The sequence below is a fragment of the Nelumbo nucifera genome, chromosome 6, assembly GCF_055504915.1.
Source record: "Nelumbo nucifera cultivar China Antique chromosome 6, China Antique-T2T, whole genome shotgun sequence".
NCBI lineage: Eukaryota > Viridiplantae > Streptophyta > Magnoliopsida > Proteales > Nelumbonaceae > Nelumbo > Nelumbo nucifera.
Genome location: NC_142654.1, coordinates 21,830,804 through 21,902,669, shown reverse-complemented (window position 1 = coordinate 21,902,669; position 71,866 = coordinate 21,830,804). Strand labels below are relative to the sequence as shown.

The 71,866-nt window shown below is 40.1% G+C and overlaps 3 protein-coding genes across 5 annotated transcripts; 1 reads left to right on the top strand and 2 right to left on the bottom strand.

Annotated features, from left to right (window-relative positions):
• Positions 1–20,487: 20,487 nt before the first annotated feature.
• Positions 20,488–28,443, bottom strand: LOC104608365 (glycosylinositol phosphorylceramide mannosyl transferase 1-like). Of its 2 annotated transcripts, none has more exons than XM_019199617.2 (5): positions 27,903–28,443; positions 22,123–22,519; positions 21,781–21,944; positions 21,585–21,655; positions 20,488–20,823 (listed from the first exon to the last, which is right to left on the bottom strand). In XM_019199617.2, the coding sequence occupies exons 1-5, from the start codon at positions 28,169–28,171 to the stop codon at positions 20,804–20,806; spliced, it is 921 nt and encodes a 306-aa protein (XP_019055162.1). In that variant the 5' UTR covers positions 28,172–28,443; the 3' UTR covers positions 20,488–20,803. The 2 variants fall into 2 exon arrangements, with proteins under 2 accessions (XP_019055162.1, XP_088746872.1); XM_088890746.1 differs by having other exon boundaries at positions 22,123–22,516; positions 27,903–28,440.
• A 6,835-nt stretch (positions 28,444–35,278) lies between these two features.
• LOC104608364 (uncharacterized) lies at positions 35,279–39,320 on the top strand. Its single transcript, XM_010274326.3, has 3 exons — positions 35,279–35,437; positions 38,010–38,125; positions 38,350–39,320. The coding sequence occupies exons 1-3, from the start codon at positions 35,318–35,320 to the stop codon at positions 38,786–38,788; spliced, it is 675 nt and encodes a 224-aa protein (XP_010272628.2). The 5' UTR covers positions 35,279–35,317; the 3' UTR covers positions 38,789–39,320.
• A 1,572-nt stretch (positions 39,321–40,892) lies between these two features.
• Positions 40,893–69,606, bottom strand: NTMC2T4 (Calcium-dependent lipid-binding (CaLB domain) family protein). Of its 2 annotated transcripts, none has more exons than XM_010274327.3 (11): positions 69,123–69,606; positions 66,521–66,622; positions 64,843–64,893; positions 63,195–63,315; positions 62,748–62,869; positions 61,707–61,805; positions 60,908–60,988; positions 60,701–60,786; positions 57,166–57,391; positions 54,428–54,592; positions 40,893–41,498 (listed from the first exon to the last, which is right to left on the bottom strand). In XM_010274327.3, the coding sequence occupies exons 1-11, from the start codon at positions 69,225–69,227 to the stop codon at positions 41,082–41,084; spliced, it is 1,575 nt and encodes a 524-aa protein (XP_010272629.1). In that variant the 5' UTR covers positions 69,228–69,606; the 3' UTR covers positions 40,893–41,081. The 2 variants fall into 2 exon arrangements, with proteins under 2 accessions (XP_010272629.1, XP_088746871.1); XM_088890745.1 differs by having other exon boundaries at positions 40,893–41,538; positions 69,123–69,542.
• Positions 69,607–71,866: the final 2,260 nt, after the last annotated feature.

Genomic DNA, 71,866 nt, shown 5'->3' with positions numbered 1-71,866 from the left:
TTGTTCTTGGGGGTAGGGAGCCTTTTATAGCCACCTCGTGCACTCACTCCTAAGCTTCTGTTAGGTCGGGTACGATTACCTCTGGTCTCCTACCAGTTCGGGTGTCATCCCCTCTGCTGGGCAGAACCACCACTGCTCCCTTTTGTCAGAGTCGTCTCTGTGACTGTCGATGACGGTGGCAGGTGGCGGTGGTAGGTGACCGTTGAAGTGCAGCTGTCAAGCGTCAGATCCCAAGTCAGTCAGGTGCGACACCCTTGGGTACGGACCTCCTCGGTGTCAGGTATGGTACGTTTGTTCAGTTCGACGTCTCGGAAGCGAAGTGCTGGAGTGGCGAATAAGGTGGTATTGAGTTCAGATAGGGGAGTGTCCCGAACTTCCATGAGGCGGGCCAATTCGGGTTATTGCCTTGTGTGGCTCGGGGCCTAAGGGAGAGTTCGGGCTCCTCGTAGGGAGGTCGAGCTCCTCGTAGGGAGTTTAGGCTCCTAGAAGGGAGTTCGGACTGCTGGTTTCTTCCCTTTGGTGCTTGCGCCCTAGGTGCGCTGTTATGCCAAGTTGTTTGCCTTTGCCACGTGTTGAGTGATTACGAGGTCGAGCCAAATCTTCCTTCATCAATTGCCCCCCACTCCTCGTGCTAAGGGTCTTGCCTTGGCGCGAGGAGTTCGCAAGGTTGCAGGTGGATTTGTCCCGTACTTTGAATCTCGGTTGACTGATAGCGCGAGGTGTGTTGTCAGGGTTAGTTTCTTCGAGCGCCCAGAAGACGGAAGACGTGCCGACCTGCCTATAAATGCTGCCAGACGTGACAGCGCGCCCTTTATTTTAAAATCAAAAAGGGCGCGCCGCTGGGAGACGTGACAGCAGGCGTTCTTTCAAATTTTGAAAACGTGTCGCTGCCGCTTTTAATGTGAGGAGACGTGCGCTGTCGTTCTGTCAGTTTCAGAAAGAAGTGCGCCAATCACGTCTCGGTCCCAGGGGACGTGCAGTCAGCGCGACTGCAGGCCATTGGATTGGCTTCTAGCTTTTCTATCTGCGGGTACCTTGTCTCTGCTCCCTGCAAAATTTTACTAACATAATAGATGGGTCGTTGGACCTGGTTTTCTTTTATTAGTACCGAACTGACCACCTCGTCGCTTGCCGAGAGGTACAGTTCTAAGACTTCGCCCTCCTCGGGCCGGGCTAAGGTTGGCACACTAGCGAGATAGCTTTTTAGCTCGTCGAACGTGAGTTGGCAGTCCTGGGTCCACTCGAACCCTTTGCCCTTGACTGCTTTGAAGAAGGGTAGGCATCGGTCTGCTGATTTGGACATGAAGCGGCTTAGAGCGGCTATGCGGCCGTTTAGCCTCTGAACTTCCTTTACTTTCCGGGGTGGTCTCATATCTAGGATGGCTTTTATCTTGTCCGGGTTGGCCTCAATACCACGCCAGTTGACAATGTACCCTAGGAACTTGCCCGAGGTGACACCGAAGACACATTTGTTAGGGTTCAGTTTCATGCTAAATTGACGCAGGATTTGGAAGACAGAATCTAAGTCTTGTATTAATTCCTGTGAAAACTGCGTCTTGACGACCATGTCGTCTACATAACATTCTATCTTCGTGCCAATCAAGGGCCAAAACAGCCTATTTACAAGTCTTTGGAAGGTTGCTCCGGCATTTTTTAATCCGAAGGGCATGACCTTGTAGCAGTATAGGTCAAACTCGATTATGAAGTTGGTTTTTTCCTCATCGGACTAGTCCATCCTGATTTGGTTGTAGCCCGAGTAGGCATCCAGGAAGCTTAGCAACTCATGTCCCGAGGTCGCGTCCACTAGGCGGTCAATTCTGGGGAGGGGGAAGCAATCTTTTGGGCAAGCTTGGTTAAGGTCAGTGTAGTCGACGCACATGCGCCACTTGCCGTTTGCCTTTTTCACCAGCACTGGGTTGGCTACCCAGCTCGGGTAAAGGACTTCCCTTATGAAATCTGCTGCGAGGAGCTCGTCGACCGCCCTCCAGCGCTCTGGGGCTAAGTTGTGTTTCTTCTGTCTAACGGGTCTGACTACAGGGTCAGTATTAAGTTTGTGAGTTATCAGGCTGGGATTAATACCGGGCATGTCTGCCGCAGACCAAGCAAAAATATCTAAATTTTGAAGTAAAAAACTCACCAGTTCGGTTCATAGTGGTTCCTCGACGGAAGCACCGATCTGTAGTGTGCGAGCTGGGTCTGCAGCCGAAGTCGGGACTGCGGCTGTTTCCTCTATGGGCGAAGCTCATCCCTCGTCTTGCTCCGTAGGCCGTTCTAGTTCAAGGTCGTCGGCCACCTTGGTTTTTCCCTTCAGGGCGGCAACATAACACTTGCTAGACTCGAGCTGGTCGCCCCGCGCTACCCCCACACCGAAGTCTGTAGGGAACTTCATTGCCAAATAGTATGTGGAGACCACTGCCCGCAGGATATGCGTAATTGGCCGCCCTATTATGGCATTATATGGGGAGAGGGTCGCGACCACCAGGAAATCATGGTTGAGTCTGACTGCACAAGGCCATGTGCCGACTTCCACAGGTACTGTTATTTTTCCGAGGGGCCTGACTTCCTCTCCGCTGAAGCCCACCAGAGGAGTGTTCGCGGGCCTCAGCTCGCTCCTCTGTAACTGTAGCTGGTCAAATGCTGACTTGAAGAGGATGTCCGCCGAGCTGCCTGAATCTACGAGTACGCGCCTGACCTTGAAGTCGCTGATCCTTAGTTTAATGACAAGCGCATCATCGTGGGGGTAGTGGACCCTCGCGCATCGTCTTCCGTAAAGAAGATCGGCTCTTCAGTCTTTGGTCTTTTTAGGGGGTTCTGTTCCTCTTGGGCTGCTTCGCGAACTGACGTCCGGGCCGCTGACGAAGTACACCCTGCTACCACCGAACCTCCCACAATTACATAGATGGTTCCCCAAACTGGCCTCTCTTCCGGAGGTTGTCACTGCAACGGTTCGGCTGGTCTACTGCTAGATTCGGGGGCATCCTTTCCGTCCTCCCCTTGCCGACCTGCCTTATTGTTATTATTATCATGCTGTACAAAATTCCTTAAGTATCCGCAACGGATGAGTCCCTCTATCTCGTCCCAGAGATTATTACACTGTTTGGTACTATGACCGTGGTCTCTATGGAAACTACAGTACAAATTTTTATTTCTCTCGTTCGGATTTCCCTTTAGGCGAGGTGGCCACTTTACGTATGGGGCGTCCTTGATCGTCATTAAGATCTCGGTCTGCCTCGTGTTTAACGGCGTGTAATCCGTCCAAACTGCTAAGGGAGCTCGGGACGACTGGTTCGGCTTCGGCTCCTGGGCCGGGTTTTTTTTGTCGACTGGGTTAGAGGGCTCGCCTTCCCTCTTTCTTTTCTCGTTCCCGCTTTCGGTTTGTTGGTTGATTTCTTCCTCTGTTCTCATGAACTTGTCCACGAGCTTGAGGAATTCGGCCACGGTTGCGGGCTGGTTAGCTACCATGTGCCATTTGAACTCTTTGTGCGTTACTCCTCTTTTGGCCACCGTGAGCTGCACCACGGGGTCTAACCGCGGTATTTGTAAGCATGCTTCATTGAACCACTTGATGTAGCCCCGGATGGATTCTCCTTCTCTCTGGACTACTCCGAAGATGCTTTCCTCTGTTCTGGGGCACCGCTTTCTGGTGACAAAGTGTGCGGTGAAGACCTGCACGAACTGGGCCCAGCATCTTATCGACCCGGGGGCCAGGTTCCTGTACCAAGTGCGGGCTACCCCTCTGAAGGTGGTCGTGAAGGCCACGCACATGCATGATTCACTGGCCCTAGCGAGGTGCATTTGGGACTGGAAAGCATCAACGTGGTCGTTGGGGTCGAAGGACCCATCATACTTGTCCAAAGGTGGGAGCTTGAAATCTCTGAGCAAGGGGACCGCCAGGAGTTCTGATGCGAGGGGGGAAGGAACTGAGAGAATCGGAGCAGCTCTTACCTCGTCCGAGCTCGTCTCTTCCTTGCCTCTAAGCTCTGGCAGGACACGGGTGGCAGTTCGGCGACTTCGCCGGCGCCTTCGTTGTTGAGTGGGCCTGGTACTGGCACTGCTAGCCTCTGTGTTGCCGAGCTCGATGGGCCCGGAATGCTGGTAGTCTGCTGCCAGGGCGCCGAATCGGTTTTCTGTGAGCGGGAAATCGGGCCTGGAGCGCCAAGGTGTCGACCTTGCAGGCGAGGTTCCTGACCCGCCTGCGAGCTACGAGGCAGGGGTGATTTTTCTCTCTCTTCGGCCTAGGGACGAGGCCTGGCTGTTAGGGGGGTTCTAGGGCCGGGAGGCTTTTCCCTGGTGGGGGCGTCCATCCTATGGGGAGGCCTTAACTGGCCTCGGAGCAAGGTGCCGAGGTGGAAGTAGTGGTTGGTTCAGCGGCAGTTGGGGGAACTGCTGTTGATAGTGATACTGGAGATGTTGTGTAGTACTTGGTGCTGCTGGAGCCGGTGTTGCTGGAACTGTTGCATTTGGGCTTGCATTGCCCGCATGCATTGCATCAGGTCGTCCAACCGGTTTTGGCTGGTTGCCAGGGGGACGGCAGTTGGTTCAGTAAAGGTTGTCTTGATAGGGGGAGGAAAGGGGATGCTCATGGCAGGAAGGTTTACGGGCGCCACTGCTTGTGGCGCATTCAAGCTGGGGATCCCATCCACCGAAAGGGGGATGGTGAACTGTCCGACGCACACCACGGGGACTTGAAGTTGTTCCCCGGTGGTGTTTGTCTCCGTGCCACGTCCGGCATTGCTGGAAGAAGCCATGAGTGTTGGGTTTTTTGAAGAAAAGACGTTATGAGAGTTTAGAGGGAGGCTTTTTGAAGTGTTCCCACAGATGGCGCCAATTGATGGTGCGCAATCCGGCTGGTCCTAGCTGTCAACGACCTTGCCTCTGAATGGAGCTGCTGGGAGCCTGAAACAGAGAAGATGGGGAAGCTCCGAGGGGAACCCGGTATGAATGCTCCGACGCTCAAGTTAGAATTCTTAGGCAAGATAAAACCAGATGGCGCAAAGTTCACGTACCTTGTTCTTGGGGGTAGGGAGCCTTTTATAGCCACCTCGTGCACTCACTCCTAAGCTTCTGTTAGGTCGGGTACGATTACCTCTGGTCTCCTACCAGTTCGGGTGTCATCCCCTCTGCTGGGCAGAACCGCCACTGCTCCCTTTTGTTGGAGTCGTCTTTGCGACTGTCGATGACGGTGGCGGGTGGCGGTGGTAGGTGACCGTTGAAGTGCGGCTGTCAAGCGTCAGATCCCAAGTCAGTCAGGTGCGCCGCCCTTGGGTACGGACCTCCTCGGTGTTAGGTATGGTACGTTTGTTCAGTTCAACGTCTCGGAGGCGAAGTGCTGGAGTGGCGAACAAGGTGGTCTTGAGTTCAGATAGGGGAGTGTCCCGAACTGCCATGAGGCGGGCCAGTTCGGGTTACTGCATTGCGTGGCTCGGGGCCTAAGGGAGAGTTCGGGCTCCTCGTAGGGAGGTCAAGCTCCTCGTAGGGAGGTCGGGCTCCTAGAAGGGAGTTCGAACTGCTGGTTTCTTCCCTTTGGTGCTTGCGCCCTAGGTGTACTGTTGTGCCGAACTGTTTGCCTTTACCACGTGTTGAATGATTATGAGATCGGGCCAAATCTTCCTTCATCAAATAACAATGCAATTAAATGGCCCTAAATATAGCTCACAACCTCCTTAAAAAACTTATTCTCTAAAAGACAAATCAATAAGCCTAGTTGAATCAAATAATTAAGGAGCTTCTTTCTTATCAAAATAAATAAACAATAAGAAATTTCTTATACTTATCCACCCACTTCTGCCACATGGAGGGATCTAGTTGCCAGTCCAAACATGCTTTAATTGGAGATCCATCGGGGAGTCAGCAAAAATCGTGCAAATACCTTCGCAAAATTCGTGCAAATGCCTTCTTTAAGTTGGTCACAAGGTTTCCCTTACAATTCTCCTAATGAAACTCAAACACGCAGACAAGTAAAATAAATTCCATGGTTTTTAAAAATGAATCAGTCAGGGGTCCGGTTATTGGTTTGAATGGCCTGACCGTTCGACCCAAATGGCCAGCCCGTTCTGACATAAAAAATAAAAAATAAAATAAAAATTGGAAAAGTCAAAACCGTTTGAATGGTTTGAATGGTTCGAATGATTAATCGGCCGATTCAGCGGTTTACTGACCAAAATCAACAGTTTTGGGGGAAAAAGTTGGTTTGGGGGAAAAGGGAACCGATCAGATGACCGGTCCTGGTTTTTTCGGTCTGACCGTCCAGTCCGGTCCGGTTTTGAAAACCATGATAAATTCGAAACATCACATAAATCACTTTTTAATTTCAATCACTGGTGAAGCAGAGGGGAGGGGGGGTTCACAACTCACAACGAGTGCTCTTCACCCAAGGTTCAAAATATAGATACAAGCCGATACACCTATCAAGGCTCGCTTCTCCATTTTTTTTTAATTTTTTTTTCAATTTGGATCAAAGGGGTCGGTTCAATGTTAAAGGCCCGTCTATTTTCTGAACCATGATCTGACCCGAAACACCTACTGTAGGGGCGTTCAAAGTTTAAACCTTATGTTCACCTTTAATTGGCTGGATACGTATCAAAACTTTAAACCTTATGTTCACCTTTAATTGGTAGATTTTACAGGTACCATTGGCGTTCAAAGTTACATTTCTTTTGTAAATTTGGAAAAGTATAAATATTTTGGACTAGACTGGAACGTTTTGATGGATCTAACAAACAGTGTAACAATAAAATTGGGGATTCTTTTTTGGGCTCTAAACTGATTTCACATAGTGGCATAAATAGTATAACTCAATAAACGACCTTACTAGAAAGCAAATTAACCAACTCCAGGCCTAGCTGTATGTAAATACTAGTCACTACTAATGTTGTCAGATTTGGACCGGACAGAAATGAAATTAAAGCTGTGTGTTGGTTGCAGTGTAGTTTTATTTGCACTAGTATAAATGCTTGGGAGTGCAAATGAAAAAATATAAATTCTTCTTTAATTTTGTTTTGGGTTTTATTTTATTCTGCTTCATATCTTAATTTATTTCATTCCTATTAAAGTGAAATAAAATAAGCAAAAATTAGAAATAAAAATAAATCAGAATTTACATTTAAAGCTTCGTTCGAATCTAGTGTAAAACATCATCAATGTAAAAGTACATTGATGACGTTTTACACTGAACTGTATAATAGATGACCGTTATATTTTGAAAATCGTGATTAAAAAAGTGTAAAGTTTTACATCGATAAAATCAATGTAGTATCTACACCGTTTATCGATGTAAAAATTTATGCTTGATGAGATTTTACATCGATTCACGATGTAAAACTCCACTCCATCCAAACGCACATAAAACTGAACCGAAGTGGAGTTTTACATCGATTATAATTACACACTCTTTCCAAAACGCCTAAAAAACCAAACCAATATAAATTTTACATCGGTTCTTGATCTATATCCCTTCCAAATGCAGCCTAAATTATTTGCATTGCCATGATTTTGCATTAGCACAAATTTATTTGCATTGCAACCAAACACAGGCTAATGTTCACTTTGCCTTGGCCATGGTTTCATACTTTCATTCACAGATGGGTCATTCTGATGACCGTGGAAACGGCCGGTCAATTAACCAGGACCCAGATGGGCCACTGAGTCATTATATCATATTACCAATTCAACCATCCGGTCCGGTTCTAGTCAGACAATACTGGTTCTGGTTAGTAGTAGTAAGTAATTAAAGTTGGATCAGGTAACGCTGTGAGCATGGAAATAGTAAATGTAGGGCATTCAATGACAACCAACCTCCTCCTACCGGTTGGGCCACCAACTTTTGGTAGTTACCCAATTAATTTCGAGTCACAAGGTGCCTTGAACTACCATAACCATAAGATGAACATGAAGTACTCAACCAGCAGGCTTAAAATTAGGTTAGGCTTGGTGGGAGTGGGACAAGAGTAGTGGGCTGTAGATTTGGTGGTCCAATCAGCTGGAAGTCCATCCATCAGATATCAAAGGTAAAGGTGGGAGTAAATCGTGAGAAATTAATACTGTGTTTGGTTTGAAGGTAAAAGTAGGGAAAGGAAGAAAAATGTAGAGAAATCTTTATGAAAGTTGTACAGGTTTTCTTACATTTTCCTTCATTTCCTTACATTTTTCCTTCAAATCAAACATAAAATGGGGACAATGTGCTCGGGTTTCTCTGTTCATTTGCAACAAAGACCAAAAACCCCTTGAGCATATAATTTCTTTGAGTCTTGGGTTCAAAACAACAAGAATTGGTCCCTAAGGCTGTGTTTGGAAACGATGCAAATGAGTGCGAATGAAAATATGTAGTGTAAAACTGTTCATATAAATTGTAAACATAAATTCTAATAAAGCATATGCTTTTTTTTTTTTATCAAAAACCCACTTGAATGCAAATTTACTTCTTTTTTATTGATGTACTTTTACATCTTATTATCAATATAAATATGCACTGTTCTGTTATTTGTTAATGCATAAATGTAATATTGCCAAATACAAACAAAAGTAAACCAAAATACAAATTTACCCTGAACCGGGGTTTACATTCCATTTGCATAGTTTCCAAACGCAGCCTAAGAAATTATGAATTGGGACATAAATCACAAACCCATCAGGTAGACCCGACACACTGAATACATCGTAGATCCATCTAGCATATCAAGACTCCACTCCAAATGGAATCCAAATCTGGTGTAAACACTAGTGTGCGAACATGGATGGAACCCATTTTTTTTTTCTGAGCCGTGTTATGTTTGTTGTGAAAATTTACTTTAGTGCCCTCACTTTCATGTGTGGCTTGACCGCATGTGTTTATTATTTTAACAAGAATTGAAGCATCACTCTTGTAACTTGTAAATGATTTTTTTTTTTTTTTAATTTAGAATAGAATCCTGATTTTGAAAAAGGCTGTTACAAAATGGCACTCTTATTTGAAGAATGGCAAGAATCACCAGAAATAATTCTTTGGAGTGATACCAAATAGAGAGTTCATATCAGCATACAAGGCTCAACAGGGCTATCAATGGGCTAGGTCTACTTAATACAACTGAAGCAATTGAACCGATTATGTCAGTTCTAGTTCTGAGATTTTATCCCGATTAATAATTGGATTAGACTAGTTCTTGTTTTTCCAAACCAATTATATAGTTGATAATATGGAAATTTCTTTTTTTTCGTAATTTTGTTATATTTATATCTAAAAGAGTAAATCTCATAAAACATACACAATTATATTATCAAAACAAAGTTCTAAATTGTTATTATTATTAATAATTATAAGTGTCCAAGTATAATCGGGTAATTGTCTCTGGTTACTAATTTGTTCGATTCTGGGTCCCTCGAATGTTGTCCGAATCAGTAATTGGAACGGGACTGGGACACTCTGTACCGACCCATTGACAGCCATCTCAACATCTTAATTGAACTCAACACTCGAAAAGTCAAAACAGTGTAATTTGGAATTTGCCTGGACCACACTATGATAGAGGCTCTCTGAATTCTGAAATCCTACGCTTGTTCACGAGTCAATAGAAACCAAATACTACACATTTTTTTGGTCATCGGTCGTGGACCCGGCCGTAAATCGTAAGCCTGTGAACGCCAGCTTGCATCAAAAGAGTTGAACAATCTTATTCTGCTAATTTTGGAATCAGGGTAGAAACAAAATCTGAAAACGGAAACACCTTCTATATGATCTTTTATCTAACTAGCTGGAGCTTTTAGCTATGGTTATCTCACTCTCTATTAATTGTGTCTGTAAGAAAGAGAGAGTCGAGGGAATAGTAATTGGTGGAAAAACCTAGACTGTCGAGAATGAAGAATCAACATCAAATAAAAAGCCGAAGAACACCAAATTTGAAGTTGTGACTTGTGAAACGGTGAGGGGTGGAGTCAAATTTTCTGATCCAAAACTCTGAGCCTTTGACCTATTCTAGGACAGACATGAGACATGCACCCACTCATGACTCAGCGTTGAAAACAGTGTTACTACTTGCATTTTGGTCCTTCTTGGGTTCGGTCCGGTTGGATTGCCGACGGATTTGTCTCTTCTCTTGTCCATTCTAGTGACAACCTTGAACCATGCGGCAATTCCGTTCTAAAATGCTGGAGAGCCGGAGTCCGGAGAGGCCATTGTTAGTAAAGTAAACATTTGTTGTTTGTTCCAAAATTTTTTTCTTGTAAAGTAAAACTACATTTTCGATTATCTGAGATGCGTTTAATGTGATTCTGCTAGCAGAGACCAGCCTTGAACCATGCGGCAATTCCGAGCTTTACGCCTGTTGAATCCCTTCATGGATATCCACGAATCTCACCTGGTTTACTTCAAACGGAACAACACCACCAAATACAAGCCTCCCTAGAAACCAACAATCCCAAAACTTCCCTCCAAGACCCTGAAACCCAAATATTGGAAAGATCTAACAACTCTTAATGAGGGATAAGTAGCAAAGGAAAAGTTGCTATCTTTTCTTCTTTTAAACGGTCGAAGAATGTGTTGCATGGAAGTTCCCTCCTGTCAATTAGAAAGTGGAGATTTTGAAAGAGAAAACAAGGATTTTGAGGGAGGAAACATGAAAGATAGAAAATTGACGAGTCTCATTTCATTTCATTTGGATATAAGAAGAAAGGAAGCATTTGAGGCAAAAGGAAAGGGAAGTGTCATCAAGTATTTTATTGGGTCTCGGTTTCTAATTATTTTGTCATCAGAGACTGTTTGTGTTTGCCTTTTGCGCTTGTTTGTTTAGGTCCTTTGAACGCCTCATTCATTTTTTGGTAGACGGGGTGGATGAGTTGATCAGTGCAAGGAATGGTCAATTCACCCATGTTCGTGTTACGGTCGGTATTAGTGAGTCCCAAAAAAAGAACTATTGTAGAGCGGTTTAGTTACTGGGGAAGTATTACCCTCCGCCCACTTGGGTAATAACTTCTCGTCCACGGGGAAAATTGCACATGATGAGACAATAATGAAACTTTTGTGAATAGAACAATCAATGTTTAACTTTACCTGGGAAACAAAATAACACTATTAAGTGCATTTACCTGGGCATGTGTTCCCAAGAAACATTTGCCTAGTAAGTGCATTTACTCAAGTAAATGACTTCCCAAAATATGAATTAGGCCAAAATAAAAGAAAAGGAAATTGATGGAGAGTTCTTAAGGCTCAATGTATTTGTAGTCTTAATTTCATTTATAGTAGTGTAAATATATAAAGGGCAGCCCATTGCAAGAGGCTCCCACCAATTTGGGATCTAGGAAGGTATAGATGTACCTAGCCTTATCCCTGCACATATAGGAGTGAAAATGGATTGGATCAATTTGAATTCGATCCTAATTTGCCAGATTCAAATACCCCCTTTTGGATTTTTGGATTGGATAAGATCAAATTGGGATGACCCCCATCAAATTCGATACATATATATAGACTATTATTGTTGTGTGTGTAACCTAGTGGTTTGAGAGGCATTCTTGTAATGTGTCTTTAGTTATCAAGGGGCTTGAATGTAATTTTTGGTAGTCCAATATAAATACTAATGAAAGGGGGATATACCACAATTTTTCTTGGCTCAAAAACCTTTCTCTTTGAACCTTCTTCTCTTCTCTCTTCTTCTCCTCTCTCATTCCTCCTTATGAAGGTAAGAAGGAGCCCTGGTGCTGTTAAGATTTTTTGAGCTGGTGACTCCTGTGTTAGTTGATCCGTATGATATTTTTGAACATACCAAAGGTGGTCTCACTTGATTTGGTGATGTTTTGAACTTCCCGTAACTTATTTTCTTCCACATCTGTTGTCTAAACCTCTATTTGTGTTTTATCTGCTACTACAGATTGGTGGTGGTTGTTGGAAGCCACAGTTGGTGTTTGTGTGGCGCGTATGTTGTTGGGAAGACTCAATGGTAAATACAGAAGAGCACAAAAGTAGTGACAGTTCTAAAGAAATGCCCAGAAACTTGTTCAAACTCAGTGACAACCCTAATCTTCAACTTACCTCAGTGAAACTTGATGGAAGCAATTTTTTAGAATGGTCTCAATTCACAAAAAACATATATTGGTATTCGTGGGAAGATGGGTCACGGGTAATCTAACTGGAGATGAGAAGAAGCCTTCTCCCAAAGATTCCAAGTTCCATAGATGGAAGCAAGAGTAGGGGTGCAAGTCGAGCGGGTTGGTCAACCCAGGCCCGGCCATAAAATTTGGGCTTAAGGTCAAGCCCGATTTTCCCAACCCGAGCCCAGCCCGCCCTGTAATTTGATGCATTCAGGTTGGGCTCGGGTTGGTCAATGAACCCACTCTAAAATTATACATATATAAATGTATTTACGCATATATATACATATTTATGTATGTATGTAAATATGTATGCAGAATATTTATACAAATGTTATATATACAAATATATACGTATATATATATATATATATATGTAAATATGTATGCAACATTTACATATATACACATATGTATAAATGTATATAATTGGGTCGGGCTTGAGTCGGGTTCGGACTACCCAAGGGGAGCCCGGCCCAAAAAATAGAAAAGTCTGACTTCTTGGGCTAGAGCCCAGTCTGAGGACCGAAAATCCAAGCCCAGCCCGTGTAAAATTCCGGGTTGGGCCGGTTTGGGCTTGGGCTGGGCCAGCCCAAGTTGCACCCCTAAGTAAGAGGACCTTGCCATCATGACTTGGTTGGTTGGATCTATGCAGCCTCACATTGCTAGGAACTACATGTTCCTTTAAACATCAAATGAATATGGGATAGAGTGTCTACTACTTACTCCCAAGTTCACAATTCTGCTAGAGTATATCAACTTTGTCGAGAGGGGGAGAAATCAATGGCATTATATTCTCCACTCTCTAGTCACTATGGGAGGAAATCGATCATCTTGAGGAACTTGAGTGGAGAGATTCCTTTCGTGGAGAACAGTACATGAAACACAATGAGAAGCTCAGAGTCTTTGAATTTTTTACTAGGTTGAATCCTGAATATGATTTTACACAACATATTCTTAGTAACAATGTTGTCACACTTTTTAACTGCTTCCTCTTCAGTTCAAGATGAAGAGTAAGTCCAAGTTTAGTAGTAGTTCCAAGGGGGCTCAGATAACTGAAGGTGATGAAGTTGTGTGTGATTATTGCAAGAGACCTTAACATACAAAGGATAGGTGTTGGAAATTATACCCAGAATTGAAACCAAAAAAATTGAAGGCAAGAAAGGCAGTGCTCATGTTGCTACTAGCTTAGACAGTTCCACTACAACTCCACCAGTGGGTCCTAGCCATGGGGAATCCTTAACTGCTATCAGGGCTGAAATAGATAAGCTCAGTTGTCTTCTTACTAGGTTGGAAAGCAACAATAAAACCAGTACCTCTGATCCCATTAGTCCTTCCAAAGCTTTTGCCAAGTTAGGTAATTCCTCCTTTGCCTCAGCCATTGCACCCACTTCTTGGCTTATTGATCATGGTACCTCTAACCTTATGACATGTATATCTACTTGTTTTCATTCTTATCATTTGTCCTCTAGAAGGGAGAAAATCACTCTAGCAGATGGGTCCCATACCCCTAACTGTGGTGTAAAGGATGTTAAGCTGAGTGATGATCTCTCATTTAGTTTTGTTCTTCATGTTCCTCAACTTTCTACGAATTTTTTATCCGTTATCTCTCTTATAAAGTCCTTAAATTGTTGTCTAACTTTTTTCTCTGATTGTTGTGCCTTCTAGGACCTAAAAGCTAGGAAGAAGATTGGAGATGGGAGTGAAGCAAATGGAGTCTACCTTCTAGATCCTACTATAACTCAATTTTTTGCCTGTTCTACTCAGCAAAATAGTTGTAATGAGTGTAAGAGTCAAATCTTTTTGTGACATTGTCATTGGGTCACATGTCTTTTAATTCTTTAAAATTGCTATTTCCAAGTTGTTCCAGTCAGTGTCTGTCTGATCTCCAATGTGAAATATGTCAACTTTTAATGCATTGTAGAACAACTTATTACCCAAGCAATACGAGTTTTTTGTCATTCCATATTGTGCATATTGATGTGTGGGGTCCATATTCTCTTGCGAGTATGGGAGACTACAGATATGTTAATTGTTATGGGTTGTGTCTTCTCAAGAGTAGAGATGAAGTGCCACAAGTTATTAAAAATTTTTATAGCACGATGGAAACTCAGTTTGAAAGACAAATTCAAAACAATACAACTACAACAGACACAACAACCATAAAACACAAAAAAAAAACTACCACTACCAAATAGACAAACATAGAAACTCTTGACAGTAAATCTGATTGAAGATTACAGCAAAAGAGAAGAGGAGAGAAGAGAAGAGAAGGAAGAAAGAAGAAGGATTGAGGCAATGGAACAGTGCTGGCGGCACCAGCTTCATTATAATATATAGGGCAAAAAAATAAGAAGGGAAATGACCCTTGTGCCCCTACTAAGTGATGGTACAATAATAGATTAAAATAAAAAAAGCTTTAATCAGCCAAACAGACCCTAACAAACATAAAATCAATTATTTCAACACTCCCCCTCAAGTTGGAGCATAGATGTCAATCATGCCCAACTTGTCACACAAATCATTATGCCGCACATGATGAAGACCTTTGGTGAATATGTCTGCAAGTTGTTCTTCTGAACTGACATATGGGGTGCACACTTCTCCATCTACAAGTTTCTCTCTAATAAAATGCTTGTCCACTTCAATGCGTTTCGTCCTATCACGGAGGACTGGATTAGCTGCAATGTTGATAGTAGCCTTATTGTCGTAATAGAGTGACATAGGGTTGCTAACTGTAAAACCCAGTTCTCCTAACAGATTTCTTATCCACATGATTTCAACAACTCCATGAGACATAGCTCTATATTCTACTTCAACACTAGACCTAGCCACCACACTTTGCTTCTTACTTCTCCACGTGACTAGGTTTCCCCCTACAAAGGAACAATATCCACTAGTAGACTTTCGGTCATCAACTGCCCTTGCCCAATCAACATCAGTATATACCTCCACCTTTAAATGTCCATGTTTTTGGAACAACAAATCAGCTCCAAAATACTTCTTGAGGTATTTGAGGATCCTTTCTGCAACTTCAAGGTGAGTTGTCCTAGGATTGTGCATGAACTGACTAAGGACACCCACTGCATAAGCAATATCAGGCCTAGTCATAGACAAATACAAGAGTCTCCCTACAAGTCTCTGAAATTTCTTCACATCTTTCAAGAACTCTCCCTGACTGTCTCCCAAATGATGGTTAGGTTCGATTGGTGAGTCAATTGGTCTCACCCCTAGTTTGCCTGTATCTTCTAGTAAATCTAGTACATATTTCCGTTGGAAAATAAAGATGCCCTTGTGAGAGTGGGAAACTTCAATTCCAAGGAAATAACGTAAGGGGCCTAGATCTTTCACCTCAAATTTAGTGGCTAAGAACTTTTTTAGTCTCTGTATTTCAGCCTCCCAATCTCCTGTGATCACTATGTCATCCACATACACAATTAAAGCTGCAATTTTCCCTTCACCCTTCTTCACAAATAGTGTGTGATTTGACTGGCATTATTTGAACCCCATCTGTTGAACTGCTAAGTGGAACTTACTAAACCAGGCCCGAGGAGATTGTTTTAGCCCATATAAAGATTTTTTTAACTTGCACACTTTCTGTTCACTGTTTTTAGCACAAAAACCTAGAGGTTGGGTCATGTACACTTTCTCTTCTAAGTCACCATTCAATAAAGCATTTTTTATGTCCAATTGGTGAAGTTCTCAGTCAAGATTTGCCGCCAGTGAAAGGAGAATTCTGATAGAGTTCATCTTAGCTACTGGGGGCAAAAGTCTCTGCATAGTCCACTCCATATACTTGTGTAAAACCTTTTGCCACCAGTCTGGCCTTGTACCTTTCAACAGTTCCATCAGCCTTGTGTTTCACTATGAACACCCACTTGCACCCCATTGGTTCCTTCCCTTCAGGAAGATCCACCAACTCCCAAGTGTCATTTTTGTGTAATGCATCAATATCTTCCTTCATTGCATTTGTCCATTCAGGTTTGGATAAAGCTTCTGTCACATTCTTATGAACAGGGATACTGTCAACAGAAGAGATGAATGCACGATATGAAGATGAAATATGATCATAGGACACAAAGTGAGAGATAGAATGGTTAGTAGTACAAGATCTAACACCCTTTCTTTGAGCAATAGGAACATCAAGATCATTAATGACAGGGGAATCAACATTAAGAGGAGAAGGCATATCAATAGAAGCAAGTGTACCTGACTGATGGGAAGGATCAACCTCTGGTGAAGCCGATGATGTTGGTTGCATAGTGTCAGGTTCCACGGCTCTTGAACTCTACTGGCTTTTGTGGCAGTGAAGAAAGACACGGAATGGAGGAGGGTCAGGTAGAGGAGGTAGTTGAGTCTGAGTCTGTTTCTCCTCAACCTTACTCTCCCCCTAAGGAGAAACCGAGAAGAAAAGTTTATTCTCAAAGAAGGACACGTCTATTGAGACATAGTACTTACGAAAGACGGGATCATAGCAACAATACCCCTTTTGAGATAGAGGGTAACCAAGGAAGACACAAGGAATAACATGAGGATCAAGTCTACCCCGAGTAGGTGACAAGTTATGAACAAAGAAACAACACCAAAAAACACACATTGGAATGGGGAACAACGGAGCTGTAGGAAACAAAAGCTGATGCGAGCCTTATACTCTAGTAACCGAGAAGGCATACGGTTGATGATGTACGTAGCACACAGAACAACATCCATCCAAAAACATTTTGGGACATTCATATGGATTAACAAGCCACGAGCTACTTCAAGAAGATGACGGTTTTTTCTTTCAACAACACCGTTTTGTTGAGGTGTCCTAGCACAAGAGCTTCGTTGAAGTGATCCACTCGAAGCAAAGAATTCCATGAGATCACTATGGAAAGTATGGATTTCAGTTTGGAACTGAGTGAACACCATGCGTTGAAAGTCTTTCACAATTTTAGGCACTTCCTCTCTAGATCGCATAGGGTAAACCCAAGTGTATCTAGAGTAATCATCGATCAAGGTAATGAAGTACTTATATCCAGTCTCAGTAGATAGAGTAACAGGGCCCTAAACATCAGAATAAACAATATGAAATGGAAATTCAGATATTTTATTTCTCAAAGGAAAAATGCTTCTACAATGTTTACTCAATTGACATATCTGACACTGCAACTGACTCACTGACAAAGACGCAAACAACTTTGGAAACATAACTTTTAACAACTCAAAAGAAAGATGACCAAGATGACTGTGCCATAAATAGGCTTGACTCTCATTGGACGAACTCAAGGACTTTGTAGCCACAAGACCAGCTTCATTCTCCAACACGTAGAGGCCATCCACCATGCTTCCTATACCAATTGTCTTCCCCGAGGCCAAATCCTAAAACACACATGAAGACAAATAGTAAGTAACTGAATAGTTCAAGGAGTGAGTAATACTACTAATGGAAAGCAGATTTATAGGTAATTTAGGAACATGTAGTACATTAGAAAGGGTAAGGCTGAGTGGGAGAGATATGGTTCCTTGGCCGGCTATGGTGGAGAAAGAACCATCAGCTAGTCTCACCTTATCTCTCCCAGAGAGAAGATTGTATGCCTGCAATAAATTTGACTCACCGGTCATGTGGTTTGAGGCTCCAGAGTCAATTACCCAAGGGGAATCAGAGGTATGAGATGACACATGGAAGGCAGTGGCAGTGTTACCTGAAGCAAATGCAAAAGAGGTAGGAGTAGGACCAGTATCCATCTGGCAAAGAGTCCTACCATATAACTCCAAATGGTCACGGAAGGAGTTGATGATCTCTTCCTTAGGGTCAGAACTGGGATGCCTTTCCTGAGTTACCATGGGACCATTCTCTTGAGATGCCATATTAGCTGAGTTATACCTTTTCTGATTCTGCTGACTTGGTTTCTTGCCCTAATCAGTTGTTGACTTCTTACCCAAATCCTATGCCCATTTAGGTTTTCCATGGTGATCCCAGCAGGTATCTCTGGTGTGTCTTGCCTTCTGGAAAAGAGTGCACCAAAGCTTACTCTTATCATCTGTTCTTTTCTGAGAGTCACCCTTCTTAGAACCACCTCCGACATTAGTATCTGAACTTCCCCAAACAGCTAGAGCAACTAGCTCCCCCTTTGTAGAATTCATTACATTTCTTCTACTTTCTTCTGATTGAACCAAGGCATAAACCTCCTGAACTTATGGCAAGTCTTTACTTCACAAGATCTGCACCTTAATGGACTCATATGAAGGATTCAGCCCCAAGAGGAAGGAAAATACCCATTGTTGGGATACAAGTGATTTGTATGCCTTTGCATCCTCATCACGCTTCCAGTTAACATTCTGATAGTGATCAAGTTCTTTCCATATTGATGTCAGATCTGAATAGTACACCGAGAGACTCCTTTCCCCCTGCTTGCAAGTGGACGATTCAGCTTGCAATTGGTATATCTTAGCATAGTGTCTCTGCTCTGAATAGGTGGACTTTGCTTGTTCCCATATTTCACAAGCAGTTTCAGCCCACATAAAAGTTTTTCTCACCTGTGGCAGCATGGAAACCAAGAGCCATGGCATCACCATACTATTTTCTTGGTTCCATCTATCATATTCAGCACTTCCGCTCTTCGGTTCCTTCATTTTCCCATTGATGTATCATATTTTTCCCCTAGCAGTAATGTAGAGTTTTATTCCCCTAGACCATTCAAGGTAATTCAGACCATCAAAGGGAATAACAGCCATGGGGAAACTCATATCCATTCCCCCACTTACCCCATTTTGATTTCCATAAATCCCTGAAATAGCAGAATTCTCAGAAGACATGGTCAACACAGAATTTTTTTATCAAAAGACTTCAACTTAGGATCCCTCCTTATATCAGAACAAAAAGCTCCACACACAACAAGTGATTAGTCCACCCACACTGCAGTTTTTGGACTTAATCTGAGTACAAGACCAGCACCAATTTCCAGAAAAAACAAGATGACAGATCTGATTTTCAGACCTGTACGGAGTAGCCGTCCCGGCCTACAAGTTTTCTCAGAAGGTCTACAAGCAATAATCACAAGGGGAGATCCTTACACACAAGGCATCAAGCCAACAAGTAGAGAAAACAGGTCATACGTGACCTACAGCAACGTTTCACAGGTACAAGATCACACAACCCAAAACAGAGGAAAAACCTCACAAGGGTGTGCCGACCATTCAGTGGTTCAGGTCCATTCATTTTCCTCTTGGTACACGACCAAGGGTAGATAAGAAAAGAAAAAAAAATGGGGCAGTACCAGTTGCAGGTCTGATTTGATCAACCCAGATGTATTCCTCTGTTCTGCCCAGATTCAGCAGCTTGGAGAAGACATTTGATCGCCCAAATTCAATGGCCACACTCTGATACCATCTTGACAGTAAATCTGACTGAAAATTACAGCAAAAGAGAAGAGAAGAGAAGAGGAGAGAAGAGAAGAGAAGGAAGAAAGAAGAAGAAGGATTGAGGCAATGGAACAGTGCTGGTGGCGCCAGCTTCATTATAATATATAGGGCGAAAAAATAAGAAGGGAAATGACCCTTGTGCCCCTACTAAGTGATGGTACAATAATAGATTAAAATAAAAAAGGCTTTAATCAGCCAAACAGACCCTAGAAAACATAAAATCAATTATTTCAACAGAAACAACCTAAATAAAACCTAAGAAGACCAGAGACTCGATCTTTCTAGGGAGGGTGCAGACATCTACCATCCAGTGCCTTTACTTGATCCATCTACAGTAAGCCTAGCAACCACCCAGAAGGTGCAGCCAAATCAGAATAAAACTATTAACACCTCTTTTGGCTAACTCATGAACTACCCAGGGTTCTGCCCCATCCAAATACCCCTCCTTCCCCCTTTCTTTCGCTTACGTCTACAGTCTACCAGCAAAAGATACCACAGAGGCACAGACCTAACAGCAGCCACCAGATGGTCTTAGAATGGATCTTGTACCGCAATGATCAGGATCATGAATGATAACATGAAAGGGAAAAAACATCTACATTGAACCTTTCTTTCTTAGTCGTGATGGCATGAATAGCTTGTGTTTAGATTAGATTAGTTGGATTTTGACTTGGTGACATACCTCAGAATTGGAATTGTCAATCATGTGTATCTCCGGATTCTGTAGTAGTGGGTTTTATCCACAACTTCAGGAGGTTAGCAAAATGGGGATTTTTAGCCTTCCTATTGGAAGTTCTTAACGAAATGAGAAGTAGAGGGGGATAGTAACTTGAAATTTCTGGAACTGAAACCAAGGAAGCAATGGAATTTCAATTCAATTTTGCTCCCATGATCCAAAAGCAGCTTTACTATTTCTACTGACGACAAAGTTCTTATTTCAGTCAACTGTCAGTATGCCATTCATAACAAGGGTTCTTTGGAGAACACGTGCAAAGATCATAACAAAGGTTCTTTTGGCAGTGTGAATTTCGTTGGAGCCTCATGAAGCAAATATTTGTCTTTACTTTTATGTGCATAACTAACAATAAATACCACCACAATTGTTTTCTGGGGTCATGGAGAAAATAACAACTAGGCAACAGTGATGAACAGATGTTCCATTGAAAGAAGAACCAGTAAAACAGAGGGAGTCACTTGATGATTACCAGAACCACTCGTGTCTTGCATCCACCACCTTTGCATTGGTCGATACCAGAGGCATGGTCCCATAGAGGGAAATAAAATCATTGAGGCATTTGTTCCTCCTATTGCTATGTCCCTTCAGACTGCTGATGCCTGATGATCAGATTTCATATATCTTCCCTGTGAGTGTAAAGACCATGTTCATTAGAAAAAACAAGTTTAACTGTAGGTTCTTATCATGGAACTAAAATAATCAAGTCCTCCTGAAGTAAGAGAATATAAGTCAATTGACCCAATCAGCTACAAGGTTTATCATATAATAACCCAATAAAAAAAGAGCAAAAGTTTAAGAGCAAATTTGAAAAACAAAAACTGAAACTTGGAAAACTAGTACAAGATCCAAAGTTTCTTCAAACCAATAATAAACAGACCTTGCCATTTTGTTTACATTTGATTAGGAACTTTTAAATCATTTCACAAATTTTCAGAAATATCTAGAATCATTGGTGATGGTCTGCCAAAGAAACGCTTTGAAAGTGCTAGATCATGATATTTGAAAGAAGATTACTTTCTTTTTGGTCAAATATAATAACTCTCATTGTTTAAATGATCCCAATGAATGAAGGATTTTAGTTTATGTAGATTACCAATATATATTCCAATAGAACTATCCAAAAGATGCAACAAAACTAAAATAAAATACTTCAAAAACCAAGATATTGAATATCTTATGCGATTCTGCCTGCTCATGTTAAATACTGCCAACTAATGCCATCACAAAGGGGAGGGTAGTGCAAAAGATGATTGGGCTTGATGAAATGCACAGTGATTTTATTTTGTAGAACATTCATCATGTATGGAAAAAATATAGACAACCCTGTCAGATATAGAAAGGATGAATTTGGTCATGTCTCCTTAGGCACTAAAATAGTAGAAATTACCTCTAACCCATATTGGAGGAGCACCAGTGGCATTGGCAACAAGTAGAGACATTGCAATGTCTACACAGTTTCTGTAAGGAAATTGAAGAGAAGAAAACACGGATTTAGAGACAATCTGTCTCAGTCACAAAAATGAACACTAAGACATGTGGATGTGCCAACATATAATACCTCCTCAGAAGAAAGTTTAACATACCTTTCTCTGGTTACATAATCGTGTATTGATAAGGGCATCTTGAAGGTGTACAAATCCAAGTACTTCCTGTGAAAAAATGCTGCTTTTGAGAGGACCATGCTGTAAGTACCCATCCACCAAACGGACCACCAACCTCCATATTTGTAATATGCAACACCATCCTTCTGTATTGGATGAAGAAACTATTCAGACAACATATGCATGTATTTATTTTGAAGCAACAATGTACAACCTTTGAGTTGCATGTAGACCCAAGTTGACATACAGACAAACTAGAATGCCTGATACAAGCAAATCCTAGTAATTAAAAGCAAATATTAGAGGGTAAAGAAAATTACTCACCCCTACATCCAGCCAATGCATGCGGGGAACAAATCCAACCATGGTGGATGGAGAACTTTGCCATACAGTGAACGCAAAATTCAGGGTATAACATGGAACAATCACATCATCATCAACAGAAAAGATTGCATCTGTCCTGAGGTCCTCAATTGGCTTAAATCTATTATTCAGATTATCCTCCTCATTTAGATCAAACCTGAAGTTAGGCTTGTGTGCAGTTTGTGATTTTGAAAATACAATATCCCTAAGATAATCTATCAAGCTGTTTGATGGTGGATCACTCTCACTCCACACATGTATTGCATCAGCTCCACTACAAGATGCATAGTGGGCCACAGCTTGCCTAAGAAGAGAGTTACGCTTCCATGTGTTAATCAGCACTGTATACCCACCCCTGCTAGAGACACAAAATCACAAATTCTATCAAAGCAGTGGATGAGCATGTATAAAACAATAATTAATAAAGGAAATCAATAAACAAGGACAAGCAGATGAAATTGGTCCATAGCAGAAAGTCTAACAAAATGTATTATGTGGAAAAACAAACCATGAATTATGCAATAGATAAATAAAAGATAAGATGTATTCTCTCTCTAAGCTGGAAGAACCGAAAACATAGTAACTTTTACATGAACAATTTGCACAAGTTCAGTTACAATTGGTTTGAATAACGCAATCCTAACTGGATGAAAGCTCAGTTACAAATGGGCATAGGGTTAATGGTTGGGAGCTGCTTAGATTAGGTAGGCAATTCAACTATATTTGCATATGCAATGTCTCAGGAAGGGATTCTCCTTGTTTTGTGTGGCCCATTTTTCTCTTTCCAACCAAAAAGAAAAAGAAAATGGAGTTTAACCAGTCTTACAAAAAGAGTACTTGTCCATTCTTATCCACAGCTTTGTCACCTTTGGACATTTTTTTTTTTTTGATGAATGAAAGTAGTTTTATTAAATCATATATCAATAGTACAATCATCCTAGGAGGAGGCACGAGATGTTACCCCCCCTAGGACTGAACCATATACACCAAAACTACCCAGGCCTGAGAAACAATTACAAAGTAGCCCAAAATATATCTCCCCTTGACACCCCTTGCCTGGCCAAAGAATCAGCCATTGCATTTGCTGATCTTCTGACCCACTGAAACCTGACAGTCATATTCCTTGTCATCCATTTAACTTTCTTTAACAGATCCCTGTAGCCCCAACAGGCTGTTTCTGGGCTAATTAGCCAGCATACTACTACCTTGGAATCCCCTTCTACTAGCAGATTGGTCACTCCAATTTGACTAGCCATCTGTATACCTTGTACCGCTGCTAGTAGCTCTGCCCTTACTGAATCGCCTTCACCCACTGGTCCTGAAAAAAGAGACAACATATTGCTGTCTTTGTCTCTCAGAATCCCACCTATTCCCGATTGCCCTAGATTACCTTGGCAGCTACCATCAAAATTCAATTTTACCACACCATCCGAGGGAGGGGGGGAATCCATTCAGCTTGTGATTTGATCTTGGTGGAGACTGCAGCAGCCACTGCAGCCCAATTTCTCCTTAAGTCATCAAAGGAGTAATCTGCCAACAAGTGTGAAGATTTTAACCATGAGATAGTCCTTGTCAATATGCATTCCTTGATTTCAGCAAGACTTCTTCCCTGTTCTTGAAATATTCTTGCATTTCTCTCCTCCCATACAGTTCACAACGTAGTGGCTCTAATACATTTCCACATTAGCTTCCCTCTTTTTGTCAATCTCCCTAAGGCAGCCGGAGTGAACAACAGCTTTACTTCAGAGGGCAAATTCCACCTGCACCCAAATAAAGAAGCAACCCAGTTCCAAATATTGGTAGCGAAAGAGCATGATATCACCAAATGGTTACAGTCCTCACCCCTCACTTTACACAAAGAGCACCAATTAGGACAAGCACATAAAAGGTTTCTTCTTTTGCAAGTTTTCCACAGTATTGATCTTACCATAATAGGCTTCCCAACAGAACACAGCTATTTTGGGGGAATTGGTCTTGACCATACCTCTTTAACGGGAAAGACCTGAGAGGAGGGGTTGGAGCAAAGGGCTTTAAAGAAAGAAGCACAAGTGACCTTTTGACATTTTGTATACAATATTTTTTGCTTATCATGGAAAAAGATAGAATCTTGCTTCTCTTCTTTAACAAAAACTTGGGGTTCTACCACTCCTAGAATAAGGCAAGAATGGAGTATTACCAAATTAAAATGAGGTCATACCATTACGGTACAACATATGCTTGAGATAAACTTCTTCTATTAGGTCAAAGATGTTTTAAATAACAGGCACCTTAGAAATTCAGAAGGATTCAACTTCCTATGAGAAGGGGGGAGGAGAGGGAAATTTATGGTCACTAGAGGAAGAGGTAGTAATATAGGATGGGATAGGGTTCCTACTCATTTAGGTTTTGGTGGTGGGCTTTGTGGGGTGAATGAGGGGCTGTGATTGATTAGAGATGAAGGATATGAATGGAAAACCAAGGAGAATACTTGCTGTCCACCAAAGAACGTACAAGAACTTAGGAAAAGATAGGAGAACTCTTGCTGTTAGGGTGAACAGCAAAGAGATTGATCACTTAGAAGAAGAAATAAGAGAGAGAGTGGGAAAAAAAGAGAGAAAAACTTCTAGAAACAACCAAGATTCACTAAACCAAGCTTTATTTCTTCAAATAAACTCTCCTTCAACTCCCATTATAATGACTCTTTTTATAGACTCAACTTATTAACTCACATGTCCCTTTACAGACTCCGATTAATTAGGACTAGGAAACTGACCAGAAACAACTTCTAATTTCTTTAAAACTAAGACGAACCCATAAGTAATCCATTAGGACACTTAAATAAGGGCTCCAACTCATAAACAACCTTAATAGCACTTTTCTAATCCTACTAAAACTAACTTAATTTAATGTGCAAAAGTTACCATAAATAGTAATCTCAAAGCAGTAATGAAAATGAAAAAACGGAACCCTATTCTGAAGATCCACAACTAGAAAATGAATAAAAAAGCTGAAACAATACCAATCTCCTATAACCCAAAAAATTCTGAAATTGGTATAGGATTTGAAAATTTGACTAACTCTCCATTGATTCTTTTGTTGCTTCCACTTCTGAATCAGGTAGACAGCATCAAGAGCGAAAATCTTCTCTTGTAACCTGGGTTTGTTGGGTAAATCCATAGGGGTTCCTAGAAATAGGTTGTGCTGGGGCCATGGTGGTGCTTGCAGTTCATAAGTACATGCCATAACTCGTTCTTTTGTTATGGGTTTGGCAGGTTCAGGGTTTTTGATTGCTATTGTGGCATTTTTATTGGATCTTAGATGCCTTGTATATTTGAGGCCAATTTTTGGGGGGTCAGGTGGTTTGGAGGTTTTTTTTTTTTTTGCTCTATTATCTAGTGTGTATGCTTCTTGTATACATCTTTCCTTTTTCCTTTCTAGCATTTTTTTTCAGTTTCTAACATCATTGGCTAAACTAATCACCCAGAAATAGAAAGTATTTCTCCAGTTTTGACTCAATAGAAAGACCAAAAGAATTTCTAATCTCTAGCAATAAGTAACTCAAACAAACATGTGAAACCACCTCCAAATAAGAAATAAAAACTACATCTACTTCACTTTTTGGGTCTCAGGAGGAAGGGTGGGTGCATGTTCTCTATTCAAATAAAGTAGGAAACATCCCCACCCCAAAAAAGGGAAGGTTAGGGATTCCTTTGAAGAGCCTCCTACAAACTCTCTTTTAATCCGAAAGTAAGAAGGAAAACAAAATCTACTTCACCTATGATGGAAATAAAAATTGGTTGACACTAAAAGATGGACACAAAATAGAATATTTGCAAAATATAAGTTTTCTAAACAACTTATATCTAACTAAAAAAAAGAATATTAGAATTCTCTTTGCTCCAAACCATAACTCTCTTAAACCCTATCCAGATCGAATGATAAGTCTTGTTTGTATATAGATCATTATGCTTTCTAATGAGAACAAAATAAAGGCATTTAGGCATGTTTTAAAATAGAAAAATTGAGACCATCAGTAAAGAAATGGAGTTCAAAAAATGTTCAACATTGGATCCATTTGCCTGGTCCACAAATCCAGTTATACTGTTTTTGTCCTATAGATGCACATCTGCATGTACACACATATTCGGGTAAACTTCCGTATTTGCATACAGTGCTAATTCCTTCCAAACAATAAATATCAGCAAAGAACACTGAAGTTCACTGTGGTGAAGGGAGACATAGAGCATTTCAGGGGGTTAAGAGAAATGCATCTATGTGTACCTCTTGGAGGTTAGACTGAGCAGTGAAGATTGTTCATATTCCAATATTATCTATCAAGACTTGTAATTATTAGGCCTCAATACATAGTAGAGAAATTTTATCTTAAGATAGTATGGGATGCATGGAGTTCCATCCTAGTGGATAACCAAATAATCTGTCCCTTCCTTTTGCAAACTTAACCATTATCCTATTCAATTTATCCTCCTGTATTTATTTTTTCAAGATTTCTAACAAGGAAAAGGGAGAAACATAGAGAACAAATATTCAAAAGACTATGACTCGAAAGCCTACAACTCCCTACTTTGTGAAAGAATATATATATATATATATATATATATATATATATATTGAAATTCCATAATTCCATATAGAAGCCTCTTATGAAAGCCAAACTATGAGGATGACTCCATTCTTCTCATGTATGAAGTAATTCATTCCAATGAGTTGTTTCCATTGGTTTTAGTTGTGTTCTCCACTATTTTTAAGACAAATAAAAACTCAATATGTTCTATTGAAACCCTCCATGGCATGCATTACCTCTCATCTCTTGAAGAATCCGATTTAGTTTAAATAACTGTTCCGTGACAGTTTAAAATGGAAATAGATCAGAAACCTATCTTACATGATACATCATAAGATTTAGCTACTATTTTTTGATAGGTGACTTGTAAATTTTATAAATTTGTAGAAAAAAGGAAGAATGGATATGTACAACATTTGTAGTGGCAAAGCACCCCACATAAGACTTAACTTTTTAATAGTCAACCTAGTAAAGGTAGATAAGTATTTTAACATTGTTGTTTTCTTTATTGATTAAAGAAAACATTGTTATTTGCTTTAGGTGGAATCAGAAATCGCTTCAAATTCTAACAAGAAGGCAACACTTTGCAATTGTAACAAAGCATGAATTTCCTGCTGCTTCAGAAGAAATGCTGAATGAGAGAATTTTGCCTTGTCTGAGATACAAGAAGTAGCTCCTCCTTGAGCATGTTATGGAATTGTCACTGTCTATCTAAATTGTTGCTAGGAGCCACAGTCTATGCACTCTCAAAATACCAACAAAAAATGCCGAACAGGAAAAATGGCACCATCAACAGCCCAATAATAAAGATCTACCTTAAAATCTGAACAACAAACAACCAAGGCTACAGACATGCCACTCTGCACGCCTGCCCATCAGCTAATAGTAAAAAACGGACCATCACAGAAAAAAAAAAAAAAATTGAACTTTTCAACAGAGCTTTCTATTAGCACAAGCACATAAATCGAGATTCACAATTTAATAATAGGGATAAGTACACTGTACTCCGCCTTAATAATAAGCTAAAGCAAGGGAACCAAAACTTCCTCCATCGGAAAAATCAAGCCGACAAAAGAAACCAATTCAAAGCGTAAGCACGACAAAAGAAAAAGGAAACGAAACCAATCCACCAAAGGGGAAAAAGAATAACGGTCGGATGGGAGAAAAAGATGGAGCTTACCGAGAAGGAGAAGAAACGGACGAAGGGTAGTGAGGGTTCCATCCCATGAGAGAACCGATTCTAGAGCTGATAAAAATAACGGCGAAGAAAATGCACAAGGCGAGAAGGAGCTTAACCTTGGCGGCTCCGAGCAACTGCCGGATTCGACGGAGCAGAAGCGGCGAGCGGCTACTGTAGACCCCTCGGGTGGCCGCCTTCTCCTTGGCAGGCGAATATAGGCCGCTATCCCCGGCGGAGATGTTGTCTCTTGCACCGATGATAGCCGCCATGACTCACCTTCATCAAACAGAGGAAATGATCTCAGGGACGTAATTATCAGTCACATTCGCCATTTGATCTAATTGATACTCTAAATTACGCCAAAATATGAATCCCTCCTCGAGTGTCGACCACAAAAAGAAAACAAAAGTATTCTTCAAGCACCGGTTGCAGCACAGAAAGGTGATGGTAGAACTTAGAAGCAGCGGTTGGTGACTTCGGTTGGTGTTATGTTCAACTGTTCATCAGCTCAACTGCTCAAGCGCGGGGTTTGTAAGACATAATTACTGGTAATGCCATCAACATTCTCATAATTACACTTTTGTACTCGGCTACATATTTATCATTCTCTTCCATCATTAATTACCCAGATTCCCGGAAAACATAATTAGGCTTGTATTTTAATATGATTCACAATCGGTGCTTTTATTATAGTCTTTTTTGGTAATAAAAATTAAAAAGGCTTCGACGAAATAAGGGAAAACCGATAACCCAACGTAACAAATTGTCTAAAACTCCGTAACTTTTCAAAAATGTCTAAAATTCACCATGTCACTACCATTAACGGTGTTAATATATTATTATTTTAGTCTTCATAGAAAAATATAATATATATATATATATATATTAATATTTAAACATAAAAAAAGTTAAAAAAATATTTTCAAATATAAAATAATAAAAACAAAAAAATTACAAAAAATAAAAAATTATAGAAATTGAAAATAAAATAAAAATTTATTTTCAAATTATAGAAATTATAGAAATTGAAAAAACAAAATCAAAAAATAAAAATTGTAGAAAAAACATCAAAAATTATAGAAAAACACAGAAATTACAAATAAATAACAAAAAATACAGGAAAATTTATAGATCGTAGAAAATATAAAATATAAAAAAACATTGGAAATTATAACAAAACACTAAAAATGCAAAAAAAAATGAAAACCTAAAAAGACCATTTTTCCTCTAACTCGTCATTCAAGGGTAATTTGGTCATGAAAATTGTTATTTATGTTGATGTGGACACCTCTATTAAGAGGCATTAATAGTAGACATGTTCATGGGTTGGGTAGCCCGATGGGTAGGCCCGGCCTAGCCTTGCTCCTGAACGGGCCTGAGCATGTATTTTAGCCCATGGGCTTGACCTCGAGCCTAAAAGCTTGAGCCTGACTATTTTATGGGCTGGGCTCGGGATTTGTTAAAAAAGCCTACCCCAACCCGACTTTTGTATAAGTTAAACCCTAACCCTAAATATTAATCCCTCTCTTCTCAACCCCTCTCTTATCACTTATCTCTTTTTCTTAGCTGAACAAACTCCCTTCTCAGTCACAGTCTCACATAACCAAACATTCTCAGGAAGATAAAACCGGCACAACCAATGAACTCTAGCGGTGACTAGTGAGTCCTCTCTCTCTCTCTCTCTCTCGTTCCTCTTCTCACTTCTCCTTCTCTCAGCAACTCATTTATCAGATGCAAGTCACACAAACTCAAGCACCAACTCTGAATTCTCTCTCTCTCTCTCTTCATTGTTCAATTGTTCCTCTTCTCATTTCTCCTTCTAACTCTCAGAATCTTAGCTCAATTCATTTTTCAAATGTGAACTCAAGCACCAACAACAAGTCCTTTCTCTTTGCCCTTTTGCTCTATTTCTCTCTTATTGTTTGGTCGGCGGCAAACACAGACACAGACACAGGCACCGACGGCGAACACAGACACAAGCACCGATCTATCTTTTTGTTAGGTCGGGCTTCGGGCTTTTTATTAGGGCCGAGCTCGAGCTTTTTATTAGGGCCAGGCTCGGGCCCAAGTTGTAGGCCCGTTGGTCGGGCCGGGCTCGGGCTCGGACCTAACAAAATCTTGTTTATGAAGAGTAAAAGCCCAACCCGACCCGACCCATGAACAGGTCTAATTAACAGTGCACTAGCGGAAAGCGAGTTTTGGAAAATAAAAACTTATTGACATGGTGAGTTTTAGACATTTTGAAAAGTTGTAGTGAATTTAAGAGAAATGATGAAAACTCATGGTGAGTTTTAGACAATTTCCCAAAAGTTAAATATAAAGTACCTTAACAAAAACTTATCCAATGACAAAATCCTCTATTACCATTAATACATTATTACAATCCGTTATATATATATATATATATATATATATATATATATATATATATTAGTTTCAAAGTTATGCTTTTGTAGTTGATTTTGTCCTTCATTATTCTTTAAATTTTCAAAATAAAATCCAATGACATAATGTTCTTGACATAGGTGCATATGGTAGGGTCCCGGATGGTGCCACATGGCATCAGCTAGAAGAAATCCTGACCGTTCACCTCTAACTACCTTCAACCACTCCATGGCAAGGTCAAGTATAAAAGGGGGTGCCCAGCTTCAAGGTAAGGGATCTTGCCCACTCTTGCTCTCTAGCATTCCTTCTCTCGAGTGACCTCGTCTAAGCCCTCGTCTCAAGCCTGGTCCGACCCCTCTCAAGCACTTGATTAATTTGATCGTCAATCTCCACCCGTGGAATAACACCCGGGGCCTTTGACGTATGCTCTCTCCTTGCTCTCAGGTTGGAGATATCGGCATTAGCCAAAAGTAAAGTTACCTTGTTGCCCTTGACCCCTCCTAGGCAGCAACAATTCTCATAGATGAAATTGGAATTAAAAGTCCCTTACCATCACATGGTGTCTGAAATTTGCATTCCCCCTTTCTTAAAACTGAACAATTTCACGTTCAAAGATTCACATATCTCCCAAGGCCTCAAACTTACAGAAGTAAGTTCTTTCTAATGAATAATGGGGTACAAAGAAGCACAGGCAAGCAAATCAATAGAAGAATTCAGTTGCAGAAATCAAGGAACTCAAAAGATGTTTCTAACTGAAAAAGTCGCATTGCCCACCACATCGATCTATCAAGCCACCGAAGATGATGGTTAAGGGCTTGAATCCTCTCATCACTTTCGAGCACAAGAGGTAATCGAACTTTAACTTCTCTCGTTTTGGGTTTCAAATTCTAGTTTTCTTTGTTTCTAAGGCTCAGTTTAGAAAGAGTACAAGTACAAATGCATACAAAATAATATAAATGACAAGTTTTACACCCTACACATTTGTATTTGTATTCCTTTCGAACTGAACCTAAATGGTTATCCAGAGTTTCTAAAGAGGCAACTTCTCTGTCTATTTCGCCACTATAATTAGGATGATCATTTTTTTATTCTTTTTGGACCCAGGTGGAGAATTGGAGATGGATAAACCGGATTATTGATTTCAATTTTGGACCACACTCTGCCAAGAGAGTCTTATTAGATTGGATTCTATTTGGACCTGGTCTGAGTCAAGGTTCAAAGTGTCGATACATATCGGCCGATACGCCCCTCCAGGGATTGTATCGGGTCAGACCATGATTCAGAGAGTAGCCGGGGCTTAAACCGACCCTCTGAACTAGTTTTGAAAAAATAAATAAAACATAAAAAAAAAAGAACCGGTACAGACCAATACGCCGGGCTATATCAATACTTTGAACCTTGATCTAAGCACCCACATCACATCTATGCGTTGCCTTCTTAGAAATCTCGTCAATTTACTAACAATAGGTGTAATGTCTTCTTAGAAATTCAGAAGAGATGGCCAGAAAACCAAAGTTCATGAGAATTTTCATTAGTTGGATTTTATTTTAAAATTTGATGAATAATGAAGGGTAAATTTGACTTTTCATTTTTCATTAATATGTAAAAGTATTTTAACTAATTATTCAAACAATAGGATAAGTTTTTCTTGTCCATTTGCTAAACCATATAATACTTTTAAGTATTTAACCCAAAATAAATAAAAAAAAGGGAAAAAGACAGGGCATCAAACAAGCGACTTTATCAAGCAAACAGGTAACGACCAAACTAACTACAACCTATGGGCACAAGCATATCTGCTATCCCCAAAACCAAAACAAAATCCAAAGATAGAAACTCAACCAACCAAAGTGGAGGCTGCAACTAAACTGAGTCCCAGGCTCTTTAGATGAGCAACACCCTTAGCTGCAAGTTCATGAGTAACCTTGTTGTTGTCTCTGTAGATGAAACTAACCTTAAAATTTAAATCAGACATCTTGAAAAGCCAAACAATAGTAGCAACATCATAAGATTTGTTTTAGAGAGCTTTAACAGCAGTTTGGGAATCATTTTCTAAAATCAAGTTTGAAAACCCAACTTCCATAGCTAGGAAACAAGCTTCTCTTATATCAAAAATTTTAGAATATTCTATAGATTGAGCATGGCAAGGACCATTCTTGGAGAGCAAAAATCTTTCATTAGAACCTCTAAACACTACTGCAAAACCTCCCATACCTGGCTTCAAAGAACTACCATCCACATTTGCTTTGACAATGCACCACACCGAAGAACATCCCTCCCAACTAAAAGACTTCAGAAACCCTGTAAGCGTTTCTTTGGGGTTTGAATAGACCAAAAACTCACCCTTCAGATATTTCCCCTCAAGATCCTACCTCATAAGCTGTTCCTATTTGTACAGAATCTCAAGGCAGGTTCTGCTAGGAGGGCTTTGTTGAAAGCTTAGGAGTCTCTAAATCCTAGCCCTCTATTGATTTCTTCTTATTTTGATCATCCTCACCCCAAAGGAAACTCCTCTAAATTCTAACTAACTGATTATAAGGGCAATAAAAAACATGACATTGTATGCATAGGAATGGCTGGTAAAATTACCTTTACCATCACCTCTCTACCAGGCTACCAGCTACTAAAAAGAGATGAGTGATACTAGGGCAATTATTATTCATTTTGATACCAGAAATCCCACCATCGACTTGAAGCTTTCGAAAAACAACAAAAAGCACCTTAGAGCACAAGAGAAATAGATAGAGTGACAAAAGATCACCTTGCCTAAGATTTCTTAAGGGATAGAATTTTTTACTAGGGCTTCCATGAACCAATATTTGATAAGAGACTGTAGTCAAACTCTGCATAATCCAACTCATAATTGTGTCCCCAAAACACTTCTTAAAAAACCCCACTCAACTCTATCATGAGCTTTATTCACATCTAACTTGACCAACACAAGCCCCTTCTTCTCTTGGGTATTTTTCATGAAAAAATAGAACATTATCAAAAAATCATTTGACTTGATAAAGAAAGCACTCTGATTGGTGCTAATTATGCTCTCAAGGAGAGGCCAACCGCCCTTTGTAACCTAACGTTGTCATCATCCTAAACTACTTTATCAATCATCTAAAGTACACCTCCAACATCTTGAGGATTTGAAGTCTTATAATTTTGAAGCGGTTAACCAATAACTCAGATATCTGCTTTTGTCCATTCACCCACCTATTATTTTAATCTTTTTGAGAGAATTCTATTCCTTGCCCTTCTTTTCATGGTTGCCACACGGAAGAACCTAGCATTGTTTTTATCCCCTAATTTTAGCTAATTCTATCTCGACTTTTGAGCCCAAAGAATTTCCTCTCTTTTATACTCATCTATTTTTTTTTTCTCCAATTCATGAATTTTACTTTGACTATAGGAACTGCCATTCTTTGATTTTTCCACATTTAACTCTAATTGAGTAGATTTAGTTCAACCTTGCACTTTGCCAAACTTGTGCATTCCATTTCAGTAACTTATACCTCACCTCTTTGCACTTCCTTATTACCTCATGTTGATTGATTCCGGTCTTTTCTTCACTCCACATTAAGGGTGTGTGGTTGGATCATAGCTGAGGGAGTGAGATTGCCTTTGATAGAAAAGAGGTAATAGGCCAAAAGGCTTATAGATAGAAGTGTTAATGTTAGAGGAAAGTAAGTTTTTAAAGTGTATGTGGAGGTGAAGTATTCACATATGATTATTAATACGTTATGGTGTATGTTGAGAAAGTACACCTATAAATCTATAATGGCTTAGATTGGTTGATGACTTTAATGATGATTAATGCAATCTCAATTGTTTTAATTACCACTTATTTATTAATATATTAAAATACAAAATTCTCCCTTTGAAATCTATAGATGAGGGGCAATATATGTTGAATAAAAATTCTAGAAAAAGAAACTCCATTGGCACTTTTATAAGTAGTATAGATATAGATTGGCATACCAACTGAGGGGTAACCCAGTTGCTGCGCTGGATGAATTGTCCCAGCGGTGGTGTGGTTTCAAATCTTGCTATTATCATCTCCCTAAGAAAAAAAATTGTGTGATTACTTGAACTTGTTGATGTGATATTGTTGTAGTGTTCACTTAAAAGAGAAACACGACCCCTATGGGGTGTTAATATCGGAATATGGTTAGAACCAATCTAGGATAAATGCCTAACTTGGGCTTCTTGGTGGAGACCATGTCAACTTCTATTGGCCAAAACCAAAACCATATCAGTTCTCTCAGACACATCCCTATTGTTTAACCGGATAAACTTCGGACCTTAGATGACGGTGATACAGTCATGGCCACACTGGACAATACGATTGAGGCCCAGAACCAAGTGGAGAAACTTTGGATGTCAAAAGTCCAGGACAGGAAAGCAGCGGTTCAGACTGTTCAGACTCTTTAGAGGTATTGCAAGTTAATTTGTTAAGTCATGGAGGTTCCTTTTCTTCCTCTTTTTCAAACTCAAATGTACTTTCGGTTTGTGCTTCTATGAAAAAATAATCTGGACTCTGGACAATGAAAAATATTCTCAAAAACCATGTGACAAAATTAAAAAAAAAAATTGGTAGCAAAGTTGATGATGAATAATAATATGTTTAAAAGATTAAAAAAAATTCCAGAGCTAGATGTTGGAAAATTTTTTCTGAATTAATTAGTTACAGTAGAGAAACTGAAGCCTGATCTGAGACTGAATTTCTTAGGTTTTCTTTGTTTTACCATTAGAATTGATGTTTCTTTAAGCTGCAATAAGTGGGTTGTGGGGCATGTAACCAGTATCCACAGCAGCCATTTTAGTATAGTTGAATTGTTGAGATCATCATAAGATTGAGAATAGGTACTGTCAGTAAGTCCCCATTCCATACCCATAGGCCATAGCCATATGATTAACCAATTGGTGGGCTGAAGAGATAGGCCTCCATCCAAGATTCGGCCCAATACAGGCCCATTTATTATTTATTAGTTGTTGTTAGTAGGCAAAACAAAGATCGTAGCTTGGGCGTTTGGGTGATGGAAGGCGGTGGTGGTGGCAACGGGAAGGTCAGCACAGAGGAGGTGATCGCGAAGCTCAAGGATGATGGAGATTTTGACAAGCTCCGCCTCAAGATCATCCGTAAGCTCAAGGAAAAGGTGTGCCTTTCTTTTTATTTTATTTTATTATCATTATCTTTGTTCTCTAAGAATTTCTTCCTGTGATTCGACAACGGCGTCCTATCTGTTTCCCGTATCAAATTTCCCAATTTAATCCTTCATTATATACCGACCACGTTATAGCAAAAAAAAAAAAAAAAAAGACCTTTATCAATCACGAAAATCGAGATTTGTCAATCACGAAAATCGAGATTTGAGAAGTTCAGAACTATGCATAGGAAACGCCAAGTCTCATAAGAGATCAGGAGCCTCCCTTTTATATTGTTAGATATCCCTTTATCAGGGAGTAGCTCTCCTTTCTCAAGTTATGCTTTGGCTAATGAGAGAGAGAAAGAGAAGGCAACGGAAACAACCAGAGATTAACCACTGAAAGTAAGAAACTATAGATTTAGAGATCGAGAGTGGTAGGGTGCATAACCTCCCTCTGGTAAAAGGTATACTTTATTTAACTATTTTTAAAATTATAATAGGTCCCTACGCCACCTACAAACATTTCTTACTTTTGAAAATTTTAACGAAGTTTCTGTAAGATTGGAAATGATATTAGATGCTTATGCTTAGAGCATCCTTGCTTAGTTTGGCACAAGAGGGTATGCAAGAGAATACTTACATTATTAATATAGGGTTATTGCATGAATATGTGAAAAAAAAATAAAAGAATGTAACAAATGAAGTTGATCTAATATATTGTGTCCTTTGCTTCAAGGGTAGGGAGAGCATTAAATTGAACTTTTATTGATTATGGTAAAAGAATGTTATGTACAACGAAGAGTTCCCATTTTGTTAGGCCGGCTTTGTCTACCAAACCTCATCTTTCATGTTTGCTCATATTTCTTTACATATTCATTGGTAACTCCCCAAAACACTTTGTCTTCCTTTCCGGGATGTCTTGGTCACTTCATTCAAACATTAGCCAGCTATTTTCTCTCCAAGAGAGACATTCCTTAATTGACCTCACTATGGTGAGAGCCATTCATTGGACTTTTTCATGTGAAGAGTTCAGAAGAGTCGCTATGAATGATCTTTTGAGGAGGCTGACAGGTGGTGGCAGGATTTTCTTCAGGGAAACAACAAAATGTGGTTGAATGGAGGACTTCATAGGGAAGGTAAATTATAGATGAACTTTGATGGCTGTAGCCTTGGCAAATGAGAGATGTCAATCACAATATCCTTCTCAGATTCTCAGGGCCATTGGGCTTTGGTAACTTTTTGCAAGCAGAAATTCTAGCTTTAATTAAAGGTTTACAGCTTGCTCCAAGTGCTTGATGGAGACTTAGGGGGCGTTTGGCAAGTTTTTTGCGAAAATCTTCTGGTAGCTCTGACAGTCAAAAGACACATTGAGCTTTTGCATGAAGATCTGAGCAGCCCGAAGCTAATTTGGCTACCTCACGTTTTTCCATGCGAGAATAAAGTGAGAAAGACGCGAAAAGCTCCATTTGGAGCTTTCCGAAATCAGCCCAAAATGAGCTTCTCACGTCTTTTTGGCACACCGACTTTTGGCAGCTAGATCTATTACGAACCAATGGAAAAAGACCATGGTGCAGTCTGCCCAGCTTGTAAACCGCCGAAAGACCGCGCGGAAAGACACACCAAACGGGACCTTAATTATTGAAGGGGAGTAGGGGACTGTCAAACGGTCATTAATTGGCATTGGCTACATTCTGGAATGGAGGTGCAATTGATATTCAGGTTCTTGGTCTGAATGCCTCATTCAGGTGCATACCTAGAAGAGATAATAGTCTAGTCAACATCTTGCCAGAACAGGTATTAACAGGGTTTGAGGAATGCCTAGGGTAACTGAAATTCAACTTCTGTTTATCTTTATTAGGCATTCTGGAGATGCTTTGCTTGAATCCCCATTTTCTAATTTGGACACTTATTTGTGGATAACTAATTATGTAAGTGAATAAATTGATAACACAGTAGAATAGTTCAAAGTTCAAACTAACATGCTTCATACTTAGGCCTGGTAGGGGAGGGAGACTTTCAGATCAGAGGTTTTGGCAATGGTGGAAGGAGTGCAAGGGGCAAGGACTTGAACATTAGGAAGTTGGTAGTTGAAGGGGACTCACAATTGGTGTTGTAAATTGGCTTCAAAGTGAGGAAATGAAGATGTGGATCTACAATAATGTGAAGAAAAAATTCAGGTGGTTAACAAGGGGCATGGAAGTATCATTCAGATTGTGCAAGCGTAATGCTAATTCTTTTTCAGATACATTAGCCAAGCAAGGGGTGGGACAGCAAGTTCTTTTCTGGGCACAAGTGTAAGAGAGGGGTGCTGTTAGGAGAGAGATAAGAGTTTTTCTCTCACTGTCTTTACTTTGCATTTTTACTCTTTGTACCATACCATATTCTTAATAGTAATGAAAGTTTACACTTTACAGTTCTTGATAGAAAAAAAAAGTTCAAAATAACATAGACAAAACACAAGAAACATAACCAAAGTATCATACAGATCCTGTGAGACATAGACACATATATGTGCATGCATGCATGCATACCATCTAGTTAGAGTTAATTTTTCATTACTGAACAAGGAATTCTGCTGCAGGAAGACTTGCGTAACTGTATTATCTCAATGGTGAAGCAGTCAGCTGCACTTAATCATGCAAGAGCAGAGAATTTGAAACCTAGACAACTCTGTGATGCCGTTCATGAAGAAATTAGGTAAGCTGTGGATGTTCTAGAGTCTGTTGTTTAAATTGTTTACTCTCTTTTCTTATGGCTCATATCATATGTTTTGATGTTTTCCATTTTCTGAGTAGTTTGGGGGAAAGATTCTGGTAAAATTCTCTGTGCAATAGATGAAACAATCACCTCTTGTTTAATTGGTTTTGCACCATTGGCAGTGGATTGTTATATAACTAAACAACCAGACTTGGCATCCCCAGGGACCAGGTAATGGGCCAGATTTCTGATGGGCTGTGGGAAGTGATCAAATCTAATGATGGCATGAAAAGTGAAATCACCGATACAGTACAATCTGTGTATAATAAGCTAGTGAACCTAAAAGGCAAGGAACTAGTTGAACTATCCTCCCCAAGCTCAACTTACAAGAAAGTTGCTGATAATGGTACTCTTGCAATCCCTACCTGCAAAAAGGATGATACATCTGGTAGCGAACCAAAAGAACCACCAGGTTTCTTTCTCTGCAATCATTGTCAAGGACATGAAGAAGAACAAACTGAAGTGCCTAATCATCCAGAGGACGCATCAAATCTGAAAGATGGTGAGCCAAGTGTCCCACCTGGCTTTGCTGCATTTGTTGATCGTAAGCAGCTATGTGATGGCAATGATGAAGATCCTGATGTGCCTCCTGGTTTTGGTTGATGAGCTACTGTGCATTCTCCTTTGTTGGCATCGTTCCATTACCATCAAATTTGGAGAACAATTCAAACATGGGTTCAAGCCGCAACACTACATGGTGCCAAGGCCTGTACTCCCACATGACTTCAGAGCACGGCCAAAACTTAAAGGGGGGGGAGGGGGGGAGGGGGGGCATGTGTAGTTTTATCCTTTTGAGATTAAGTCTCAGTTTGGATAGAGTATAGGTAGAGTGCAAAACCTTATATTTTGTATGTATTTGCCTCTACATATTTGTATTTGTACTCTTTCTAAACTGAGCTAGGGTGACAACCGCTGGGATCATGGCACTAGAATTTCTCCATCTCATTCTTCTTTGGAGTTATTTGATAGAAGCTGCTCCATGGTTTTATAAGCCTCTCTCTGTTGAAGTTTTACTGTGCTTCGTTTTTAGTGATCAAGTATGTTGATTTTATATCTAGTGGTATGGTTTTATATTTCGTCTGTATTCATGTGTATTATGTAATTCAAATAAAGTTAACTACTTTTGATGTGTTCATATTTCATAATTCAGAACATGGAGATGTACTTCTAGTTAGATATACGTTAAGCAAAAAAAAAGAGCATCAATGGATGTATATTGTGTTTGAAATATTTTGTTAACGGGAAGACAAGTTCAATTTTTTATATTAAAAAACCGTCTATCATGAAATATTGTGTAATGGTTTACACAGTGCTTGGTACCTCTACCATTGACGTTTCAGGCTCAGCTGATGGTGTTCAAACGGCAACGACACACCTGGTCCTGACATTCAGGCATGATATTATCAAGTCTGCTGTTGTGTGTCCATTTCAAGTTTAGTAGACTCTATCAAATATAGGTTGTGTTTGGTACCATTGCAATATTCTAAGTTGATCAGTACAAATTTTTTAAGAAATTTGAACGTGTTATGCCCTGTTTTTTGGGAAATTTTCACTTTAATACCCTGAATTTTGGGGGCAGTGTCAAGTTAGTACCCAAACTTTTAAACCTGTCACTTCAATACTTAAACTTTCAAAAAGTGTCAAATTAGTCATTACCATTAATCAACAGTCAGTTATTTATTGAAAATGTCAAAACTACTCTTCAAAAAAAGACATTGCTCATTGTTTTCTACCTCAAGACTGAACCAGTTGAGGTGTTTGAAATTCTAGTCTAATAAAGTCATTGTCTTCTACCTTTAGATCTAAAACACATTCTTGTCTAGTTATTTCTTTTGCTTTCATTTATTGTTTCATATTTCATGTTTTTCTCTCTTTTTCTTTGAAGATAATCAGTTCAGTCTCAAGGTAGAAGACAATGAGCAGTGTCTTCTTTTGAAGGACGGTACGTTCAACAGCCTCTGCTGGGCTCTCCTGCCTGACACATTAATCTATAATAAACTTCAAGTAACAGCATCAGTGAATCAGCGAGATAAAGGCGTCATGTATACTACCTCGCTATCAGAGTGGTGACCCAATGAGCCCAGTTCTTATCGGGTATCTCGTGCGTGTTCATCGCTCATCAGTCGTCAGCTCAAAAATAGAAAAAGGTTGAAGGAAAGGAGTTCAACAACTCTTGTTTCCCTTTGTTCAATGAAATTCCCAGTTTAGTCACCAAAATAAAAATCTGGAGCAGGTGAGAATGAGTCAATGAAGTGAGTAAGAAAAGTCATGCTCATAGAATTAGAGCATGTTGACATACTAGATAGATGAGACATACACACCATAAAGCTAACGGGATGAATTGGATCCGTAATCCTACACAACTTTCTAAAAAGATGAGAAGATGTTCATATGGAATTTGAACCTCCTTAGGCTTTAGCTCGGAATGGGAATACATTTGAGATCAATACATCATCACGAACAAATTTAGTATCTTCACAGGCTCCTCCATATCCATAAAAGAGCCCCAACGATGATGCCATGCTAATAATTGATGGTTGGCTACACAACAATTGTGCTCATCAGATCAGTGCGTTCTATACCGATGTTTGTTAAACGAAGCATATACAGAAAAGGCCCTCTCAAGAGCAACGGAAGGCTTTCCATGGATTTTCCATCTCCTATCAAAATCCAGTTAGGAGCCGAAGAGCAACTTTGGATGTGCATATTGAGAAGAAACCACCTTAGATAATTAACAAACAAATTCGTGAAAGTGATTTCCACACTAAACATGGATATAAGAGAAACAAGAAAAAAAAATCAGGAATTTGTCGTTTAACGACTTTTTTTCGCTACTGTATAGCGTAACAACTTAGAAGCATACAATTCACAAGGTCTACAGCCATATGGAAAAGGCTTATGCTGTTTTTCCCCCACCATTTTCTTCTGTTGGTGTTACTGGAGTGTTGCTTCCACTCTTCTTGGAAGAGCCAGATTGCCCTGTTAAGCTCCTGCCCATGAACTTTCCTGCCTTGCTCAAGCCACTGCCAACGGCACCTAGACCGCTTCCCACAAACCCAACTCCAGCATTGATACCACTCCCAACAAGCCCAGCTCCCGCACCAAGTCCACTTCCCACCAGACCAACTCCTGTTTCGATACCAGTTCCCACTAGTCCAACCCCCGATCCAACCAATGAAGCTGCTCCATCTAGTGCATCCATTGTGCTTGAAATTAGCCCTGCTTCTTTCAGTTTTTTCCGCTCTTCTAGGATCCTCTTTTCTTCTTCCAGGGCTGCCAACTGTTCTTCCTTGTTGAACTGATGGTACAAGACCTGCATGCCCATCCAAATTCAAACCTTGGATAAGATGCACCTATATAAAAGCCAAAAAGTAAAAACAGCAAGTGTATTATGAACAATGACAAATCTAAATACGACGCAATATTTTTATGATAGCCAAAATGGAAAAAAAGGCATCCTTGTCTCTGTCAATTCCTCGTTGAAGTAACCTTAATGTCAGCTGCATTATCGCATGGGCTCAACTTTGCTACTATGTAAACATGATATTTGTCTGAATACCTCTTTCCATCAATGTTTCACATGATCCAGAAAGATAGCAACGACTGGATTTATTTTATTTTATTTTCTTTTATTTTCTTTTTTTATTTTTGGGGGGGTGGGGGGAGGGACACCAGGGTCTACCAGCATCTGATATTGGTGCCAGAGGTAACAATAGAAACCAATAAAAGTCACAGCATAATCTCAAAAACAGTTAAGCATGGTGGTAATAGGCATGCTTCTTTCTAGAATTCCATCATTTTAAGAAACTTTAGATTGATGTTTGGTGTCTATTGGGAGGCTGCCCCCATTTGAGCCAGTATGTATGTGTAGAGTTGGGTAGTTACAGAAACACCTAACCTTTCCATGATCCTGTTTTTTGCAATCCTTTAATAATTGAGGGAGGAATTCACGAAGAAGGGTTACTCCATCTTTAGTTCTAGAGGATGGTCTTTAGGCATATTAAAATATAGATTAATAAAATATGGAATGTTTCTAGATACATAGTTTTGATTTTTGAGACATTGTTGCAGTGTCAATGAGATTGTTGACTCATTGATGCACAATAATATAGTATAGAAGGAGAAATTGGTTTATGAGTAGCATAAGAAACACTGTTCCCTAGGTATATTGTATTTCTCTCTTTATGTAAAAAAATTATATGCACTACTCATCAGAAAAAAGAATAAAAAATATGGATAGAAAGTTAATCAAGTATTAAAAATTTTCATTCAGTTTTTACCCATATGCATCTAGATTCCTTTGGCAATTCCACTCCCAAACAACAACAATAACAACAACAACAATAATAATAAGAATAAGAATAAGAATAAGAATAAGAATAAGAATAAGAGTAAGAAGAAGAACTGTCCTTCACCTTTTTATCAGTTAAAATCAGAACTTTATTAGTGATCAAAAGAATAGTCATTTAAAATAGTAGTAGCCCTTAGGTAGGCTTACCCATCACCCATCCCTTCCCCTTTCACCTTAATTGCATATTTACAAGAGTGCCCAATATAAGTTTGATTAGGGGCATCCAAGGTTACCTAAAAATTGTAATTTTTCCTCTCTTGATTAATAAATTTTCTGTAGCGAACCAAAAAGGGAAAAAAAAAAGAGTGCCCAATATAAGTGGTCCCTGAACCAACCAATTTGCTTGCCTCTGAACCAATCTGAAAGTAGCATCTAATTCTGTTGCTAGGAATCTGAAAACCTTCATTTTTTTTTAGAAAAGTTAACAATTTTATTGAAGAAAGGAGAGGTACACAAGAGTGTGTACAAAAACAAAAGAGGGGCGAGACCCCTGAGAATTACACAGGAGGGCAGGAATCACAGTACAGAGTCTCTAGAATAACTCCTAATTTTGCTAGACCACCTGCCATTACATTTAGTTCCCTTGGGGTTCAGGTTAGATAAACATTAAAAGGAACCAGGAGGTCCCTTGCCTCTGATAGGAAGTGACTAAGTCTCCAAGGTCCAGTTTCCTGTTGTTCCAACCATCTTATAGTATTGGCTGAGTCACCCTCAATTGAGAAGCTTTGGATACCCAGTTTGCTGACTAGGCAAATCCCTGTTAGAGCTGCTAACACTTCTGCCTTTGTTGAGTCAGCTATCCCAATCGAACCACTATAAACCCAGCATGTGTGGCCATTCTCATCTCTTAGAATTCCTCCAATGCCGGCAGCTCCGGGGTTACCATAAGCACTTCCATCAAAACTGAGAGTCCAGATTCCTTCCCTTCTAACTAAAGGAGCTCTGGTAAAGAGTGGGGTAGGAGGGGAAGAAACCAGGAAGTTATATATGTTTCTGCTGAGATCATTGATACTAACTCCTGTAAACTCCTCTTAACTAGATGCCCACAAGTTGCAGTAGTGGTTGATGTGGCTGATCAGTTAACCTTTAGATTTGGACCTATTTTCAAACAGCCGATTGTTTCTTTCCTCCCAAATTCCCCAAAGAACAGTGTGCAGTATTATCAACCAATAGGTCTTACCTCTCTTGCTCAGACCTATTCCTTGCCACTGAGAAATCAGATCCTACAGATGCTTAGGAGCCACCCAACTGAAGCCGACTAACTGAAGAAAGAAGTTCCAGATGCAGCTAGCTACCTGGCAGTGTATGAAGAGGTGGTCTGTTGTCTCTCCTTCACATAAGCAAAGTGTACAGGCGTGAGGGGAGATATAAAGTCTTCCAAGATTTTTCTTCTGCAGTAACTCACAAGTGTTCACTAGCTGCAGATAAGCCTCCCAAACAAAGAAACTCACTCTTGAGGGTATAACCTTGCACCAGTCTTGTGAAGGAAATCACTGCCTCGAGTATCTGCAACCAGAGCTTCGAAGAAAGACTTGGACGAGAACTCACCTCCAGGGTGGGGTTTCCAGACTCGGGAATCTTGGGAATTTGGGGAGATGTAAGCTTCACTAAGAGAAAGAAGGAGTTCAGTTAGCTCACTGATCTCCGGATCCTTTAAGGGTCTTCTGAAGTTCAGGTTTAGGTTTCTTCCATTGCTGGATATGGGAAGGCACTGGGAGATGGTTGCACCCTAATGTATAGTAAGGTTGTAGAGCCTGGGATACAGATCTGCTAATGTTGAGTTGCTCCACCACAAATCCGTCCAGAATTTTATTCTATTACCGTTACCTACCTTGTATCTAATGAAAGAAAAAAGGAGGTTGTAAATAGCAGAAATAACTTTCCAGGGATTAGAGAGAGCTGATCGGTTTAATCGGAGATTGCAGTCCCAACCATTTGAATTTAACCCATACTTGCTGGTGATGATAGTTGCCCAGAGAGAATTTGATTCCGTGGGGAATCTCCACAGCCATTTTCCAAGAAGGGCAATGTTTTTCTCTTTTAAATGCCCAATTCCTAATCCTCCAGCCTCTTTTGGTTTACAGACCTGATTCCAATTAACTAGATGCCCTTTCTTGACACCTCCACCTTCCCAAAGGAAATCTCTTTGGATTTTCTCGATCTGTGATCTGATTCTTGCAGGGATCTGAAATACTGATAGGAAATAGACAGGCATGTTCGCAAGGGAGGCCTTAATAAGAGTGATTCTACCCCCTTTTGATAGGTAGCATCTTTTCCAAGTAGCTAACTTCTTTTCACACTTTTCCACCACAGGTTCCCAAAAGCTTGAATTTTTTGGGTTACCTCCTAGTGGCATGCCCAAATAAGAAAGGGGGAGGATTTTCCACTCGACAATTCAGAGTTTCCTTGAAACTTTCCATCAGGGACCCTTCAATTTGGTTTATTGCTGCTAGGCTGCTCTTGGAGTAATTTACCTTCAGCCTTGATACTAGTTCAAAACACTGGAGCACTCTTTTCACATTTGAAATGTTCTCCAAATTGGCTTCTAGGAATAAGATGACATCATCAGCAAAGAGGAGGTGGGAAACATTTATGGCATCTCTTTCGACCTCAAAACCTTTGATCAAATTGAGGTTTTTATCTTTCTCCATAAGCTGGCTGAAAACATCCATTACCATTGTAAAGAGGAACGGGGAGAGGGGGCATCCCTGCCGTAGACCCCTGCTGGCCTTAAAATAACCTTTAGGCTCTCCATTGATCATGATCAAGAACCAGGTAGAACTAATACAGCCTTTCATCCACTGCAGCCATTTTGAATCAAAACCCCTCAAGTTTAGAATCTGGAGTAGGCAATCCCAATCAACCTTATCATAAGCTTTTTCAAGGTCTAGTTTCACTAGAAGGCCCTTCCTTCCACTCTTCCTTCTCTCTTCTACGACTTCATTTGCAATTAGGATGCTATCTACAATCTGTCTTCCTTTCACAAAAGCAAGCTGGGTTTGAGAAGCCAACTCTTTTAGGACTTCTCTGAGTCGTTTTGCCAACACCTTTGCCATTATTTTGTACACACTCCCTACTAGACTTATTGGCCTGTAGTCTTTTACTTCCAATATACCAATTTTCTTTGGAATAAGGCATATGAAAGTGGAGTTAATTCCTTTATTAACCACCCCCATGGAGTGGAGTTCTTTAAAGACCTCCAAAAGGTCCTCTTTTACTACTCCCCAACAGATCTGGAAGAAGAAGATCGGGAACCCATCAGGCCCAAGTGCTCTATCTCCATCCATATCAAAGACTGCTTCTCTAATTTCTTGCTCTTCAAATTCCTTTTCAAGCCAAATTATCTTGTCTTCTGCTAGAGTCAGCCCTTCCCAATTTCTTAAGTTAAAGCACCTAGCCCTTTCCTTGGAGTAAAGAGATTTGAAGTGGTTTAGAAAAGTCTCAGTGATCTCCTCTACATCTTCCACTTCCCTCTGGTCCATCTTAATTTTTGAGATGAGATTCTTTCTGCCTACCCAATGCATAGCTGTGGAAGAATTTTGTGTTGTTGTCTCCTTCCTTTGACCATCTAACCCTTGACCTTTGCCTCCAAAAAATTTCTTCTTTTCGGATTACCTTTTCCCACGAACTCCTTAGGGCATCTCTCCTGCTTCTTCCTTCTCCATCCAGATCTCTTGATTGCTCTTTTTTGTCTAACTCTTCCAGCTCCATGAGGATGGCATTTTTTCTTCTGTGAATGATTTGAACTCTTCTCTCACCCAGTACTTCAGTTTTCTTTTCAAGAATTTCAGCTTTTGCAGCAATCTGTACCCTGCCCAGCCTTCGGCTTTACATTCCTTCCACCATGAAGCTACATTTTTCAGGAAATCTTTGTGATGAGTCCACATCTTCTCCAATCTGAATGGGTGTTTTCCTTTCAAAGCCGGATCTGTTCTCAAGACTAGAGGCCAGTGGTCTGAAGTACAACGAGGTCTGATTTCTTGGAGGAGATTTGGAAAATTCTCTGCCCAGTCCGAGGAAAACAGAAACCTATCTAGTCTGCAGCTTATTGGATTCTCTTGAAGGTTTGACAAGTGAACTGTCTGTTGTGGAGAGGAAGGTCACAGAGGTTGTTCCTCAATATAAAACTGGAGAATCCTCTCATGCTTCTAGTTGTAGTTCTTCTGTTGGAGTTTTCTTGAGGGAACCTTGTTACGTTGAAACCACCTCCTAGAACCCAAGGGATTCCGTCAAACTCGTGGAGAGCATCCAATTCCTCCCAAAAACTTTGCCTGTCATTAGGCCCGTAAACTCCTGTCAGAGTCCAACTGAATCCATCAGACTTATTGGTGAAAAGGACAAAGATTGAGTACTCTCCTCTGTCTATTTCAGTACTAGAAACCTCCTCTTCACTCCATGCTAGGATAATTCCCCCTGAGGCACCTAAGGCTGGAAGAAAGACCCATTTCTTGCCATGGATTCCCCAAATTGCTCTCAGAAGCTTCCTATCCACTTCTTTTTTTGTTTCTTGAAGGATGACAATATCTGGTTTTTCTCTTCTCAGGGTTTCCTTTACCAGACTTCTTTTTAGTTGGCCTCCCAACCCTCTGACATTCCAGCTTAATAATTTCATTGAGCTCCTATTGCTGATTTTCCCTTAACCGCCCTAGGCCTTGTTGTTTTTTGATCTGACATTCCCCATTGAAGTCTCCTTAACTCCCTTTTTGAGGTCCTTTTGCCTATGGTCACAAATTCAGCCTTCTGATCTGCTTCTTCCCCCTTTTTTGAATCATGTCCCTTTTCTTTGCTTATTCCCAATTTCCTGGCCATTTCGGTAACTTCTCTTCCCGGATTGATGTCCCGTCTGTGTCTATCAAAACTTAGCTGCCTTTCCTCTGACTTTTTGTTGGTTCTTGGGTTAATGCACGGTTGGGAGAGGTCCCCGTTCAAACCTGAAACACAAAGGGAAGAAGTAAAATGAGAACCCAGATTTGGAGAAGGCAAAGAATGAAAGACAGGTGAGGTATGGGAGGGAGAGAAAGAAACTCTGGTTCGAAGGCTAGATTCTCATCTTCCATCTCTCTCTAGGCTTGCTGGTTCACAATCTGTTCCATATTCAGGGTGAACGAGGAGTGTCTGTTCGAGGATATCCACGCTGCCCCATGCTTCCTTTCCAGAAAACAGAGCTTTAGCCCTTGAGAATGCCACCTCCCTGGGGTCTGGTTCAGTCTCTGTTTCGTAGGGACTTACCTCTTCTTCAGATTCGGATTCGTCTGCCTTGAGTGGAGAGGATGAGCTTGGCTCTTCTTCTGGAGATGAAAGAGGCCTGAAAACCTCCCTGTTATGTTTTCCTGAACTTGGGGGAGTTTCAAGCGTCAGCTCGGTGAGAGAAGATGGGGCCTCAGGTGGGCTTGGGCCTGGAAGAACTTCTTTCGATCTTGACAGATGGGCTTTGGGGGAGGTTCGGCCCAGCACTTGCTTCTGATATGGGTCCTTTAGACGAGGCCTGTTTGGGGGCCGGTCTAGATTCTGGTTCAAAATTGAATTTTGAAAATTCAAGTCAAGAGGGGATTGGCCCGCCTTGCTTTTTCGGCTCCTTTTTTATAGAGCCTAGAAGAAACTTTTTTAGGTAACTCTTTAGGTTTCTCCAAAAGGGCTTTTTTTCTGCCGGTTACTGTGGCTTAACCTCCTGAAACAGAAAATGGGGGGGGAAGAGAGGGGAAAGGTAGGAAGAAAATGACTCAGAGAGAGATGAAAGGGATATTCATTCACGCCACTTATTACATGATCAGGGCCTTATATAGCTGGCCTACATGTATGCAATCATGGAGAGAATATCTTCTGGTGGCAGTGTAACTAACTCTGGGAGGCTCTTCCGCGTGTCATGCTAGCCCCTCTGTCTCCTAGTGAAATGTTGTTCGATGGTGGCCTGCTCCACTCCTACAGTTGGGTTCGGAGGGAGTGTTTGGGTCCCAACAATTCCTCCCCCCTTAGCATTGACCTTGCCCTCAAGGTCTAGGTTTGGAAACCTCTCGTTCAGCCTCAGATAAGGTTCCCAAGTGGCATCATCTGGAGGAAGCCCAGCCCATTCTACCTTGGCTTCTGGCACAACCTGACCACCTCGTCGAACCCAACGGAAATCCACAATTCTGATAGGCTCCGTGTCAATGTTCCCTTCTTCAGTGAATTGGGGTAAGTTGGGTGAGACAAGTGTATGATTTCCCACCGCCTTCTTAAGAAGTGAGATGTGAAACACTGGATGAAGCTTTGAGGTTGCAGGGAGGTCCAACCGATAAGCAACAAGGCCTACTCTCTCCAGAACCTTATAAGGCCCATAATACCTGGGTGCTAGCTTGTGCCAAGCCCGTCTTACTACCGAGTTCGGGCGGCAAGATTGGAGCTTAAGGTAAACGAAGTCACCCACCTGAAATTCTAATGGGCGGTGGTGAGTGTCATAGCGGGCCTTCATTCGCTATTGGGCTTTTGTCAAGTTGGACTTAAGCAATCTAAGAATCTCGTCTCTCGCAAGTAGACGGGTCTCTACTTCTGCCACCTTGGATGACCCATATTCATAAGGTAATATAGGAGGAGGTTCTCTGCCATATAGAGCTTTGAAGGGTGTCATTCCAGCAGCCGACTGATAAGTCGAATTGTACCAGTACTCTGCTCACGGAAGCCAGTGAGCCCACTGCCGAGGCTTTTCCCCTATGAAACATCTAAGGTAGGCTTCCAAGCAACGATTAAGAACTTCAATCTGCCCATCAGTCTGTGGGTGATAACTCGTGGAGGGGTGCAGTTGGGTTCCTTGCAACCGAAAATATTCCTTCCAGAATGAACTCAGGAAAGCAGGGTCCCAATCTGAGACAATGGATCTTGGGGTTCCATGCAGCTTGGCGACGTCTTGGATGAAGATGTCAGCCACCATTGTTGTGGTGTAAGGGTGAGGTAATGCAGAGAAATGGTTGTACTTGGTGAGACGGTCAACCACTACCATGATAACCTCCTTTCCTGCAGAACGAGGAAGACCCGTGATGAAGTCCATGGAAAGGTCTTCCCACACTTGATCTGGAATCTTGAGGGGTTGTAGAAGGCCAGCGGGAGACTGTGACGAGTATTTCTGCTGTTGGCAGGTTTGGCATTTGGATACATAGTGCAATACATCCTTACGCATTCCTACCCAATGATAGTGGCTGTTGAGCCTCTTTAGGGTCCGTAGCACCCCTGAGTGCCCTCCCAAGGCGGAGTCATGAAACAACCTTAGCAGTTCAGCTTTGTGGGCCGAATTCTGGGCAACAACAAACCAACCCCTAAAGAAAAAGATCAGGCCCACAACTTGGTAACCAGCAACTTGTGAAGGGTCTCGCCTCCACTTATCTCTAATGACCTGCAACTGCGGATCAGACCTGGCTTCTTGCCGTATAGCTTCAAACAAAGGGAAGCTGGGCTGAGAGCAACTCAAATGGGCTAACTCTTCTACTCATGACAAGGCATCAGCTACTCTGTTTGCGGGCCCCGTCTTATATTCTATGAGGTAGTCAAAGCCCATCAGTTTACTAAGCCATTTTTGTTGCTTCGGGGTGCGCACCCTTTGCTCTGCTATGTACTTCAAACTTTGTTGGTCTGTCCTAATAACAAATTGGCGTCCCAATAGGTATGCACGCCACTTTTGCACTGCCATTACCACAGCCATCATTTCTTTGACATAAGTGGACTGATTTTGGTGAGCTGCTGAGAGAGCCTTGCTGAAATAAGCAATGGGCTGCCCTTCTGCATCAAGACGGCCCCTACTACACCTAACGCATCACATTCTATTTCAAAGGGCTGAGAGAAGTCTGGAAGAGTGAGGACTAGAGGGCTAGAAACTGCTGTCTTCAAATCTTCAAAAGCCCGTTGGGCTTTATCAGTCCAACTGAAGGAATCCTTCTTTAATAGACGCATTAGAGGGGCGGCCATAAGCCCATACCCCTTAATGAAGCGCCTATAATATCCGGTAAGCCCAAGAAAGCCCCGCAGAGCCTTTACAGTAGTGGGCTTGGGCCACTTTTGGATGGCGTCTACCTTTTCTGGGTCTGCCATGAACCGACCTGCTGCAACCACATGGCCTAAGTATTGAATTTGTCCTTGTCCAAAGGAACACTTTGTCATTTTGGCATGTAACTAGTGCCCCCTTAGAGTTGTGAGGGTGAGTTTCAGATGTTCCATATGTGTGTCCCAATCCCTACTGTACACCAGAATATCATCAAAAAACACCAAAATAAATCGCCTTAGGAATGGCCTGAAGATGTCATTCATGAGAACCTGAAAGGTGGAGGGGGCGTTGGTGAGTCCAAAAGGCATAACCAAAAACTCATAATGGCCATCGTGGGTCCTAAAGGCCGTCTTGTGGATGTCAGCCTGGTGGACCCAAATCTAATGATACCCGGACCGCATGTCTAATTTGGAGAACACTCATGCCTCTCCTAACTCATCCAATAGTTCATCAATGAGGGGTATAGGAAACTTGTCCTTCACGGTAATCTGATTCAAGGCCCGGTAATCTACGCAAAAGTGCCAACTACCATCTTTCTTCTTCACTAAGAGTATAGGAGATCAAAAAGGGCTGGTGCTAGTCTGTATATGCCCTTTTTCCAATAGTTCTCTCACCACCTACTCAATTTCTAGCTTCTGAAAGTAAGGGTATCTATATGGCCTCACATTGGCCGGTTTAGAACCAAGTAAGAGAGGTATCTGATGATCATGAGCCCGGGGTGGAGGCAATTGGTTTGGCTCCTTGAATACATCGCCAAACTGATCGAGTATCGATCGTAAGGCCTCGTGTTGGGCTTCTATGGGGTGAACACAGCCCTGGTTGTCTAGAATTGGGACTGTGGGCCGAATGCCTAAGTGCATAAATATGGGTTGGCCAGCATCCTTGGAGGCCCGTATCATGGAGGCTAAAGTGTCACCTTGTGGACTAGGGGGCTGCATCACTTGTAAATGACAAGTCTGGCCATCCTGGTGAAAATCCATTGTCATTTTGGCCCAATCACATAGAGCAAGGCCCAGGCCACGCAACCAATGAATCCTCAAAATAATATCAGCCCCCGAGAAATCCAATGGGTGGAGATCCACCACAAAATTATGGCCCTGTATGAGGATTTTTTCCTTCTTACATACACCATTACACGACATCTGACTCCCATTAGCCACATGGATTGAAAAGATAGGAGTGGGTTGTATGGTCATACCTAGCTGCTTAGCCAAATGGCAAGTGATGAAATTCAGGGTAGAGCCACTGTCAATCAAAATCATCACGGTCTGGCCCATCAATCTTCCTTCTACGCGCATGGAATGAAGAAAGTTGAGGCCCATGAGGGCCTGTAAGGAGATCTCGGCCCCGTCAGGTTCTGGTCCGTCTGGAATCAGTTCACAGTCATTTAAGTGCTCTGGGTCTGTCTCTTCCAGTTCTTCCTCTGTCTGTAGGAGAAACACCCGTTGGACCCAGCATTTATGGCCCGGTCCAAACTTATCATCACAGTTATAGCAAAGGCCTTTCTCGCGTCGGGCTTGCATCTCAGCCCATGAGAGACATTTGAAGGGCATAGTGGGTTGGGGAAATATGGGCTTCTGATGATCCCCAACCGGTTTCATGGGCTATTGATCAACCCGTGGAGGAGTCCTCAAATTCGGGTAGGTCGGTTTGCTAGCTCTACGAAGGTTGTCGATTCTTTCTTCTTGCAGGCGAGCCAATCCCACGGCAGCCATGACAGTCGCCGAACGGAGAGCCCTCACCTCCAGACGGATATCCTCTCTGAGACCTCCCACAAAACATCCTACTAAGGCTTTCTCCGGCCAGCCGTGTACCCTGGTCGCCAGCCGCTCGAACTCAAGCTGGTACTCTGCTACCGTTCCAGTCTGCTTCAACCGAGTGATAAGCTCGTCGTAGTCCACAAACGTCGTCGGCCCAAAGCGGATGCACAAAGCTTCAGTGAACTCCGCCCAAGTTACCTGGGGATGATTCTGGCGATACCACTGGAGCCATAGAATCGCGTCTCCTTCTAGATGAATGGAAGCGATGGAGACACGCTGGTGTGCAGGAGTTTCGTGGTATTCGAAATACCTTTCTGCTCGAAAGATCCAAGGAATGGGATCTCCACCGGAATAGTTGGGAAAGTTTATCTTAATGACTTTTCCGGTGGGGTAATACCCTGTTCTTTGGCTACTAGAAGCATAGGCTTCCGCTCCTGCTGGGTGATTGGTCTCGTCGGACTGTTGCTGAGAGGCGAAACTGGAGACGACCACTTTGAGTTCCTTGAGTTCGTTCAACACCTGGTGGAATCCAACCTCAAGCTGGTCAACCCTATCATCCACGGTAGTGGAACATGTCTGTGGCATTGTGAAGCCTGTGATTTGGATAGCCTGGCTCTGATACCAATCTAATGAGTTACCGCTCACCTCGGAAGCCCCTTCGAGGGTGGCTTAACCTCCTGAAACAGAAGATGGGGGGGGGGGAGAGAGAGGGGAAAGGTAGGAAGAAAATGACTCAGAGAGAGATGAAAGGGATATTCATTCATGCAACTTATTACATGATCAGGGCCTTATATTGTTGGCCTACATGTATGCAATCATGGAGAGAATATCTTCTGGTGGCAGTGTAACTAACTCTAGGAGGCTCTGCCACATGTCACGCTAGCCCCTCTGTCTTTTAGTGAAATGTTGTTCGGTGGTGGCCTGCTCCACTCCTACGGTTGGGTTCGGAGGGAGTGTTTGGGTCCCAACAGTTTCCTTCCATCTAGCTTACAAAAGAGCCCCAGAAAGGTTTTTGTTCCTGCAGAGTCTTCAGCTCCTATTTTGGGAAGGGGGAGGTGAGTTGACTCAGCGGGTTGGGGAGGAGACTTGGTCATCTTCTCCACTTTGACTGAGAGGTAGAACTAGACTCCGCGCTCTAACAGAGGAATGGAGCGGGGAATCGCATGAACTCCCCGGCTTCTAACCTCTATACGCGCAAAACTCAAGGCTGGAAGCTCTTTAGTTTTCCTGTCGATTTCCTCTAAGCTGCCACACAAGCTTCCGATTAGGATGAAGTGCTCCTTAGTCCAGAGGTGGTAGGGCAGCCCGTGGATTTTTAAACAGCCGTTAAAGACTAAGGAGTCTGGAGAGGCGTTGCTCATAGGAACCTACCATTCCAGAGCTATCGGTTTTCCATACAACTGAAGATTCTTTAGGCTAATCCACTTTAGTACTAGCTCCTCAGATGGAGCAAAGCCCACCGCTCTATTAGCATCGATGGGGTGGATATTTACTAGCTCATGAGAGTGAAGATTGGCTGAGAGACCTAGCGTCACTTCCCTCCAAGAAAGAGCTTCATGCTTGGTGCAAACGAAGGCTTGCTTCCACAAACCGAAGGGCTTATCTTGGTGAATCACTGAAATGAAAGCAAACCCTCCTGGCTTATCTTGGTGAATCTAAAAACCTTCATTAATAGAGTTCCACCTAGAATCATATTCCATTTAGACCAACGAACTTCTGTTAGCCATCTATGAATTCCCAACATCATTGACAACCATTGATTTTTTTTTTTTAAATATGATCCCACTAAACAGCTCCTCCTAACAACAAACTGTAGACCCAAATGCTACATTTCATAGAAATAGATGGAAAACTACCATGGATTAGCAAAATCTTAAACTTCTTCCAACATGTCAGCTGCATTAGATTCATCCTCTTTAAAAATCAAAGTTTGCATATTTTGTGGCATAAACAAAATTGAGAAGTATATGCAAAAAAAGAAACCAATAAAATCAAAGAACAAAAAAAGACAAATATAAAGATTTTCAGCTCTAGATATTTAAATTTTGGCCAAGAGCAAGACAAGGAATAATTGTTAATTACAAGATGAAAGTAGATTTGATAACCAAACCAGAAATTCATACCTTAACTGTGAGAGATCCCCTGTCCTTCTTATCTATAATTTTCATCATATCAAGTGACGGTAGCAGTCTCAAATCAAGCTCTTTTGGAATATCAGGTTCCAAGCCATGCAAAGGTAATTTTACTATGCCCAATCTCTTGTCTTGTGTAACATCCTTATCAAAAACCTGTGGCACAATTTACATATATTGTTTTACTAATTCATCTCCAACTTTTCCATATCAACAGGGAAAATAGAGAAAAAAACTTCACTTGAAACTGTTAAAACAAGAAAATGGGTAAAACATATTGCCTTCTTGATTGAGCAGTGATTGATGAATGATGTTAACTAGAACACTGAATACTTGAAAATACAGACTTTTAGGGAGCATGTTTTCCAGTTGAGTCATTTAGTGGAATCTAAATGATGCAGAAAACTTCAACATGGCTTTTGATTCAGGCTGAAAAGGAGTCCCCAAATTCCTCTCATCCTAGATTAATGAGAAAAACTTCAACCTAAACCCTTCCATGTGTTTTAGATAAGTTCTCTTCAATGAGCAACTTTCAAATTAAAAACTAAATAAATTCCAACTATTAATGTAATATAATTCCAATAGATTGGATTAGGGATAATGTAGATTGCAGGGTTCGACATATGGCCAATCAGAAGGTTCTCCTATCTGATAAACAATCTAGATTGGCCACAATAGGCTCCGCATCTGTCTTGTTGGATCACTTAGGAATTTTCTTAAATGACATAGGAATCTTGTGTATGGTTTAGTTGGGAGCCCAAAGAGGAGGCCTACATCAAGCACTTGCCATGTGTCAAAAATAAGCCGTTCTTTTGGGGTAAATTTTATAGTAAAAGCAAGTAGACCTTAAGAACTTGGAGATAGAAGGGGAGTCAAAAAATAGTGACATTATGGACCAATTCAAGCGGTGATGCTCCTTGGATTCATAGACACCTCCTAAGGAAGATAGTAAGCCTAGGAAGGGAACTCAATGACTCGTTCACATGGATCAGGAGAACTGCAAATGGGATGGCTGATTCATTAGCCAAACAGGGAGTTCATAGGCAGCAGCTTTTCTGGGGCTCTGGGCTCTATTGTGACACTTTTGTGGTGCAATGTCCTCTTTCTACTTGCTGTAATTCTGTAACTGATTCTCTTAATTGAATAAAATTTTCCTTTTTTCTGATAAAAAAAAATTAATGGCCAACATTTGTTGGTGGTTCCCCCAATACAAAGGTGGGGTACAGACTGATCTGCACAGAAGGTTAATAAGGTGAATCCAGAGAGTCCCCTCCATGATGTACAGTTCGGATCTGCCGGATCATCCCACCACATGGAAGAACTAAGTGAGATTGTAGGGAAGCTCCAACCACCAATACAAGGTGGGGTACAGGATGATATGCACAGAAGGTTGAATAGTGGTAAATACAGAGAGTTCCCTCCTTGATGTCCAGTTTGGATCTGACACATCATTCCTCCACATGGAAGAACTAAGTGAGATTGTAAGGAAATCCAGAGAGTCCCCTCCACGATGTTCAGTTAGGATCTGCCACATCATTCCTCCACATGAAAGAACTAAGTGAGATTGTAGGGAAGCTCCCTATGTTACCTGATTAGGAAACATTTTATAGTGAGTTTTGTTTGGCGAACTTCCCTTAAAAATATACCCAATATTGGAATAGAGTTGACAGAACGCAGGATTAAAACCTGGCTGACCCAGAAGGTTCCCTATCTGATGAATAATTTGGATTAGCTGAAAGATTCCTTAACAAAGTATCCCTTTTTTCAACTTTCTGGCCTTTGGCTAATTTAGTAAGAAAGAAATTCAGTCTTTCAGAGAGAAGTTACTTCTCAGAAGGCCATGTTGGGAACAGTGATAGGAGAAGTTCACTCAAGGCTAACTATCAGAAAAGAACTCAGGGATGTCCCTCAGAACCTTTTTTTTCTGTATAGACAACGTGTACTACAGTTTGCTGTCTTTTTTTTGCAGTTGGCTATCCATTGGGCTAAAACTCTGGATTTTATTATGTTTTCCTTTGATGATATTTGGAGGAATTGAGGAGTTGTAGCTAGGAGCTTAGAAATAAAGGTAAAGCCAGCTATAGCTTGGGTACCTCCTGAAGAAGGTTTAATCAAGCTCAAGTTTGATGATAGCAACTGGGGGAATCCAGGACCCTCAGGAATTGGAGGTGTTTTAAGAAATGCTGATGGCAGTTGCCATATGGTTGCTTTATTTTCAGGTCCTATTGGTACGGGGGTCTCTATTCAAGCTGAGTTTCAAGCTGTTCTGCAGGGGACACCACTTTCTAGAGAGTTGAACATTGATAGACTGCTAATTAAAGAGGACTCGAAGCTGATAATTGGGTGCCTAAGGAATCCGGACACTGTTGTTTGGGCCTACAAGGAAGCTATGAAAAGATTCAAATGGTTGACTTCTAATATGACAGTAAGAATTCAGTGGGAAAGGAGGTCAGATAATCGGATAGCTGACTGATTAGCTAAGCAAGGGGTGCATAGGGATCATCTTTTCTAGGCTCAATTTAATATGGTGCTATTTGTATAATATGCTTATGCTGATTTATTAATAATATCTTTTCTGTTACTTATCAAAAATGAACATAACTTTCTTTTCTAAGACATGATAATAAACAAACTCAAAAAGATATATGCTATGTTATAGAATCCATTCAAAAATTGTTCAGGATAAGGAAGCAGAAGATCCAAAAGCAGGAGTAAGGCAAGATTAAAACCTCAAGGACAAGTGCTTGTGTTTCCTTATCTTCAGCAATCAGCTCAAATGTTTCATTCCATACAGGATTCAGATTATTGTCGATAACCTTTGTTTTAACCTTGAATAAAGGTCGAATGTACAAAACCACATAAGGATCAGATTTACCAATCATTTCCATATTCTTTAATTCATTTGCTTTTACTACAGTCACTGTAAGCTTCCCCTGCGGTTTAAGTTCCAAATCACTGCATAATGAAAGGAGGAAAATTAGAAAAGAAAATTTACCCTTCATTAAATGAGGTAAATCAAAAGATTCAGGATGGATCAATTTCAATGCACAGTATCTGCACATGAACAAAGATTGCTCACAAGTAGGAGAATAAACAATGACAATTTCATTTAAATAAAAAAAATGATGCTATCATAATAGTGAACGAAAAGTAGGAAAAAATTTGCCATTCTACTATAAAAATATAATACTATCTCACTATAATAGGGTCCTTATAATGCAGGTACTAGTACCAGTATTACATGGACATCCCATCTTTGGAGAAGACTTGCAAGTCATCATGTGCCCACAAGTTGTACATATGTCCAACTCTGTTACTGAAGGAATCAGACAAGTTTACTAAAACACTGACCATGTCAACTTGTCAAAATTACGAATCTTCACTTTAAAGTCTTTTATTTTAGGGTGTGACAGTCCAATGTGCTTTTCTCAGTTGTTTGCTGTTAATTGGATAGGTTAAATTATAAGAAGTTTTTTTTTTATATCTCATCAATGTTGTGTGTGAATGTTATGGTAAAGAACTTGCCACAACCAACTCTCTGATTTTAATTAGCTTCTTGGTTTCAACAGAGGATCCATCTAAATTAAAGTCACAATCTATGACATCCATAAATTTTAGGAACAACCTGAGTGTTTAAGACAAAATGAAAGTATGAAAACCTTCTTCATTAACATGCGGATGTTTCTCAACTGCACATAATCCTGAACATAGACCTTCAGACAGATAGCAGAGTTCTCTTGTATGGCAGTCAGTAGAGCTGATGAGGAGATAACCATGCTCACTGCATGTGATCCACAGTGATTACGCTGGTGGAGTCATCTTTCATGGCATAACTGACAAGAATTGAGGGAAAGATCCAATTCCCTTACCATTGCATAGGCTCTATGCTGACAACACTCAAAGTTGTGGGCTTGCAGCTGTCTTTATTGGGTTTTCAGTCACTGATTATTTTAAGCTCTCTCAGTTACCAAATTGTCAAGATGATGAACCAGAAACGTCCTTGGAGGCAACAAACCAGAAACCCGACTTACCACCATGCCTGTTGCCTGAGCTTCCCCCAAGACGAATGAACAAGAAAGTTGACTTGCCTCTTTCTCACTTTTAAGAATATGACATGATATTTTGTCTTACCTGTTATCTCTACTTTAATAATGAATAAAACAATATTAAGTTGCATATGGTATTCCTACCCAAAAAATGGAAATTCTAATATCTCATTACTTGTTAATTATCAATTATGACAATTAGTTTATTGGGCAGTTAAGAAATAGCATTCCAAAAAATGAGTGTGGCACAAATGCAAATGCTTGGATGGAGAGTGGTAAAACCAGAAATGACAGGTTTAGAAACAGTCATACGAAAGAACCTAAGAGTAGCTCCAATGGGTGATAAATGAAAGTAGATGGAGATGGTTTGGTCACATGTATAGAAGACCAGCTACAGCACCTACTAGAAAAAGTGATCCATTACAAATTGAAGGAAGTAGAAGAGCCAGGGGCAGGCCAAAAAGGACTGAACAGAACAGAATGGCGAAACAGGATTCATGTAGCCAACCCCATATAGTTGGGACAAGGCATGATAATGTTGATGATTTTCTTAATATAGAAATTATGACATTTAGTTGCATACAGATTACAGAATGCTCTTAATGTCCCATGTAAATCTCATCTGTGAACTGGCCAAAGGGGCGACCATGTGCCATGGATAATAAATAATTCCTAATTTATATGAGAAATCATAATATTTAATGTATACTAAAATCTTGTTTAAATAAGACAAGTCTGCAAGTCCCACTTTCTTGGTTTGGATAGCAGCCTTGGTTAAGTGCCTTACCAAAGACAAGATCACATCTGCACCCCACATGCACATCTGAGCATGCATTGGGAACATCTCCCGTACTTGTTATTGGGAGATGTTCCCAATACACGGTTGGGATGTGCTGTGGGGCACTCTGTGTGGGGTGCCAATGTCAACTAACCAAAGACAAGCTGAGCAAGAGAGGTATTCCTATCACCTCCCCCGACTGCCCCCTTCACAATGCTGATCTGGAAACTGCATACCATCTTTTCTTACACTGCTCAGCTCATTTGGGACCATTTGCTTGGAAGGACACCTGAACTGGGTCTTCTCTACTACCATTCTTGGCTTCTTGAATAGCTGGTACATTGAGGGCCTATCCAGCAATGGTAAGCTAATGTGTTGCGTGCTTCCTGCAGTTGCTTTTTGGACCATCTAGATGGAGAGGAACAGCAAAACTTTTGAAGGCAAAATTCCTCTCAAATTGATTAAATTATACACAATATGTCGGATAAAATCTTCTCTTAGGCAAAAGCTTCAAATCTTATAGTTGAGAGAGAATTGACTGTCATAAAGGGTATGTATGCTCTACAGAGAGAGAGAGGGACCAGACCCAAAAGAAAGTTGTTCTATAGTAGGTGGTATTTCAAGTTTTTATATTTTTTTATTTTCATTTCAACTCAATTAAACAAATGAATTCATTTCCATATTAAGAATGTATTTCCAATTACAGAAAGTTTGTTTACATTTGTCAACTTTAAATAAATGAAATCATTGCATCAGCCCTACTAAGAAACACTTTCTCTAATAACTTACTATCCAACATTTGCCTTTTATTTGTTTTTTTTTTATCAGAAAGAAAATTGGATTATATTAAACTGACAATCTGGATATTACAAGGACATGGTGTATCCACCCATAAGGATTCATTCCAATCCCATTTCAGGAATAAGATTTACAATAGTGCCCAAAACATCTGTTGCCTATATACCTCTTGCTTTGCAAGAGTGTCAACCATCCCATTTGCTGTCCTTCTGACCCACTTGAAGGTTATGTTCAGCTCCTGTGCGATGCTCTCTCTTTCCCTAAATTCATGCCTTTTATTTGTTTTCACTGAACAAAAAGACCAGGCAAGACCTGAAGGACTTGGTCAGCTACCAAAAGAACTGAGGATCCTAAACTAATTAATTGCTAGATTTCTTTCTTGATGAAATAAAAGATTGGAGTGATAATCTTCCACATAATCACCACATTATAAATTAAGAATAATTAATATTCCGATCATGTGACTACAATTTCTCAATACTATGAAAGTTATAAAACTTTGCAAGGAATGATGCGTGTAAATCCCAATCAAGTTTGACAAAATAAAATGTATTAGTCATACTGTCATACCCCAACCACAAACTCTCACGAAAATAGAGAACAAGACAAGGGGGGAAAGAAACCACTAAAATTCATAATTACCTTGTATCTACAGGTATCCCACCAATTGGAACAACAATCCGATGGGGCCATTGAAGCATGTCACTGATAATCGAATTCACAGTATCCTACCAAATGACATATGAACAAGCAGCATTCCATAAACACTATCATTATGGGTCTAAATAAAGAACTGAAATATATTTGGAAAGAGCAGAATACAGATTTTGGCATTATAACAGCACTTACATCTATCATATCAGAAAGTCCAGGTATTGCTGTTAAGCTTCCTCCAACAGCTTTCAATGTATAATCTATTCTAGGCTTTGGCTGGTTGGAAATATGCAATTATTAGTTTAGTAGTCATGTTCTCAAGACAGTGCAATTGATATAATAGTCAAAGAATAACTTAGTAGCTTCACGATTCAATTAAATAGCATCTTAGCTCCTGTATAAAATATACCATGTAATAGCTGCTCAGCCTTTTAAGAGGAGAATAGAAGTTTTAAAATACTTCAAAATCCTTAAAAACATGAGTTTAAAAGGTTGGTATTGTTGGATACCATAAATATACATGGTCCAAGAGGCCAAGAAAAGAATCTTAAACAACATTCACTTCAAAAGTTTGATTTGAACTAAACAAATATCATACTCAGTTAATGCAGCTTGAGTAAAGACAAAATGCAGTCTTATTTTTATGTCTAGAATGCTGCTTATGTAGTGCGGTTCTACATCCAGTGCTAAAACATTATGTCAGTTAAGCAGAGTGTTTGCAAGGCCAACCTGATTTTATAAACAATATCACCCACCTCAAGGGGTTCAAGAAAGTTGGACCATTATCTGATTTTGTAAATTGACTAATTAATGGTCACACGCATTTATTTGACAAAAAGACCCTTCATGCACTACAGGCAGCAGAATAGCAGATGCTGACACTTTCTACCTGTATTATGCAATTTCAAGTTGAAAATAATTTAAAGCTATGACATGCAAAGGAAGAACTATTCCAATGAGTTTGCAATACATAGAATTTCTTCACTGGGTATACCTCAGAAAGGAGAGCAACAACAACAGCAGAAATGCAAGGGATCTCTTCAGCAAGTTGGAAGATAACACGTGCAACAGTGAAAACCTGAAGGTCCTTCAACTGCAACCAACAGATGAAGCATAATATTTAAGAAAGCAGTATCTTAACATGCATCAACATGTCAATTGTAAAAGATGGGAAATATTAGGTTTCATTACTTATATACCCTGAGATTTGAGGAAACTACTTATATATACCTGTAGTTTCAAAACCTACTTACATATACCTTGTAAGATGGCCCCACATAACATAAATAGGCCATCCGTTAAGAAACATTTAGGTGCCCATTAAATTTTTCTATAATCCCATTTTTACCCCTCTTCTCCCCTTCCTCTCCCGACAGAAGGAACCAGAGTAGCACATCTCCCCATTCTTCTAACTGAAGGAGAGCAAGCCGCTCCTCTCTCTCTCTCTCTCCCCTCCTCTTCTTCTTCGCTTTCACCCAGTGTTTCCTTTCTCCTTTGTCAAAGAGAGAGGTAAAATGGATGAGCTGAGAAAAAAATGGGAGGAGCAATAACTTTTGATTAATTTTTACAATGGGCACACCTAAACTAAGAGAGGATTTTGTAAAAAAATGAAAGGGGCACACCATTTCAGACAGTGCAGGGAGACCCAATTCCTTTCGAGGCAAGTATCTGTTCACTGACCTTAGCAGTGGCACCAATAACAAAAGGGATTGGGATTAAAGCCACCATTTCAGGGACGAGTTCTCTCTGTTCAGTGACCTTAGCAGCGGTGGCAGAGCAGGGAGGAAGGGAAGAAGAAAAGAGAGAATCGGAAAGAAGGATGGTGCTGTTCTCTGTTAGGGTTAATGTTTGAAAAGTCAACAAGGTATATATAAGTAGTTTCCTCAAACCTCAGGGTATATATAAGTAATTATCCCTTAACATTATCCAGTACATAAGCAGCCTCATAACCACTATTAATGAAATTTTCATTCTGGGAAAAGCTTTAGATATTTCATCAAGTATGTAAATTATTCATAAATATTTCTTGACTAACCTGAATAGGAAGTGATGCAACAAGTGCTGCTTCAACAGCAAGTATGATGCTTGGATCACCGCCCCATCGAAAGTCGATATCCATTGTGATCTGACCTTCCTTAAGGCTCTGAACACGAATGCCTGCATCAATTAAATCATTATGTAGTGCAAATATACATTAGAAGTGTTCAACATAAAAGAGAAATACTCAGAAGCAGCATATAACTTGCATATGATACATCAGGTGTATCATATCGTTCTGGCAAGTCACCAATATGCTTTTCTAAGGCTTTTCCGAAAAACCATGCTTTTAAATGTTAAATAACATTTAAACCAGCCCCCTATGAAAATATGAAAGTAAAAAAATAAAAAATAGTCCAGACAAGCAAGCATGCCTATGTAAAATATTCTTCCTTCAATCTTATAAATGCAGATACTGTGGAGGGAAAACATTATAAACTCAGACCTTCAATCTTAGGTGCCACATTTCCAAGAGAGAGTTTGCTGAACTTCAGCGAAGTAATCCCTGGAGGTCGATATTCTTCCAATAGTGGTTCAACAGATTCTCTTATGACCATCGTTGCTGCCTGGCAACAAGCACAGGTTAACAATTTTAAGTAAAAAATTAAAATAGGAAACCAGTGGACAGACTCCAAACACAGAAGTGACAAGGCATTGGTAAAACATTCTTCCATGACATTTTCAAATTTCAGATACTGTACATTTCTTAGAAAACAACAGACATCAAGAAAATATTAACAATGAAACTGACTGCAAACACAAAAATGACAAGGTATCAGTAAAATATTCTTCCTTGACATTTTTAAATTAGTTCCTGAATGCAAAAATTAATTCAATGGTCATCTCATAGAAAATGACAAACATCAAGAAAATATGAACAATGAAACTGAAAAAATTCTTGACAAGTTGGTACAATACAATCATATCGTGCAAGAAGCAAGCAAGAGTTAACAGTCACTGCCACTGCTAATTGGTTACCACATTCTGCCAATGGACTGTTGACAATTTGGCAAAAGAGGGGCATTAAGAAATGAGATAAACACTCCCCTCCATGACTTTATTGTCATCAAACTGTACTGTTATCTCACATAATTAATTAATACAATAAATTTCTTGCTGATAAAAAAATGAGATAAACAGTCTATCAAAAAGAAATGAGATGAACAGATTCCCACCCACCCCCCAATGAATTTAGAAAAGGCAGGCAACCAACGCTAGCCACCTTGCAGGAAAAATAGAAGTACTCTTTGTACTTTTCAATTTTCATATTAATAAAATTCAGAATCACTACTCATAAAAAATGTGCAATCAGTCAGTTCTATTTTTGTAAAAATAGAAATAGCAGTATTAGTTTTATCCAAAACAAATTATTGCCGTGGAGACAAAAAATAAATCCTATCAAAGAAGAAGAAAATGATCACCTTAACACTAATTTCGTGGGGAACCGGTACAAAGAAGAGTTAACAGTCAGTGCCACCTATGATAAACCAGTACTGGATCAAAGTCACACTGGTTCACCATGACACCTCTTCATCACAACTCACTCAATACCAGAAGTGGGGTTAACCCAGCCAATGGCTATCTCCACGCCACCAACTTGGATTAAAAGAAAAGGTGACCCCAATAGTGTGTGCAAAGTGCACTTCATGAGCCATTACCCATGTACACATGGATAAACATGTGCATGCATGCTCCTCGAACACCCAAGAAAGCAAAGGAATGAGGTAGGTTCGTGGGATCAAATATACCCAAGAAGGGTCTTATAAATTTTTAATGTGCATAAAAAAATCTTTAACATCAAAGAAAGTGGAGTATTTTTCAAATATGACCAAATTGAAAACATATCCAACAAACAATCAGGTACAACAAGTAACTTGCATCCCTGAACTATCCCAAGTGTAGATACCCAATGAAACATAAGCAAAGCCAGCATCCAAATGAGTATTTGTGTAATTCCTGAATTTTAGAAGGGAAAGGACAATATATGCAATACAGTCCAAAAGAAAACATAACGTCAAAATAGAAGGTTAGAAGTCATATAACCATATATAATGGAATAATGGATATACAGAATAGCATGCAAATAAGCTTACATCAGCAATAAAAGGCCACATTTTGCTCAGTTGCTTATTCAACCATTTGACCTGAAAGAGACAGCATAAGAAAATATTACATACATAAAATGGAAAAAGGAAAAGAAATGAAGGGAAAAAACCTGATAACCATTAAGCTCAAAATTTGGCAAAGAATTAATACTTTCCTACATCACAGCACAACATAGTAAACCATATAGTTTACAAATTAATTGAATTTGTAACTAAAGGTTTAAACTTGGTCAAATACAGAAAATGCAGAAAATCATGGCTCACTCAAAAGTAAAATATTGTTGGTTGTTCTCATCTTGTAAAAGTAAAACTGCAAAAAAATTCAACCGATGTTTCAGAAAATTTGAAGTTCCTGGTCAATGTTTTTTACAATCCAAAAATAACTTTAAATTTTTCTGAAACTTGATTCAAATAAAAGAAAGTAATGCATCCTTATTGATTAAGCAACTGCCACCAAAACAACTAAGCCCTATTTACCACTTATTTGGCCATTGCATCAGCCAAACTATTTGCTAACTTTTCCCCCCATGAGAATGTAGTTCCCACTTCCCTAGCCAAGTGTCTTACCTTCCTCATGATTATGTCAGTATTGACACTGAAAGTGGGTATTTCCAACAAAGATGATGGAAAAGAAGATGCTTGTAAGTTCTAATCATGAATGTAACTGAGATTTTTAAGTTTTGGTTTCAAAATAGGTACTGATCTTGCCTCAAAGTAAATTTGCCTAGAATTTGGGAGTTCAATAGAAATGTATTAACCATCTCTTTTTCCTTTATGATCCCATGCATTACCTTGCTTTCCCATTTGTTCTCTACCTTATTTCCAATAAGAAATAGTTATTGGCTGGTAATCATATATTCATATACAAGCCCTGCCAAGACCCTATTGATCTAGGTCTAAAATGACATGATAGAATGAACCTATGTTGGCACCAGTTATTTATCTCATCAAAGCAACTACAACAATCAAGTTCATAAATAGAATCTAGCCAAGGCTTAAAATTTCACTGTCACTGGAAATGCTAATCATCCAAATATAGGAAACATGTCATAAATGTAGTATGGAAATACTGTAAAAATTATAAACAAGGGAGAAACAATGTGAAATATGCGGAAATATACAATGATATTTTATAAGATGATAATAGAAGCATATGTACACCTTTTAGATTATTATCTTGTTCTACACCATCGAACAAAGCTAAGAAACTAATGTTAATAGACAAAAAATGCACTACAAAGTTGTCCTGCAGAATTTAAGAACCATAATTACATAATATAGTGAGTTCAAGCAAAATTTGAATTCATAATAAGTGTAACTGATTCTAATAGATCAACCAAATAATCCATTACACAAACAAAAACTAAGATTTAACTTCATGTCTAAAAAGAATTTCCAGCTGGCTCAAAGTGGTAATCATGTCCATCTCCATTAGGTGGGTAATAATACTACTACTCCACATATATACAATATTGTTGCCAACTTATGTTACAATACCATTTCATGAACTCCACATGGTCTTGGTAGTTTTCACTGGGAAATATGTCGATTCCAACAATATTTCATGTCAGTAGCCATGGAAATGGAAACATGTCATGGAAATGTCAGGAACTACATTGACAATTTAAACCATGGATCTAGCTTGTAAAATAAAAGAATAACTTACTTGTTCATACACAGGGAAAGATATCCATTCAGGATAATTATCACCACAAATTTTCTTCAAGTCATCTCTGCCAAGGGATCCAAGAAGTTTTATATCAACTGCCTGCATATGATGAGAAATGTAAGCATAGTTATTATAAAACAGTAATCTAAAGGAGGGGATAATCTTCATCTGCATCATTAAAGAAAGGACCACCCAGGGTAAAACTAAAAGTTATAATATTCTCATTAATGGTCCAGCAGCTAGTAAATGTCGGAAACATGCATTAGAATGTAAAAGACTTCTATTGGAAGCTTCCATGACCACTAGTAGCTATTTGGGGTGTTAGAGAATAAGCAAATTAAAATGCACTCCATGATAATTATTCACTCTAGAAGGTCTATATTATGATGGCTTACCGGGATTCTATCTTTGTGTTTAGAGGCATAGCTAACCAAATAAAATAATAAAACATTAGGCCTTCTAAAACTCAGTCTCATCCCAGTATGTAGGGAATTCATTAACCCTACATTCTCCAAACTCCTGCTTCAATAAGCTTAACTTTTGGGAGTTCGGAAAGACGGAAAGGATGTCAACACCATCTGGTATTTGTCTAAGGAGAATTCTGAAATCCCATATTGTTCATGGCTGGAGTAGCAAGAAGATTATGCTCTATGGAAGTACTTCAGTAGAGTTGAAGCTGTGTCCACCTAGGATTCAAGAGATTAGTGGCGGAAGGTAATTCTAGCTTGCTTTTTTGTTCCATTCAATGTTTTCAAAGGCACTGGAAGCATGCACCTGGATGCACATAGTAGAGCATCATATGCTTCTATACTGGAGTCTGGAGGCATACACCTCTATTGTGCTTTATGTAGAAGCCGTATGCCTCATGCTCTTATCAATTAAGCTAGTTTTTTAGAATAAAAATATTATAAATAAAAGTTGGAGAACCATCTTATCGTGTTACCCATTATATACTTTGATTTGCAACTTTGCAAGTGAAATATTGATGGCTAATGATATCTATATAATTATGGATGATGATACTCCATGTGATGATACTTCAATTCTATATTCAAATGCAATGGTTTTATTATTAGAAATTGCAAATATGAAATTTTCTAATTTCTCATAATGTTCCCCATTTTTGGATATTTGCTATATTTTTTATTTATCTTATCTTATTTTTAATTATTTATTAATTAAAAAAAATCCATACTAGGCAGGATTATGCCTCTTGCTTCTGACTTCGCCTCATAGCTTAGGAAAATAGAACACCTCCACATTTTAAAACTTTGGTTCACTCATGGGAGGGCTCCCCACAATGGAGATACACTTTCTTAAAGAGGTTTGGGCTTTTAGCATCCTATTGAACACTTAATCAATATGGATGCCAAGGTTCACCAATTATCTAGCATATTAACTGTTTTGTATGGCAAGATCTTGGTTCCCTTGTAGATATGGTGTGTGGTGCTATGGGTTTGTTCCCATCTCCTTCCTATTTTGGTCTTTGGCTTATGTTTTCTGGTCACTCTCTCTGTTGATGCATACAGACACGGACTAATGGCATGGCCATCCAAGCCATCTACCAGATAAGGGACCCTCCAGATTAACCATCTATTCTATTCCCCATTACATATCATCTAAGCTTTGTCCTATCTATATGGGGTCGGCTACATGAATCCTGTTTTGCCATTCGGTTCTGTCCAGTCTCCACTCTCCAGTGCCACAAAATAACAAATCAGGATCCATGACCGTGAGAGTTCCGCCTACCAACCTCATGCAACCCTCTTTAGCTCCTCCTTTAACCAAGCTTGGGACCAGCAGTGTAAGACAAGCTCACACTAGAAGAGTTTTTTTGAAAGGTTATTCATCAATATTTTTTTTGAAAGGCTATTTTCATGTGAAAGATTGGCCACTGAAAGTATTTAACTTCCCCAAAAAGAGAGCTTTATTCTGACCGCATGGCAAGGGTTTTGGGCTCAAATTTCCACGTCACGAACTGAATGTTCGTGACATACCACAGTAGAGAGCTCCATATGAGCATCACTAAAAAGACTAATTCCGATGTTTCTTCAGTATATGGCTAACAATGGTAACATTGTAAGGCAATGAACAATGAATGAAAATACAATTATATGTTTGGTAATATGAACTGAGAAAATATCGGGTCGCGACAGCCGTCTTCTGGAAAACCATTAAACAAGCTCTTGTCTAACAGGCAAACATAACAGCATGGACTCAGCATTTTGAAATACCACCCCCCCCCCCCCAAGCCCCCAACATGCTCAGTGGTAAACAATCAAGGCTACCATATAGTCAATCTACATATGTTTTGCTCTAAAGCTAAGTGAAAGTGTGAAACTAACTCTGCATATTCAAGCAGAGCGAAAACAGCAAAAGATTCTGAAGCCAAAACGATCCAATTCTTCATTGCCGCGCTTCTCTCAGGCTTATAGGATCATTTCGAATGCAAGCGCTGTGTAAACGAGGTGGAAATTTGTCTAATTGTGCAAACAAATATAACTCAAAACTCCAACCCTGAAGTAAATACAAAGAATGGACCGGAAAAGGAAGAATTACAGAACCAAAGAAGCACCAAGAAAGAGAATCAGTAGCTTACCTTAGCGATACGTTTAGTGCTTCTGTACCTCATCATGTGTCGCCAACCAGCCATCATGGCGATCCCGACGATCGTCCCCATTAGAATTCCAGAAATCAAACCCATCTTCTTCAATTTCCAAAACAAAAAAGAATATCTAGAACTAGAAGGGAGAAAAATCGAATTCCAGTTCCAGAAGACTGAACAGAGTCACAGACAACAACCCCTCAAAGATCAATGCTCCATTCCTTCATAGAGTAAACCAACGGAAGGCGGAGAGCGCCATCTGGGAGTTGGAAAAGAAGAATCAGAAGTGAGAAGCAGGAGCAGGTAACGAAGAGAAGAAGTTTGGGATCAGAGTGAGAGAGAGCGAGAGAGAGAGAGAGAGAAATAAATGGAAAAGCAATCAATCAATTTTCGTGGCGCCCGTCATTTATTTTATTAATTTTGCACCAATTACAGTTTACACATTTCATTCTACTTCTTGCGTTGTATTCCCTCCACCAGCGCTGGAAAATTAAAGAATATTATTATTATTTTATTATAATAATTTCCCCTTGCGTCCGTTTTAAACTGATTTTCACGTTAGTTGAATCCTGACCGTCTGATTCTCAGCTACGGTTGGAAAAGCAAAGAGACAGAACGTAAAACAGAAAAAGGGCTTTTCTTCTTTTCTTCTTTTCTTCTTTCCTTCTTTCCTTCTTTTCTTCTTTTCTTCTTTCCTTCTTTTCTTCTTTTCTTCTTCACTCGGTCGTCTCGTCTCTGTCTTTGTCTCTCTTGTGTGTTAATCACTTAATTGTTGTCTGTTTTGACTTCTAACTAGCCCTGTTTATCAACAAAAAACGGCTACACAAAAAGATTCCAATCTAGCGGTGGTAAAAAGTAATTTGTGGCAAGGGAGGTACGGTACCGACTACGGACTACCGAAGTAGACTGTTGGTTAAAGGCAGATTTTTTTCTTCAGTATCTATTACCATAAATAATGCCTGATACTTGCCTTATCTTCACGTCAATACGAATATACGATCTACCAATTTATTATTTTCTTTCCACTTTCTACTTCTCTCACTTGGTAGTGCACGTGACACTCAACTATCATTCTATCAATTAGTATCAAATGTTTTGTTTTGTTTTGTTTGCCGACACAAAATAAGAAATAAAACTACATGAATAAAGCGGATAATGAATAATTGAATACAATATGGACTTTTTTTTGTAATAAAAAATTTAAAAACGGATTGGGACATGAAGAGATTGGATCAGGGTACCTTCAGGGTAACCCCTTTTTTTTAGGTATTGAATGGAATTATGGAAACTGAATATCAGCTGACCCAAAGAATGGGGCCCATGATTCAAGTGACAAGGAAAAATATCAAACTCCCACAGGCTGGAACCGAACCGAGAGAGTCCGAGATTGTCGAACGCCTTTGTTTGGACAACTTTGGACAAAGACCTGAATGGCAATGGGGGGGCGTATTTTGGGCGAGGATCATATTCTTATGACCCTGATTCTCATGAGCTTCATCTATCTCTGATGGAGACAGTTTCCTCATTAGGCGCCAGAATTTTCGAATTTCTTTACTTAAAAAAGTATTTTTGGGAAATTAGATGTGAGTTGGAGTTGGTTGGGGTTTTCACTAGGGATGTAATTTCTACCTATCCGGTGGTTATCCACCCCCATGGGGCGCTTTTTTTTTTTTTTTTTTTTTTGCTTAAAGGGTCGATTTTGGAGTGGGGACAGGTTTTGAGATTCTACAATTAGTATGGGCATGGATAGGGTAAGGTATTAGGCTAAATTCAACCCTCTTTAACCCGTATATTGTTGGAAAACATATAAACTTTATATATTAGTTGTTAAATTTAATAATATTTTAAATTTTACATGAATGATAATTGATAGTTTATGTATTTTTTACATGTCTTGATCAAATAATTATAATTTTTATTGTTTATTTCTATTATTTTATTTATTTATTACTTATATATGACAATAAATAATAGAAAATTAGATGTGGGTTCTAACCCAATCCACCCCTACCCTTGAATGCAGGGAGGATAGGATCAGGCCGTCGGGGAGGGTTTTGCATTTTCATATGCAATGAGGGTTTGGATTCTCAAAATCCAACCACCACAGGTTTTGGGGTGGGTATGGGTTGGGAGGTTTATAGAGACATATAGGGTCTAGAATTTACAAAACCCTCCCCGAATCCGTCTTGTTATCATCCCTAGTTTTCACTCCTCATCCCTGTCTCATCTCCATCTCTACCAAGGTATTCTCAATCTCCAACCCAATTGGATTGGAGAGACCGCCATCTAGCAAAGATGGGGAAATTTGTTGTCCCTACCCATGGCAACTTCAAGACTTCATTGGGCTTGAAGTCCCTTCCTCAAGAAGCACATGGACCTTCAAAGTTAATATGGTGAAGGAAAAACCTCACAAATAAACAGTTTGGAAATCATGATTTTTAAAAACCAACCAAGAAATGGAACCACTTTGAGCATTGATACGTAGGTTAAATGGTCCAATCGACTAGTCTAAAGCTGGGTCAAATGGTTTTGGGGTCCAAAATCGGACCCAGAGCCATGACTGGTTCCCAAATCAACTGATCTGACCATTTAATCTGGTCTGGTCTTCAAAACCATGTTGGAAGTTCAAACTCCTACCTACTCAAGAATAAGAAACATGATTTTTATTCCACAATAGGAATTTCCTCAAAAAACATAAATGTGGAGGAATAATACCAAACAGGGCCTTAGCAAACCAT

Coding starts and splice junctions, on each gene's coding strand:
- LOC104608365 (XM_019199617.2), bottom strand. CDS start 28,171: ATGGCGGCTATCATCGGTGCAAGAGACAACATCTCCGCCGGGGATAGC. Junction 21,945..22,122: donor TGCATTGGCTGGATGTAGGG/GTGAGTAATTTT, acceptor CATCCAATACAG/AAGGATGGTGTTGCATATTA. Junction 20,824..21,584: donor TCCTCCAATATGGGTTAGAG/GTAATTTCTACT, acceptor TTACACTCACAG/GGAAGATATATGAAATCTGA.
- LOC104608364 (XM_010274326.3), top strand. CDS start 35,318: ATGGAAGGCGGTGGTGGTGGCAACGGGAAGGTCAGCACAGAGGAGGTG. Junction 35,438..38,009: donor TCCGTAAGCTCAAGGAAAAG/GTGTGCCTTTCT, acceptor ATTCTGCTGCAG/GAAGACTTGCGTAACTGTAT. Junction 38,126..38,349: donor GCCGTTCATGAAGAAATTAG/GTAAGCTGTGGA, acceptor TGGCATCCCCAG/GGACCAGGTAATGGGCCAGA.
- NTMC2T4 (XM_088890745.1), bottom strand. CDS start 69,227: ATGGGTTTGATTTCTGGAATTCTAATGGGGACGATCGTCGGGATCGCC. Junction 57,392..60,700: donor GGGATACCTGTAGATACAAG/GTAATTATGAAT, acceptor TTCATTATGCAG/TGATTTGGAACTTAAACCGC. Junction 41,539..54,427: donor GGGGATCTCTCACAGTTAAG/GTATGAATTTCT, acceptor GCTTTTATATAG/GTGCATCTTATCCAAGGTTT.